Source organism: Pinus tabuliformis, chromosome 9 (assembly GCF_031772625.1).
Source record: "Pinus tabuliformis cultivar Carrire ecotype Pingquan chromosome 9, CPIR1, whole genome shotgun sequence".
In the NCBI taxonomy this organism is placed as follows: domain Eukaryota; kingdom Viridiplantae; phylum Streptophyta; class Pinopsida; order Pinales; family Pinaceae; genus Pinus; species Pinus tabuliformis.
Window position 1 is genome coordinate 20,009,084 of NC_142307.1, and position 72,089 is coordinate 20,081,172.

General features: G+C 42.3%; 1 pseudogene; it reads right to left on the reverse strand.

Annotated features, from left to right (window-relative positions):
* Nucleotides 1-23,990: 23,990 nt before the first annotated feature.
* Nucleotides 23,991-55,312, reverse strand: LOC149146904 (chromatin-remodeling ATPase INO80-like; annotated as a pseudogene).
* Between the last annotated feature and the right edge of the window lie 16,777 nt (nucleotides 55,313-72,089).

Genomic DNA, 72,089 nt, shown 5'->3' on the forward strand with positions numbered 1-72,089 from the left:
AAGGAATTTTATGAACTAAAGATGGGATCCATGACAGATGACGATTACACCAGCAAGTTCTTGGAACTGTTGAGGTATGTGCCTTACCTCAAGGAGGAGAAAGCTAAGACTTAGAGATTTGTTAGTGGTTTACCAGTTGCATTGAAAGATAGGATTGAATTCGATGATCCTAGATCATTGGAGGAGGCCATTTGAAATCTAAAGCATTGCTATGAGCAATCGAAACGCAGAATTGAGACTAAGCCAGTCTGGAGAGGTAATGAAAGGAACCAAGGCAAATGGGATAAAAAGCGAGCAAGGCCACAAAGTACAAATAACAAAGATAATGTGGCACAACCTAAGAGGCTCAATGCATCAAATAGAGGACAAGGACATAGAGCTTAAGAGAAGAACAAGGATGGAGGTTGGAATCCCCTAGAGTGTTGGGCTTGTGGAAAAGACCATCGCATGAGAGATTGTCTGTAGAATTAGGGTGGTAGAGCCCAGATATACAGTGCACAGGAGGTGCAGACTATTGGAGATTTTGGCTAGAGTATTCCTCGTATCTACTTAGTCATGGAAAATAGGCAGACAAAACACCATGCATCTATCATTGAGATGGACGGTAAGCTTTGTGATCAAGTTATTTCTATTTTGATTGACCCTGGATCTAATTATACTTATGTTAGTCCTGACTTGGTGTGTAAGTGTGGTTTGAGTAAGGAATTACATGCAGAGTCTTGGTTAGTGCAGTTGGCTACAGGTACGAAGAAGCGAGTTCATCATTTGGTAAGAGCTTGGGCATTTTATTTAAATGGTATGCCTACAATGGCACATTTGAATGTATTACTGTTGGGTTCATACAGTATGTTATTAGGCATGGATTGGTTGTATCTACATAGAACCAAGGTTGATTGCTATGACAAAGTTATTGAATGTGTTGATGACAATGGGGAACCAAGAGTTTTGCAAGGTAAGAATAAAGCCACATCAGTTAGGATGGTGATAGCTCTGCAAGCAAAGCGTAGCCGCAAGAAAGGGTGAAAGTTATTTGTAGTGCATATTTCTAGTGATAAGGGTAAGGAGGCTAAGGATGCAGATGTATTGAATAGGTACCCAGTGTTGCAGCAGTTCAGGGATGTATTTCCTAAGGACATTACAGATTTTCCACCTCATAGGGAGGTAGACTTTTCTATTGAGTTAGTACCAGGGACAACTCCAGCATTGAAAGCACCTTACAAGATGAGCACACATGAGTTAATTTAGTTAAAATTGTAGCTGAAGGAGATGTTGGACAAGGGATACATTAGGCCAAGTGTATCACCTTGGGATGCACCGATCTTGTTTGTGAGAAAGAAAGATGGTAGCCTCAAATTATGCATTGATTATAGGCAGTTGAACAAAGTGACTATCAAGAACAAATACCCTTTGCTGAGGATTGATGACTTGTTCGATCAGCTGAAGGGAACAGCAGTGTTCTCGAAGATTGACTTGAGATCTGGATATCATCAGGTACGCATCAAAGAGGAGGACATATACAAGACTATGTTTAGGACCAGGTATGGGCATTATGAGTTTGTTGTTATTCCATTTGGCTTAACTAATGCTCTAGCTAAATTCATGTGTTTGATGAATAGTGTGTTGCATCCATATTTGGATAAGTTTGTTATTGTGTCCATTGATGATATATTGGTATATTCTAAAAATGAGGAAGAGCATGTCGAGAATTTAGCAGCAGTATTGAGGTTTTTGAGAGAGCATCGGTTGTATGCTAAGCTCAGCAAGTGTTTTTTCTTTCAGACTAAGGTTCACTACTTGGGATATGTTGTCTCCAAGGAAGGTATTGCAGTAGATATAGAGAAGATAAGGTCCATCATGGAGTGGGTAGCTCCTAAGAATGTGGATGAGGTGAGATCTTTCATGGGTCTGACAGGCTATTATAGGAGATTCATTAGGAACTTCTTGCAGATTTCTTATCCTATTACATCATTGCGAAGGAAAGGAAAGAAGTTTGAATGGACCACAGAGTGTGAGACTAGCTTTGAGCAGCTTAAGGAGTTGCTGACACATGCACCAATGCTACAGATTGCAGATCCAGACAAAGAGTTCGTAGTATGTATAGATGCTTGCAAGAGAGGATTTGGTGGAGTCCTTATGCAAGATGGACAGGTGGTATGTTATTAGTCTGGGAAACTCAATGAGCATGAGAAGAACTACTGATGCATGATCTCCAGTTGGTAGTGATTATACATGCATTGAAGATGTGGATATATCTTCTTGGCAGGTGGTTTGTGCTTATGAGCAATAACATTGGACTGAGGTATTTGTTTGACCAGCCGAATCTGAATGCCAGGCAAGCTAGATGGTTGGCCATAATCAACGAGTTTGACTTCAATATTAGGTACATCAAAGGCAAGGAAAATAGGGCGGCAGATGCTCTCAGTAGACGGGTATAGGTACATCATTTGGTAGCTATGATCTGCTATGGGACAGACTTACAGGATAGGATCTTGCAAGTAGGATAGCAGGATGTCAAGTATATGGAGATTGTGCATAGGTTGCAGTAGAGTACAGGTGATAGTATAGGTACAAGTATAGGTATTGGTACAAGTATAGGTTTAGGTGCACAGGACTTGGATCATTGTCTTACAGCAAATGGGTTGGTCAGGTTTTGAGCCAGGATATACGTACCAAATAATAGTGAACTCAAGAAGGTGATCTTGAGGGAATTTCATGCGAAACCTTATTCAAGTCACCCAGGTTATCAAAAGAGACTCACAGTGGTGAAGATATATTATTATTGGGCAAATCTAAAGAGGGATGTAGCAGAGTTTGTGGCAAGATGTTTCGACTATCAGCGAGTGAAAGCAGAGTGCAAACATCCAGGTGGACTTCTATAGTTGATCGTTATTCCCGAGTGGAAATGGGAGGTCATTTCCATGGATTTCATCGCAGGGTTGTTGAAGATAGTGAAGCAGCATGATTCCATCATGGTCATTGCTGACACTTAACAAAGGTTGCACACTTTGTTTCGGTAAAGTCTACATTCTCAGTTAGTGATGTGTCACAAGTATTCATCCGAGACATGGTTAGACTACATGGTGTTCCGAAGAAGATTGTGTCAGATAAGGATGCGAAGTTCACTTCCAAGTTTTGGAAGGCATTATTTGTAGGTTTGGGCACCGAGTTGGCCTTTAGCACAACTTATCATCCGCAGACATATGGACAGATAGAGAGGGTCAACAAGATGTTGGAAGATATGTTGAGGAAGTATGTGATGCATCAACAGAGGAAGTGGGAAGAGTATCTCCCTTTGGTTGAGTTTGCATACAATAATGGTTATCAAGAGTCATTGAGGATGAGTTCCTTTGAGGAGTTGTATGGAGGGAGTTGTAACACTCCCATTAATTGGAGTCATCCCATTAGCAGAGTATTGATTATACCAGATATGTTGGCAGACATGGAACAGGAGATGCAAGTGATCAAGTAAAATCTTAAGGAAGCATAGGATAGGCATAAGAGTTATGTAGATAGGAACTGGTTGTTCAAGGAGTTCCAGGTTGGGGAACAGGTGTACTTGCACATAAAACCAAAGAAGAGATCCTTGTGGATTGGCTCATGTGCCAAGCTGGCACCATAGTTTTGTGGACCCTTCAATATCATTGAGAGGATTGGGCCAGTACCCTATCAACTTGTACTGCCTCCGAAAGTGAAATTTCACGATGTTTTCCATGTATCTTTGCTTAATAAGTATGTTAAGGATGTTGATCATGTGATTCATTGGTCTGTATTGCAGGTGGAACCAAATGGAGAATTCCAGTTGGAGCCTCATTGTATATTGCAAAAAAAGGTGCTCATGCTCCAAAACCGAGCAATAGAGCAATTTAAAGTGCAATGGAAGCACTTTCGGTCCAATGAAGCTACAAGGGAAATGGCGGATCAGATGTGGGCCATGTATCCTTCCTTGTTTTCCAGTTGAGGAAAAACAGTGTGATATGGTGGTTTAGTGTTTTCTTATGGTGGTTTGGTAGTTGCTTTATGATGGTTTAGTATTTTCTTTATGATTGGTTTAGTATATGCTTTATGGTGATTTGATATATGCTTTATGTTGGTTGATACATGCTATATGATGTTTTGATATATGCCTTGTGATGTTTTGATATACGCTATATGATGTTAGTATATGTTTGATATATGTTTGGTATATGATTTGGCATATGTTTTGGTATATATATTCTGATGATGTTGATGACCAAAATATTATTTCTCTACAAAGTTGATGACATGGATCACAAATATCTGAATGAACTAAATCAATAATCCCTTGAAATATATGCTTATTTCTTACGAAGGAAATCTTGGCATGTTTTTTGAGTGCACATCCCTTGCATGGATCTCTATCTCCTTGACCTTGAAGTCATGGAATCCAACCATCATTTTATTCAAAAAAGGTAGGGAACCATGGTTTAGGAGACTAAATCTACTGTGCTAGGGCTCACATATATTTTCATTGTTTGTCAACAAATATCTTGTAACAGCCCTAGTGAAAATTCCATGTAATAAATGTTAAAAACAATAACCACGGATGACTGGGACACTTTTTCCAAGCTAAATGTTGGGCAAGATATCCTAGGGGATGTTTGTTGAGAAGGTAAATCCCCTCTACGGATAGAGGCGATCCCTACTAGCCCAATAGGGGTCTAGCAACAATCACACAATGCTGCCACGCATGTTCCTAGTTACAATTAAACAAGAAGTGAAGAGCACCTACTTGGATTCCTGCGCTGTCGTGTGACGAAGAGATGTTTCCTTCGCTCCTTCGCTTCAGCTGGTCACAGTCCTCCGCGATCCCCGCGAACGGACACCTGCACACACGAAGAGAAGGCAAACGCAAGCGTAAAATCTAGTAAAAGTAACTATATGCCAGTCAGAAAAGACATAATTCACATTTATCCATTGCATAAACAAACGAGAATGGAACAATAATAGCAGTCATCTATTATTAATCAGAATAGAGAAGAGTACAACCAAATGTTCTGACGTCGGTAAACTCCTCAGGAGGGATCAGTCAGCATGTATCTCAAGCATTCACCTTTGAGGATGGTTCTCCCAAGAAAAACAACTCTCTCTCTCTCACACAAATGTCACAAACAAACTTCCCAAAGCAATCAATCACTTCCACTCCTAACACACCACACCTATAGCAGCAATCTGAGCACTACAAGCTCTGTACAATCCAAGCTAAGTCTAGCTAGTTTCTAACCAGCTGCTCATGGTAATGGTGGAAGTTTATATAGGAGAAGGAGTCTCCTAAAAAGGTGGAAGGATGAGCTTATCTTCAAGGGGAGTAGTTGCAAAGGGTCGAACAGACATGCCATAGAAGGGAGTCGACATTCACAAAGCTAACAACCAAGCCTGGAGAGATCTGGAAGGCTGGTTGTTTGAACAAATTCGCCCAAACTGGATCAGCGCGGATTATATGGAGACTGCCGCGCTGTCAGCACATAACAATAACTGAACAAGTCATGTCAGCGCGGAAGGACACGCGAAAGCCGCGTTGTGCGTCATCGCGGAAAAGTGATGTTCTTCCGCGATGGCAGCGCACGAAATAGACTGTGGGGCGCTGGTCATCGCGGTTATTTTAGGAACAGACGCGCTGATGCACAAAACTTTGGAAAAATGGGTTTTAAGCCAGTTCAGGGATCAAACACTTAGTGATTGTGACTTCTGGACACAGCAGGGTGACTGACAGGAAGGCAGTGATAAATTACTGTGTAACAGATGCCCCCTAAAGCATGAAGACCGAGAGAGTGGGAGGGGTGAAATGCTTTACAACACACGCCGAACTGGAACACCACCAGGAAGTACCGAAAAATCTCTGACAATTACATACATGCAGTCTAGGCATGGGCGCAGCCATCCAAAAGACATGCGAGACTGGTCTATGGAATGGACGCAGCCACCCAGCTAAAGAGACCATAATAATGACAAGGTATGGTCGCAGCCATCCATGAAAACTCAGGTATGGGCGCAGCCATCCATCAATGAGTCATGTGATGATTATCCACAAAATCGCAACCTGGACCACAGTGAGCAAGGATCCAGGGTCTTGCGCTCCATCTCGACCCGAACAGAGTACAAGTCCACACATGTGAATACAGGGGTTGGAGTCGAACATGCATGAACATCGTCTGATTACCGGCCAATGATGAGAACCGTTAACAGACGCGAGAGGTACCACCAATAATGACAATGGCCCTCAAGGTACTATAGGTACAATCCGTAGCGTGTGAATCAATGAGCTGGTGTCGAACACCCACGGAATCATTCGATCGTAGGTCAATGACGTAAACCTTGCGTCGAACACGAGGAACCTGCCATTGAGGCATGCAGGCTCCAAGGCACCTGGAAAGAGTCTCTAAGTCACTTTCTCGGATAATGAGTTGAAGTCGACGAGAAGTGGCCTTGATCGAAGGTGGGCCATGATGATTCCCACATCATCGACACGAGACAGAGGTATAATAATTTGTGATGAGATAGCGAACGAGGTTGCTTTGTGGCAGAGGACAACTTCTCTTGAACATATAACGGCACTGTAACGGATTTGGCAGTACTTGACATCAAATGAGCAGCGGATAAGATGATGACGGCAATGAACAGATGAGAGGTCAAATAGAATATCCCAAACCCATGGAGGCTAGTGAAAACGAGATGAGATGACCCCACCCAGACACGAAACAGCGGAGTGCCATGTTCAAGAGTGACGTACTGCCGAGACGACTGTAATCAAAGTTCCATTTTCCCCACCTTTGCAGGCAGGTACCCCGATTATTTTTGGATGACAAGCTTGACGGGGATAACATATGCTTGGTGTGTGTCATGTTGACAATATCCGATGTCATTGAGTGTTTAACGAGCCTGACAAAGGAAAAACTCGGCTTCTTTTCTTGTTTCGAGAGTCTGAAAAGAATGCGGAAAAGGAGACTCCAGGGGGGTCCTTTTTCGTACAGTTGTGTCTCCCGAGCCCGAAAAAGTATAAAACTGTGCTCGAAAGAACCGCCCGGCCATTATAACCGAGGAGTATTTTTCATAAATAGTGTCGCCGACCGGAAAAAGTAAAAAAGTGGTCGAAGACACGTCGTTTTAGAGCCAATATCGAGTGCGAAACGACAAACACCCGGCGATCTTTTTGGTTTAACGGTCGGAAAAAGAGCTTAAAAACGACCGCCTTTCGTTCCCTTTAACGAGCTGAAAGGGAGCTCGGCCATCTTCTCTTGTTTAACGTCGGAAAAGAGCTTAGAGACGACACTTTGGGAATCATATGAATTGTGGACGGTCACGACCAAACTGCGATACCTGTACCTGCACAAGGGCACTACCCGCATAACTCCATTCGATATACGTAAAAACATATTGAAACATGCTTGAAAACAGAACCAAGGTTAGTTTTATGGCTAAAAATGGTAAAAACCCAAAAAATATGGTAATTTAGGAGTTTTTACTATAAATAGGGGGAGGTAATAAGTCATTTTTACCATTTTACTATTTGGAGTGCGAAGGACGTGGAGAAACCAAAAAGTTGACGGAGCGATTGCCAGCCCATCCGGAGACCATTTTCAGATCTGCTTCTTCCAGGTAGGTTCCCATTCCTTTGCCCTGCATTCTGGTTCGTTTTAGGAGTTTTTTAACGGTTGAATAGGCCCAATTGGGCATTTTTTATTTGCATGGGTGCGCCCTCGGTCAGCGCGGAAATTGCCCACGGGGTCGCGCTGATCGGAAAATAGCCAATGTAACCAACTTCGGGTCAGCGCGGAAAAGGCGTGTTCTTCCGCGCTGACCTCGCATTTTTTACAAAGAGCTGCCATTGTCAGCGCGGCTGTTTCTAAAACAGCCGCGCTGGCGCGGAAAAAATTTTGTTTTTGAAAATGAACGTGAATTTTTACATGGAAGCACTTCTGATTGGTTTTTATTGTTCATGCAGGACACCATGGCCTTTCAATGGCAAGAGAGAGTCCACGATGTAGAGGATGTGGCTGCTTGGGGAGACGTAAATTGCTGCAACGCCATGCGGGCGTGTGGATTCATGAAATTCTTCCTTACGCCGCGTCTGAGGGCCCAACATGATCTGCTGGAGCTTCTGATCAGGGCATGGAACCCGGTGGACCAAAAGTTCACCATCCGTGGTCACGACATTGAGTTTGACCATATGGATATCTTTTTCTTGACTGGGTTGTCGCGCCGAGGTGCGAGGCCCATCTTAGAGGGGCAGCGACCTAGCGGTGGTACCCTGGATGACTTGATGGCTGAGGTTTGCCCGGGGGCGGTGAAAACGCGGAGTGGGAAGTGCTCGATCCCCACAGTGAGAGACATAGTGCTGCGCACCATCCTGTTCATGGTGACCCGGGCAGCGGGCAGCATGGCGAACCATGAGGCATCCAAGACCCATCTCCTACTAGCCCTCGAGTGCCTCGAGCCTACCGTGTTTGACTGGTGCACTGCAGTGTGCAACAATATGAAGAGGCAATTGAGCAACTGCCGTCGCGGAGAGACGAAGCAGTTCGGGTATGGATCGATCCTGGTCCCGCTCATTCTGGAGCGAGTACCAGCCATGCGACTACAGTCTATGGCTGTGGATGCCCCCAGAGATCCTCGAGAGACGAGGGCCTCACGATGGGCTCGGATTATGCCACGTGGGGGTGGCGGCCGACCACATAGCTGGGGGGTATATTTCAGAGACTGGTTGGACCAGCAGGAGATCTTCGTACAGGATTGGCCATATGCGGGGATGGATTTCCGCAATGATCCTGACTTGGTGCTGCCTCCGGGTGAACAGTGGGATGATGCAGGTATGACACTTTTTGTCTTTTGAGTTTTGTATTTTTTTTTTTTTAAATTTTTATGTACATGTCTTAATAAATGTCTTGTCATGCAGATGTGGGGCCTACTAGACCGATTGGCCTGACTGCCACGGCACGGAGAGAGGGCCCGGGAGCCGGAGCTTTGGCCTTAGCCCCTCCAGGGGCCAACACACCAGAGATTGTGGCTCGCAACCTTGAGGGGTTGCTGGAGGGGGTGCCGGACTTCCAGGGGGTTGAGGAGGTTCCTGTGGAGCATCAGATCCACACAGTGGGTGTGGAACCCAGAGTGCACCGCCTTCTGAGGCGGGTGGCACGAGCGGCTGTGTACTACAGAGAGCACCATCCAGTCGATTAGTCACCTAGGTTTTATTTCCACTGTTTATTTTGAGACATTATGACTCAGATGTATGAGATTTTGGGACATGTATTTCTATTTTTGAGCGCCACACGATACATATATATATACATACCGATTTTTGGATGAGTCGTTGTTACATGTGATGATGTGTTATCTTGTGTTATGCGTTTGTTCAGTACAATTTGTGATCTTATGTATGAATTTGCACGACACTCGACTCATGGATTTTATATGTTTAATGCAAGCTTAAAAACACACGTGCAAACTATGCTTGGAATGATTTATTTACATATGCTTATGGTCTTACTATGCTATTCTTTCCTTCCTTGTATGATGTTTATCTGTTTCGCAAATGTCTATCTAATACACGATTTGCCAATGCATCAGTCAACGTATTTAATCGTCTCGGAATATGCTGATAAGTAATGTAATCGAAATTCCGTTCTAACAATCTTACACGTAGGTACAACCTTAATATGCGCTGGTCTCTGACGGAATATCGTCTGTTGAGTTGATGGACAACCAGCTGGGAGTCCAGGTTCACCACTAGCTCTCGGATGCCGAGGTCAACTGCTTCGGCAAGTAATTCTATTACAGCACTGTACTCGGCAACGTTGTTAGTGGTACGACCTAGGCATACACCCTGCAGGTTTATCAATTCCCCGTGAGGATCGTAGATCACCCACGCTGCCGAAGACAAATTACAAGTACTACGGCAGGCACCATCAGCGAAACCAACATAAGGAGTACGAGACATCTGCGCAGGAAAGAGAAAGCATAATAAGGGGCAAAAACACGCCCTCACACCAAAGCAAAAGAAACTCATGCAGTAAAAACTCAAAAAAACACACGTATATACAAAGTGAGTGTGAGCAGCTATGCATAGTACTTCTTCAGATACAGCCCATTTCGGGGCTTGTCAAGAGGATTTCCTTCATAATCAATCAACTCATATGCGCCCTTTTGTAAAACACGTTTCACGATGTAGGGACCTAACCACATGGATTCGAGTTTTCCTGCCCCCAGCTTATCCTTAGCTTGATCGTAGAGCAGTACTAAATCTCCCTCAACAAAGGAACGAGGGTGAATATTCTGATCGAAGTGAGCTTTGACTCTCTTCTTTTGCGCTTCGATAGCCAGAGAGGCCAAACGACGAGTCTCGTCTAACCGTTCTAGGAAAAGAAGCCGTTCCTCCACCGGAGTGGTGTTGGGAAGCAACTCGACAGCTAATTTTAATGAAGGAATTTCACATTCGACGGGAAGGGTAGCCTCCAGTCCATAGACCAGTTGAAACGGGGTGAAACCGGTGGCATCCTTCACAGAAGTCCGGTAGGCCCACAAGGCTGGGAAAAGCATTAGATGCCAGTTCGACTTGTGTGTATTGACGGTGCGTTGAAGCATGGTGATCAAAACTTTGTTCACAGCTTCAACTTGACCGTTAGATTGAGGATAGTACGGTGACGAACTATCTTGACGCAAGCCTAACTGGCTCGTTAACTCTGTCATCATATGATTTCGGAAATGCTTTCCATGATCTGTAACAATAGCCTGAGGGACTCCGAAGCGAGTGATGATATGATTGAATAAAAACTGCGCCGCTGTGTGACCGTCTTCGTTTAATGTAGGCATCGCTTCGGCCCACTTGGTGAAATAATCCACGGCAACGATAATGTACCCATGCCCCCCGGCCGAACGAGGGTTACAGGACGTATAATCGATGCCCCATTTGGCAAATGGACCTACGGTTACAACAGGGTGCAGTGGTGCAACAGGTGCACGCATCTTCCGGTGGTAAACCTGGCATTCATGGCATGCGCGTACAGCAAGGATGCAATCCTTGAATATAGAAGGCCAGAAATAACCAGCGCGGAGGATCTTTTGAGCGGTAGCGTATCCGGACATATGGCCGCCACAAGCGCCGGAGTGGCAGTCATTCATGACTCGCTCAGCTTCCTCGAGAGTTAAGCATCGGCGAAGAATAGAATCGACGCCGAGGCGGTACAGGGTGTCGCCTAAAATGCGATACGGTTGAGCCTGATGACGTATCCGTCGTCGGGCTTCCTTTGATGTATTGGGACGAAACGAAGACGTTTGTAAATATACAATGATGTCCCCGTACCATGGGTCGAGAGTGCTGATGAGAAAGAGCGTTTCATCCGGAATTTGCTCCTCTGAATGAGATGGTGCAGATTGAGATGGTAAGGAACAGAGCAGTTCAGCAAAGACCAGTGATTTCTTGGACTTGGCGGCAGTAAATTCCAAGTCGAACTCTTGGAGGATTACGATCCACTTCGAGTATTTGCCCCCCAGCAACTGACGTGATAAAATATAGGTCATGGGGTTGCAGTCAGAGATCACGGTCGTTGTGCGCAACAGGATGTAATGACGGAAACGTTGGACGGCACATACAGCGGCCAATGCCAACTTTTCGACATATGCATAGCGAGTCTCCGTATCAAGGAGGTTGCGACTAAGATAGTATACAACGTGCTCCGAGCCATCGTCATCGTCTTGCACTAAAACCATGCCGATGGTGGTATCGGCAGCGGCCAGATAAAGGGTGTAGTCACGGTGGTAATTTGGAGGTCTTAGGAGCGGAGCTGAGACCAGAAGGTCTTTAAGATGCTCAAAAGATTGCTGAGCGATAGCGTCCCAATGAAAGGGCGTGTCTCGCTTTAGTAATCGCGTGAAACCCTTGGCCACCTCGGCATAATTTGGGATGAATCGTCTGAGAAAATTGGCTTTTCCCTGCAAGCTTTGTAATTGCTGTAGAGTAGCAGGGGAAGGAAGATTCACAATGGCCTCGACTTTAAGGGGATCCAAACGGATGCCCTCTCGGGAGACGATAAACCCGAGTAGTCGGCCAGATTCCACGCAGAAGACACACTTATGCGGATTGAGTCGAATACGGTAGTGTCGACAGCGAAGGAAAATTTCGCGTAAATGAGATGGATGGTCTTGACGTTTAGCTGAATGAGCGGGTAGGTCATCCAGGTAAGGCTGTACGATGTTTCGGATATCATGAAAAGCATACGACATCGCACGCTGGAAAGTGGCGCCGGCATTTTTAAGACCGAAAGGTAGCTTCTTGTAAGCGAAGGTGCCCCAAGGACAAATGAAAGCAGTCTTGTGCTGGTCTGCGGGGGCTATGTTGATCTGGTTGTAACCAGAAAAGCCGTCCATGAACGAATAAATTTCGCTTCCTGCGCAATCATCGATAAGCTGATCAATAAAAGGCGTAGGAAAGTTATCTTTTGGACAGGCGCGATTGATATCGCGATAGTCAACACAAACCCGAATAGTGCCCTGTTTTTTATTGACAGGAACTATATTAGATACCCATTCCGTGAGGGGAATGGCATAAATGAAACCAGCTCGAAAAAGCTTTTCAACTTCGGCCTTGATGGCTGCAGCCTTTCGAGGGTGCACCGGGCGTAAACGCTGACGAACAGGCTTAGCCCCGGGATAGGTAGGGATTTCGTGCTCCACGATACTGGGGTCAATGCCGGGCATTTCTTCGTAAGACCATGCGAAAACATCACGAAATTCACGAAATAGATCTGTGTAGATTTGAATTTCCTCAGGAGTACATGTGACTCCAATATGAATATTTTCGACAACCCCTGTTTTGACAGAGATGTCGATAGCCAAAGTCTGCGTGATGTTACCCATGTTCCCTTCCGAAGACACTTGATATAACTGGATAGGTGTTTGGAGAGGGATATGTGGGAGACATGAAGCAAACTTTCCGAGACACGTGGCCATTTCCGAATGAGGAGGGAGGAACGAAGAGCGATGGTGGTGATCTAACCAAGGGAGCTCTTCGGGAGACATAGTCTCGATAATAGCCTCGTCGGATGGGAAAGATTCCTTCAGGGGGTCCGAGGTGGCCTTCTCTCCCAACCAGGGGAAGGTTTGAGGTGAATCGGGAACGCTGCCTGGAATAGCAGGTCCGGAGGTTGAAGCCGATGCAGCAACTATTTCGATGTAGTTGAGCTCGGCTGGGCTCAACGGCATCATCTCGCCCCAGGAGTCTTCTTGATTCACGGGAGGGAGAACCCATGGATCAGAATGCGTCGTGATCATGTTAACGGAGGCGAGATTTGGAGGTGGGAGGGGAAAGACTCCCATCAAGGAGGGATCTTTAAATAATCCGGCACCCACACTCTCGAGCGATTTGAAGGTATGCTCCACGAATGGTACATTCCCTTCAGAAGAGGAAGCAAAAAAGGACAGCTGGTCCACCGTGACGATTTTTCCTTGATGGGGAAAACGAACGACACGGAATAAGGAGGAAGCCACGGCTTGCATGGCATAAGTCCAGCTTCGTCCTAGAAGGAGGTTGTAAGTGAGGTTAGCGTCAACGACTTCAACCTCGATTTCTACAGTTTTCCCTTCTAAAGAGATAGGTAAACGCGGGAGGATACCAAGTGGACGAGATTCTCTTCCATCGAACGCCTCTAGGGTGGTGGGAGACTGGCTCAGAGCAGGCGAACCAATAGCCTTCCAACAAGCAACCGACATGATGCAGGTTGAGGCTCCTTCATCAATGACAGTACGGTGAATCGTCTTGCCTTTGATGAGAACTTGTATAAGGAAGGCCACCTGATGAGGTAATCTCTGCGTGAAACCTTCGAGGTCGAAAGAAATGAGATCCGAATCTGCCGGGTCGATGCCACCAATTGCTGACAGCAGGGACTTCCTCTGGGAGGGGCAGCTCTGGAGGACTTCTAACGCGGACATAGCAGACGGAGCCTGAGCTAAGTCCTCGACAATGCTATAATGCTGAGCGGCACGAGCATTGGGGTTATAAGATGACTTCCTGAGTACACCTTTGGGAGGGGGTCGGGGGATCGTCTCGGTGCTGGGCCGTTCAATGTGAAGAGGGCCAGAACTAGACGCGGGAGCGCTGGAGGGGACCTCCGGCTCCTTCCCGGCTGAAGATGGATATTCTTTCGTTCGAGTCATGACGTGGACGGGGATGGTTCCTGCCATGAATACTTGAGAACCGAACGAGGAAGAGGATTGAGAAGGGTCTGCCACCTGATGCGTCTGCTGGGATGGGAAAGGCTCTTTAAGCACGGCGGGGGACCCTGAAGCACCTTTTAAAAGCCGACTAACCTCGGACCGCCTGGGGCAGTCCTTGGTGTAGTGATCCTCCTCGCAAATGAGGCAGGGATACTTAGGCTTCCGCTTGGCTCCGTCCTCGGTGGGAGGTTTAGGAGGATTCTGCTTAGGTTGTCCGGATTTTTCTTTGGCCTTTCCTTTCTTTTTGCCTTTCGAGGATTTGTCTGCCGCGGTGGACTGAACGGCATTTACCTCGGAGGTATTCCCAGGAATAGATGGGCTCTGAGAAGCATTCTCGTTAGAGGCGTTTTGTTTCTGCTTCCCAGAGTTTGCGGTTGATTTCTTACTTGGTGAATTCACGGAGCCAATAACTCCATCCACAGACGGTTTCGGTGGAGCTTTGGTTTGTCCGTGCCTCGGGGCATCTGGCAAATAGTCATACAAAGTACCTGACTGAGAATATACTAAGTCAAGGTATTGAGCTCGCGCAATCGCTTGCTCTTCAGTTACACACGCCCCCATTGCAATATCTTTGGCAATTTTAGGAACAAAGGACGTGGTAAACCAGTCGGTCAGGAGTTGATCGGGAATCCAAAATTTAATCAAACGACGGCGCCTTCTCCATTCATGTATATGATCAGAGATGTGCGTTGCCGTATCCTGTTTTAGAGACGTGAGCAAATGGGTCCCAGTCTCGTACCGAATGGGTAACTGAAAATGAGTAAGAAAGGCCATAGCCAACGAGTTAAAGTCTGAAAACATACCGCGATGAAGTTCGATGTACCATTTTGCGGCCGAACCAGTGAGGGTCCTCTGGAAGAGGCGCAGTCGGATAGAATCATCAAGCCATGAGTTAGATGAACACCAAAGGTGATATGTCATTACGTGGGCTTGAGGATCCTCTCCGGCTTTGCCGTCGAACTTTGGACAGTCACCTGGTATTTTGGTCGGAACCGGTGGCCACCATGAGTTATGCAAAATAGGATCGTTTGTTAACTTAGACACATCGGGTAGTTCCAACGTAGCCAAAAATGGTAGCTGCGGGTTGAAGGACATCTGTGGCTGAGGGTTCGAGGCGATATTAGGGTTCCACCCAGATTGGGGTTGCCCCCACGAACTTTGTCCAGACGGACCTGGCCCAAAAGGACCGGCCGCATAGGAATTTTGTCCCGATGGACCTGGTCCGAAAGGACCTGGCACATAGGGAGTTTGTCCGTAGGAGTTTTGTCCGTGTGCGGACGACTGTCCCTGTGTTTGCCCCCCAGCTCCCCATGAATTAGCAGCTTGCCCGCCAGGTTGACCATATTGATAATTTTGATAGGGAGTGACCTGTGGTCGCTGATAATTTTGGTAAGGAGCATACTGATTTTGCCCTTGGGGTTGCTGGTAGCCATGTGACTGCTGGGTCGCATACGGAGCCTGGTAGGCAGGCTGCGTTTGATATGGAGGTTGATAACCTGTTTGAGTCTGAGGCCCAGAGTATTGTCCTTGAACCGGTTGAGGTTGGACTACACGTCCCGAAGGTTGACTTGGTCGGATTCGAGATGGACCTGGTTGGCCAGCAGGATAGCCTTGCTGAACGCCAGGTTGTCCATGTGCCACCAAGGGCTGTCTTCGCGGAACGGGTGGTCGAATTGGTTGGATAGCTGGTTGACGCCGAGGCTGGCCAGCTTGTCCAGGTTGACGGTGAGGGTAAACCCCGGGTTGATTTGGCTGTATAGACGGTTGGCCCGTTTGTCCCCCACTGTAACCGGGTTGGGAAGAGGGTTGGGCTTGCTGTACGGCAGGCTGCCCTCTTGGGTATATAGGCTGGGCAGAGGGTTGCCCCCCTTGCCCAGAAGGATTTGCGTTTCGAGGGGTAGGTGGGCCCTGTTGAACATAGGGTTGTCCACCCTGGCCATAAGGATACCCTTGCTGGACGGCTGGTTGATTTGAGGGATTGTAAACTGAGCCAGTTTGTCCAGAGGGGTACCCTGGCTGGAAACCAAGCTGGTCTTGAAAAGACGGTTGCTCTGGCTGCCCAGTAGGTTGATTCTGATATGGGTATGGCGGACCTCCCATGTCCATAGGTTGTTCCTGGTAAGGTTGACCTTGTGGGTGCCCAGATTGTCCTGGGTCAGGCAGGCCATATAATGGTTGCCCTTGAGGGGGCTGCACGTAGAATGACGGGTCCTGATTGGGTGGTCCTATGGGCTGCCGAGGAGGGTCTCGGTTTCCAAAGTACTTAGTAGTGTGGTCATACCTGACATTCAAAGATTCCTCGTTCTCTTCGAAAGGGTGACGAGGGAGACCTGAGATTTCCTCAAGGAACTCACCATTTGCATCGAAGAAGAAAACAGGACCATCGTAATCTGGGTCCGTTATAGGTTCCCCATAAGCATCGTACGGTCCTGATCCTGGAATGCCTCCAAGAAAAGAACCAGCTTGAGGAACTTCAGACGAGGGAATCGGTACAGCACTGACGACCGGAGTCGAACGTGCTACACAAACAGTAGGTTGAGCGGGAACTGAGGTGACGGGCGGGTTGAGTTCTGACGTGAGGGGTGGGAAAAGAGGCTGCGAAACAAAAGGGCCGATCGAGGCAGCGAGAGTAGGATCCCATATAGTGGTAGAAGTTATTCTAGCATCATACCTATCCCTTAGCGATTGATATCGTGGAGGGAGGGGAGATGAAGACGGGATCGGGGTCTCAATGTCTGTGACCGCGGGTGTCTCGATGTCTGTGACTGCGGGTGTCTCACCCGTGCTGGAAGCTGCCCCCTCCATTGGAGATGACATACCTAAAGGGGTACGGGGGGTTTGGGGGGTATCCCAATCTTCTTCCCAAACGGGATTCCAATCCTCCAAGTAATCTGGGTTGCCTGGGGACCGTACGTTAATAGGCTGGATACTCGGAACAATGGGAAGAGTACCGCTTTCAACTGGTACCTCGGGAGCAACAGAGGATTGAGAACCTTGGTCACTTATACCGGGAGTTGATGGGTCAGCCAGGATGACCAGACCCCTTAGAACTCTTAAAGGAAACTATCGATAAAAGCCTACTCAAAACTATCGCACACAAGACCTAAAAAAGGAGATGTTATCGTGGCCAAATTAATTTTTAAGACGCAAGGACCAAACTTGACCTTTTCATATTTCAGGAGTCGAGAAAAGGACAAAGATGACTCCAGTCTCCTTCGAATGTTTAATGAGCACGAAGTGACAAGACGCTCACAGGCACCTTTTCGTTTAGGGAGTCCGAAAAGGATCAAAAGTGACTGCTCTGGAACTCTAGGTAGAGGGTGTGCCAAACTCTTCGCAAAACCACAGAATACTTTTTAGGGTACGGGTGGTCAATCTTCGTGAATGCTGTGTTCACTGCATTGCGAATTGTAGGGCGGCCGACTCGGCTTCCTATGGATAAAGGATAAAAACCTAGTGGGGTCTCCCTATATACTCGACGGTACGTGGGAGCGCAGTCCGTATTAGACCACTATCGAGTCACAGAAGGAGGAATCACCCAACCTAATGTGAAACAACAGTGACTATGTTTTAAGACGCCGGAACACGTCTCTAACCTAGACCTCTAAATATTTGCGTTTAGTTCCAATGCGTTTTTAGATTCATTTGGTTCATTTTATAGTTGATCTTGAGATTAAGTTTCGATTTCAAGCTCTATCGTATGTTCGCTCACAATTACTTAGATGCAATCTATATGCAAAAGAATTTCGTTTCGTTCGATGAATTCTAGCTATGAGAGAGCAAAGAATTTTTTAAACAAAACGAATACAAACAAACAAGCAGCTAAATGCAACTGAAGCGAGGAAAGGAAACTTTTCTTTTGAAAATGGAAATCAATGAAATGTTCTTTTCCTTTTTGAATTTTAAAGTAAGCTACTAATTTGTTTTCTTTTAGTGACATAAAACACCTAAAGGAATTTGGAGGAACTTGAACACCAAGTAAACTACTTAATGAGAGCACACGAAGTTCCCGAAAACACTCAACCAAAGTCTCGAAATCAAAGGGAAACAAGGCAATGCACGAGCTATGTGATCTAAGCTCTGCAAAACAAGCAAGGATCGCAAGCAAGGAGGAAGCGAAAAAGACCACTTGGAAGCACAAACCAATACACTCTGACAATCACTGAAAAAATGCGAAAAGCGAGTCTAGAACGAGCTGGTCAATCAAGCAAACAGGGATCCTCACGGGAGGCTTGACACACACACGGCCACTAGATGTCCTAGGGTTCAGAGCGTGAAATCAAATAGAGAAAAGCAAACATCCGACGGACCAGAGTCGCAACCAGTCAATTAGAGACCCAAACACAATCCAGTAATCGCAAAAGTGAGGATGAAAACATGAACCAAGCAGCTAGAAGGGAAGTTGTTTGCAAACTTAAAACCACGCAAAACGAAACCCTATGGAGTTGAGCTCCGTAATCAAACAGTTCGAAGTTCAGAGAGTGAAAAACAAGTCATCAGACAAGTGGGGAGAAGAAGGGAAAGTCACAGCAAGAGGTTCAGGAGGTCAATTTGGACAAAAATGAGTTTTTCACGCTCAGCGCGGGTAGCCTTCAGCAACTTGGCGCTGACAGGGGGAGGCCTTCAGCAACTTTGCGACGTCAGCGCGGAAAGTCAGGGAAAAAGCGCGCTGCCCTAGGACAAACGAGGTCAGCGCGGATATAAGGCACACAGACGCGATGATCGAAATCGCAAAGAAGAGGGGGCGCGATGTCAGCGCGGAAGAACACGAATAAAGCGCGCTGCCCTTGAAAACGAGGTCAGCGCGGCTGTTAGACGTACAGGCGCGATGAAGAGAAAACCAAAAAAACAGAGTCGCGATGTCAGCGCGACTGTTCCGAAATAAAACGCGCTGGGAGTAAAAAACAAGGAAAGCCAAAATAAAAACTTCCCAAACCAAAGGCAGGAGCTTTTTAATAATAAAGACGCTTTCCAGAAACACCCAGAAAGTTCATAAGCAACAAAAGACAATCCCAAAAACCCACAAAGAGATCAATCAAAGCCAAACACAAAAGTGGACTCAAGAGACAAAAAGGCTGATCCCCAGTGGAGTCGCCAAATTGTTGAGAAGGTAAATCCCCTCTACGGATAGAGGCGATCCCTACTAGCCCAATAGGGGTCTAGCAACAATCACACAATGCTGCCACGCATGTTCCTAGTTACAATTAAACAAGAAGTGAAGAGCACCTACTTGGATTCCTGCGCTGTCGTGTGACGAAGAGATGTTTCCTTCGCTCCTTCGCTTCAGCTGGTCACAGTCCTCCGCGATCCCCGCGAACGGACACCTGCACACACGAAGAGAAGGCAAACGCAAGCGTAAAATCTAGTAAAAGTAACTATATGCCAGTCAGAAAAGACATAATTCACATTTATCCATTGCATAAACAAACGAGAATGGAACAATAATAACAGTCATCTATTATTAATCAGAATAGAGAAGAGTACAACCAAATGTTCTGACGTCGGTAAACTCCTCAGGAGGGATCAGTCAGCATGTATCTCAAGCATTCACCTTTGAGGATGGTTCTCCCAAGAAAAACAACTCTCTCTCTCTCACACAAATGTCACAAACAAACTTCCCAAAGCAATCAATCACTTCCACTCCTAACACACCACACCTATAGCAGCAATCTGAGCACTACAAGCTCTGTACAATCCAAGCTAAGTCTAGCTAGTTTCTAACCAGCTGCTCATGGTAATGGTGGAAGTTTATATAGGAGAAGGAGTCTCCTAAAAAGGTGGAAGGATGAGCTTATCTTCAAGGGGAGTAGTTGCAAAGGGTCGAACAGACATGCCATAGAAGGGAGTCGACATTCACAAAGCTAACAACCAAGCCTGGAGAGATCTGGAAGGCTGGTTGTTTGAACAAATTCGCCCAAACTGGATCAGCGCGGATTATATGGAGACTGCCGCGCTGTCAGCACATAACAATAACTGAACAAGTCATGTCAGCGCGGAAGGACACGCGAAAGCCGCGCTGTGCGTCATCGCGGAAAAGTGATGTTCTTCCGCGATGGCAGCGCACGAAATAGACTGTGGGGCGCTGGTCATCGCGGTTATTTTAGGAACAGACGCGCTGATGCACAAAACTTTGGAAAAATGGGTTTTAAGCCAGTTCAGGGATCAAACACTTAGTGATTGTGACTTCTGGACACAGCAGGGTGACTGACAGGAAGGCAGTGATAAATTACTGTGTAACAATGTTCATTTGATTGTTTATGGCTAAGGAAATTGGCAAAGGCAATGACTAAGGCATTAAAAGGCATTTTGACACATTTATTTATTAAAATAATGGAAATTAGGAGAAAAAGAAGGTGAAAGGTCACAGGTTGCATGTGAGGTGGAAAATGAAGGAAAATAATGGGAAATGAAGAAAATAGAGGCCTCATTCATAAAAAGGCTTCTAAGGATCAGTTGCTAACATTTTTTTTCAGTTCAGTTCACATTTATTTTTTTCAACTCATTATTCTCTCTCTCTCTCATACTCTTGGTTACTTGGATTTTTCTTGGAGCACTCTTGGAGGGTGTGGCATACTTGGATTCTTGGAGAAAGAAGGCAAAGGAAGAGCAGGGAAGTGCAAGAGGGCATCGGCATCAGCAGCTACATCATATTTTCTTGCACGTACCAAGTTGCATGTATGATTTCTTCACTAGTTTTGTCACGCATGGCACATGCATGTGGCTTCTTGGTTATGATCTGTCATTGGCAAGGAGGATGGTCGAGATTGACAGTGGATTGCCTAGCCTTGCCATTTCCTAGATATCCATGGTGATTATGGGTTTATTTTCATTACTTTGTTTTGGTTGGTTCTCATGTTTCCTTAGCTTGGGTTGAGTTACTAGTCCTGGAATCCCTGGTTGAAAAAATGCTCTACAAGCCCTGTAACAGCTTGGGTTGAGTTACTAGTCCTGGAAGCCCTAGTTGGAAAAACGCTCTGGAAGCCCTTGGTGGGTTGAGTTACTAGTCCTAGAATCCTTGGTTGGAAAAATGCTCTAGAAGCTCTGTATAATTTGTGGGTTGAGTTACTAGTTTTGGAAGCCTTGGTTGGACAAACGCCCTGGAAGCCCTGGAAGGCTTGGATGGAGACCAATCTGATGATGGTTTTGTGATGTCCGACTTTGAGGTGGAATCACTATTTTATGGGTTGAGGTGGATGGCCTTTGGAAGCCCTGGATGAGTTTTGATTGATGTGTTCTATGAGATCCCACATTCATGCTTGGAATATGGCACGGGGGTGAATGGTTGAAGAGAGATTTGTCTCAGCCATTCTACAGTCGGGTGGAATGTGGTAGTCCCATCTCCGGTTGGTTCATTTCATTCATTAATAAGAAATCCATTCCATTGATTTTCATGTGAAAAGGTACTAATTTATTCATGGATTTGATGGTTAATATGTTTATTGTATTTATGTTACTATTATGTTGGTTATATGCACATTTCATGACAGCCGCTGTGTATGGCTCTCGTCATGTTTTTACTTGTATATGAATGGATAATGTGTTTATGAGTTAATGGAGGATAATGCAACAAATGGCATGAGGGAACAATGGTTCATAGTGATTCACAGATAAGTACGAGACCCCTACACTTAATTTTGTTATTTACACCTGTAGGTTACATGTTGATGATATGTTTGACGAAATTCATGTCATGGCTAGTATGGGTATGGTTATGATCTTGTCCATTTTATTGCTTATGCATCATTCTTTCCTTGCATCCTTACTAATTCTAAGTGATCATTCCATTTTGGGCAATATCCTGGGCTCTGGGCCGAAAAAGGTGGCTCAAATCCCGGAATGCTAGCAAAACAGAGCGTTAGTTTGAGACTAACTCACCTGTGCAATGTCTGGGAAGCGTTATAAAGCACCTAGCCAGTGTCTGGGGAGCGTTAGTCCTGCTACTAACTCACCTGGGTAGTGTCTGGGAAGCGTTATAAAGCACCTGGGCAGTGTCTAGGGAGAATTAGTCCTGATACTAACTCACCTGGGCAGTGTTTGGGGAGCATTAGTCCTGATACTAACTCACCTGGGCAGTGTCTAAGGAGCGTTACCCTGCCCTAAGTCTCTCAAACAGCATTAGGACCCAGGGATAGTCAACCTAAGTGACTGACTTGTCTCCTGAAGGTTATTTGGATGATGTTGGATGACTGTATGTGATGTTTCATCGATTCCATTTCCTTAAAGTCACCAAGGAGGTTGAATCTTATCATGGTGGCCTATCATCGCATGTTTACCCCGGTTGGTTGATTGCTTGGGTAGATGTGGGAGGAGGGTGTTACATATCTCTACTTCTAGGATTTTCTAGGAGTTTGTAAATGCCACCCTCCTTGACTCCTTTAGCCAGCACTTGATTCGAATCAAGGTTTAGATTTTCAGTGATTACTTTTTGATGGTCAAGAACAACCCTCTACTTCAAATCCACTAGAAAAGAAAGCAAAAGGAAATTTTTTAATCATATATACCTCATGTGGATCCAATATTTCTCCGTTTGGCACATATAATGAGATGGATCCAAATCCAACTATTAGATACAGGGAATTAACATAAAATGGTGCACATACAAATTTTACATAGGGAATATTGTAGATGAATCTTGCATAATAGCAAACCATAACTTTTACGCTTGAATGAAGCCTAGTTTACAAAAAATGATAGATTTTATGCTTGTATAACCCTTTTTGGATGCGTATATATGCAAGCAATTTTTGGTTATTGAAATCCCAACGGTTGTAGAATTTGGAAGACCAAATACCTAACTGTTGTACTTCCTTTATTGCAATTGTTTAGTGACTCCTTTCTATATTCCATCTTGTGGCCTTTTATACCTTTTCAAAACTTTATTTTAGCAAGGGTGTGTTACATGTTATATGACCTCACAATGTTGAATAATATGTCTTTTAATTCCCACGAAATGGGTCATGAGTAATGTATGAAAAAGGTTGCTAATATCTATACCAATATAATGCCCACATTGGAGATCCATATATTGCAGGATTTTCTATTTATCTATTGATATGTTTACTAAATCTTTGTTATTGTTACTGTCATCCCTGGTTAAAATATGCCCTCATTTGATCAATTGAACATACTATGAATAAGAATAATTGTTATTATCAAAGGAATTTATTGGATGGAATTTCTCTAACTCCCCTTACAGCATGTCTAGCCCTTGTACACATCAAAATCTTGTATTTCCTCTTATTTGGAATGCATGCATGACCTTTACCTGTACACCTATTCTATAAGCAATACTTCTCTATAAATATTTTTCTGCTTCCATGATTCACTCACCAAGGCTAGTGTTGTTTTTCAGTCGACTTCAACTTTGTTTCATATGCAATTTGAAGAATATTATAGAACATAAAATACATTGAACCAACCTCAGATAGCTCTCAAACCTCTCAAATATCCTACTTCAATTTCTATGTGCATAATTTGAGTCTGCAAGCATGGGAGTTAAGTTAGCTTAAGCACCTTGAGAATAGGGCATATGTGTATCACTACATAGTAGTTTCAAATGACCAAAAGGTAGAATGAATATGAATCATAGCAGTATACCACTTTCTATTTTTGATCATACATGTACAAATTCTTGCCAACAGATGCTTCTTATTAGATAATGCCAAGGCCAATGTGATCATCTAGTACCAATAGAATTGCAATATTGGTTCAAGATAAACCCAGCAAATGGGCTTCTATATTGGAGAAGACCAGCTGCGAGAAAAAATTTATTCTTCAATTTCTGCATTGGAATCAATATTACCTGTATTAACAAAACAAGGAGATTCTATAGACTCTCCAACTTTCTCAACAGGTATGCCTAGTTGTGAGACATCATTTTTACCCTTCTTCATTCTCTTCCCAGGTCTTCCTTTCCGTTTAGAATCATCATGTGTTCTAAAATGTTTAGGATCAATTTGTTCTAGAGGTACCTCTAAATCCTTCATGGTTTTATGTGCATTTCTAGGTTTTGAAGATGGATTCCTCTCTGAATTAAATTTTCTCTTTCTTGTTCCTACCTTTCTAGTATATAGTTCAATATCATTCTCTTGTGCTAATGCAAAATCCTCTAAATAATCATCGCCTTCAGCATTGATCCTAATAGCTTTTGTTGTGTTAGGCATGCCCTTTCTCTTTCTTTACCTATCCTTACCCTGCATAGGTCCTTGCTCCTTTATCTTCTGCTCAAGTTGAGCATCATCCAACAACAAGGAAACAACGTCTTCAGCATGCAGTAAATCACCATGTGCATGACCCCCCATCATAACAAGTTGTTGAACAATATTTTTTGACTAGCTCTTTGCAAAATTTTCTCCTCGAAAGTCTCCTTGAAAATCAGTTTGCACATTTGTTGGGAATGGAATCCCCCCAAGGCATGTTTTGGGGATCAAAGCCCGAGTTTTGACCGAATCTTGTTGTAAAAGCTCTGCAAATTTCGGGCGCGGGGCGCGAAAGTATAATAGAGTCACACGGTTGTCTAGTTTTGTAATGTAATGTCGACTGGATAGACCTACCCATGGTCCATGGACCATGGGATTGTATAAATAGAGCGAGGCTCTAAATGTAAAAGATAACTAATAAAGAAGGAAGCATGATGAGTCTAAGGGATTGATGAAGCGTTGAGTCAAGTGTAGATCGTGTCTTTAGGTCGTAGAGTAGGATAAGGCTCTGCAGCTGAGTGTGCAGAGGCCTAGTAGTCCACAGCTGAGTGCACAGGGCAGTTCGAGTCTGTAACCATTGGATGAATCAATAAAGAGAATTTTTGCTATAATCATGTGTATCTTTTCCTGGTTTAATGCATGATTGATATAGTTCTCAAATATACTGTTTATTTACAGCGAACCTATATGAATTTTTTGTATTGTTAAGTATAACTTAAGACACTTAAGTAAGCGAAGGTGCTTAAAAAAGACTGGAAGATAAATAAGATCTCAGGTAATAGCGCAGAGTGCGGCACAACCCCTAGTTAGGGTTGTGTGAAGGCAGTGTACCAGGTCGCGAGGAACAGGAAAGTGCGCGAAGCCACCTGCGCACAGGAACAAATGAAGGACTAGTCGAACTCATCAAACATCTCCAAGGTGTGGAAACCTGGTTCTAACACCCCCCATACTACTTTGGGTGAGACCTCAGTCTGTGCTCTGCGGACTGTTTCCGAAAGGGCCAGTAGTATCGGGATTTGTTTAGCTAATTAACTCCGCACCTGGGTCAGGCCCCAAGAAGCCAACAAATGGTTCTGTTGCCAGGACCGGGATCTGCATAGAGATGTCTTATCTCGTATCAATGGAATCCGACCAAGAAAGGAGTTGAAGAGTGGTCGGACAGAAAGATTCACGAGTTCGCGGCGCAGGAAAACAGAAATCTGTGACTATCAAAGGAAGAGTGGTTAGATTCCTATGTGTATACGGAGATCCATGAAATTTTCTTTGCATCCTTCCCTACTGAGTTGTACGAGTGGATCACGAAGCTAGAAAATAGCAAAGGAAGGTGTAAACTCGATAAACCTATTGTGTGGACTCCAGAATTGGTGCACAGACTAGAAGCATCGGAAGATAAGATCACACGCGTTGTCAATCACTGGCTGGATCGAATCATAGGAGGATTCATCATTGAATTGGTGGTAGATACTTCAGTCAGCTATAGCGAGGAAGAACGACGCTTCCTCAAGGGACCACGAGGTAAGTACGTTAAATCTTTGAACACTTGGATTAAAATGCTACTGTGTGAAAAGCGGGTTATGCGAATAAATTGATGTTTGGGGCTACGCGGAGTGGGAGAATCTATAGAAACGAAGGTAGCACAGAACTAGAAACTAGCCCCTTGATATCACCTCCACGAGGGGGCGAAGAAGAGCTCGCGAAGGTTTCGCCAAGAAGTGCGATCAACCTGATAAGGCAGAGAATTCCGCGCATACCACCCCCACCCACACCACCACCAGTTTCACCATCTTCACCCCCGACTTCACCCATACCACCTCCGCCACCACCGTGAAGTAGTATGGCCAGTGCAATAAAGCTACCAGTGTTCAAGGGAGTAGGGAATGAAGATCCGGACCAGTTTTGGTTCATGATAAAAGTTGTATGGGAAGAACATGGTGTCACACACGACAATATAAGGAAGGCAACGTTGGTCAGTGCTCTGTAGGATCACACGCTGACTTGGTACATTAAGCATTCCAATGATAATCCGAATGCGGGGATAGCGTATATCCAGACTGCACTAAATAAATAATTTAGCAGGCCAAAGTCAAAGGCACAGTCGATCATTGGATTCAATGAAATATCAATGCTACCAGGCAAAACCCCATGGGAGTTGGATCAAATACTGAAGTGCACAATTCGCGAAGTGAACATGACCTTAATAGACGAGCAACACTGCAAATGGTTTGTAGCCTCATTAACACCGCATCTACGGAACATGTTGTCGCAACAAAGGCTAACCACTCAGGCTGAGGCTTTAGAGGTCGCGATGAGATTGCACGAGACTCCGATACAAGATCCTAACCTGGGAGTCCAGCAGATTCACGCGCAGTTGAAAAACTTGTGCCTTGAGATGCAGAGTTTGAAACAAGACAGGACGGCTCATCCAAAAGTGCGTGACGAGGTATGGTGTGTAAAGTGTAAGGGCCAAGGGCACGATAAGGACCACTACCCGGTGTTCGTGAATTTCCTCGCGAGAGGAGGACCAATGCCATTGAGACCGGAGGCGCAAGTAGGACCAAGCGCGGCGCCTGCATTGTGGTGTGAAATTTGTCATATAGGAGGGAAGCATGCTATAGATAACTACCATCTATTACAGAAGTATACTCAAAATTCCCAGTGGTTGTTCTGTAATTTCTACAGGTCAGTAGGACATTATGAGCGCACCTGTAGAAGTTATGAACTGATGATGGATCGGACTCCTACCTACAGAATTCAGGCCGAAACACGGGCCCTCAATCAAAATGCAGGAATGGCATGCACTGGATTTCAGGGGCACAAATGAGGCCGAGGTGGAATGGGGCCAAGAAGAGGTTGTGGACAGCGGATATGTTACAATTGCGGAGGACCGAGGCATTATGCCCACTATTGTACAAATCCAACGAGACCATCATGCTTATATTGTATGCAATTTGATCATGAGATAGAGGATTGTCCAACACTGATAGTGAGGTTGCGTGATAAAGGATCACTCCAACCTCCTCTGACTCAAAGCATACAGATGATGAGGTTTGAGCCGTGCGAGGAAGACCCTAATGTAAATATGATGCTCCGAATTGGTATTACGACAGGGGATGACAAAGGTAAGCAACCTTAATAAAGAACCTAGGTTTGTAAGGCTCCAACAAAGGAACCAGAATTTTATTTGGAGCGCGCTAAGGAGACCTTCATGGAAGCTAAGAGGAGCTACGCTGATGCCTCCACTTCAGGAAGTAAAGACAGACTGGAGACGGAAATGGACCCATCGATGCTCACTACGTTCTTGGAGACATGCATGAAGCTGCTGCGCAATAGCAAGATTGTAAAGGGGCTACAAGAACTCATAACTAGATGCACTGGAACCGCGCTAGGAGAACCGCGCATAGTCCGGAAGCTCAGGAAGAGCACAACACAAACAGGAAGGGAGATGAGATTGACCGCACAAATCGGGGAATATGAGATGGACCAAGTGATTCTGGACCTGGGATCGGATGCGGACGTCTTGTTGAAGTAGACATGGGAGCGCATGGGCAGGCCTACGCTACAATGGTCTCTTATCCAACTGTGAATGGCGAACTAGTAAAAGATCCTACCTATGGGGAGATTGCAGGGAATCACAGTAGACATCGAAGGAGTGAGCATGCTAGCAGATTTCAAAGTAATAGAGATTGTGGATGACAGCAATCCCTATCTCGTGCTATTGGGAATAGACACTGACATGAATGGAGTAATAAATCTAAAGAAGCACAAGATGATCTTTGAGAAAAAGTCATTGCGCGTAGTAGTACCTTTAGACCCTGTAGAAGGATCACGCTACACAGAACCAGTGCGCGACAATGACAGTGACGACGATCTGGACTGCATCTACAAGATAACTGCATGGGAGAAAGATTGGGTAAATCCAACTGCGAATGACCGAATCTCTTGGGAGCGTGAAAGCTCCTACACATCAGATTCTGACGAGGAGATAGAACAATGGTAGAACCGGTTACACGAGGTAACCACGCTCAACTGTAACATGATTACAAGGTCACTACGTTGTGTAGCAACAGAGGTAAGAGACTTGCCTACATATGATGGGTTAAGCGAGGTGGATGACTTCCTGAACAAATTTGAAAGAGAAGTACCGGAACAATAGCGTTTCGACGCTCTGAAATGGGTACTATGCACTATGCTCTCAATATGATGGGGTACGCACTAAAGAAGTTTTGAGGACTGGTGTGAATGCAGAAGGATGATGCTCATGTAGTCTGGTAAGCCTTAGGTGCAATTGAAAGATAAGTATGACAGACAAACTGACCCGCACACCCACCTATTCAGGCGGATACAAGCATATGGTGCGAAACCCGCACAAAAGCCTACGGTCCTCGCGATATAAGACATGATCAGTAAGCAGGAAAAGGTAAGGCAATGGCACGAATGGTTGGGACCACGAAGTATGGAAAGACCAAGTGCGCAGAAGAATATCTACGCAGAAGCGTTTAGCAAAGTACGCAACGCGCTGAACAAGGTCCACCATGTGAAGCGGACTGACTGGGACCTGCGCGTACCAGTGGTTCTCTGGGCTTATAAGACCACGTGCAAAAGCCTGGCCATGCAAGCACCGCCAAGGTTGGAGTATGAAGCAACCGTAGTAAGCCCAATAGTAGTTGAGGAACTTAGACCGCACCCGACAGCACCGATGGATACGACGGTTCGTGGAACCTTGGAAGCGGAAATCCAACAGGGAAATCTTAGACTCTAAGAACTTGAAGAAGAAAGGGTACGGTTAAGGAAGAAAAGCACTCTGGCAGACGCGGAAGTCAAGAAGATAGAGGATGTGATAAAGGAAGATTTTCTCGACAAGAAGACCAGGGTGAAAAGGCCGGATGTGTACAATCGCAATGATAGGTTTAAGGCCTATTTCCACGAATTGATCAGTCTGATGCCTTGGCTTGGACCACACATTTCTAAGCATAGTGACCAAGGTACCGTGTTTCAAATGGTAAAGTGCGCGATGACGACTGTAACAATAAAAGGTGATTCTCCAGGAGACATGATGGATGATAGGATGAAACATTTCACGGGTGGTGTGACCACCTGACTAGCCGAAGGAAGGACAGTCTTAGCACTCCAAGCAGTTGAAAGGAAGCGCGAGACTATAAACTATTATGCCCGGGAGTTGCGCAATGTTGGAGCTGCACGCAGAAGCAAAGATTCACAAGGTCCGTGACCGCGCACAGGGGGTTGCGCTACCGCGCGGGTTGACCAGAAAGTGACTGTTGAAGTCACTATTCACGATGGGATGCTCGACTTGAGGCCAAATGGAGCGGGTGGCAGGCATTTAAGATGCAATTTATGGGCAAGATTTGGGAAAATCTGTCGCCAAGAGAGCATTAATGAATTGGATTTGGGGGGAACGGTCAAATTCAAATTCAAAAAGTGCTATAAATTACAAAGGGTTTCCCAGCAAACAACACTTGGTCATTTGTGAATTGGATATTGAGCAGAGCCTTGATTGTTGAGTGTCAAGCGTTGATTGAGCCCCTGAGTTCGCTAGTGATAGATTTTTGCACAAATACAATGCCAACAGCTAAGGATGTTATGGAGATAACAGAAATAACCATCGAGGAGGCCGCGCAGGCCCTGACTATGGGGGATGCTCCAAAAGGTGCCGGGATTGTGGCAGAAATCCCGAAATCACTACGCACGCCAAGACCCAAGAAGGACAAACAAGCAATGGTTCCCGTACGTTTGTCCCTGCGGAACCCACTGCACACCAAGCTGTCAATGGAAGAGAAGGGGAAAGTCATCACCATAGAAACTAATGAAGAAGAAGATCTAGAGGATCTTATCATCGTTGAGGACGAGGATGAAGGCATGGAGGAGGACACTCAGCCTACGCACCCTGCAACAAAATTTCCCACCTATGTCCCCCCGCGAAAAGGGAAGGCTAAAGTGCCCAAGGACCTGGATGAGACCAAGAGCTCGCTCCATACCCCACTCCTCCCAGACAACCTTATGTTTGAGGGCACACACCTGGGATGTGTGCCAAGCCCAAAATTTGAAGATTAGGACCTTGTTGACCACGAGAAGTTCCCTCACCTTCAAACCAGGAACCTTATGAAGCCCAAGCAGAACACCGTGGTGGGGTTTACAAAGCTAGAGCCACGAAAGTGGTTGCGTGGAGTGGAAAAGGTTGGGCTACTAAATCTGCTATGGGTGCCACATTTCCACCGTGCCCCAATAACCATTTTCGTCATCAGGCAGCTGCTCTGCCTGGTGCATGATGGGTGTTTGTGGCTGGAGGATCCCATCCCCATTACGGCAGACTTGATTCACCGCGTCCCCCAAATTCCATGCAAAGGAGAGGACCCCACAAATATCTCGAAAGGGAAGGGCAGTGACTTGGCCATCGCGGAGGCCATGAAGAAAAAGTACAAGCTAGAAAAGAATAATAGGGGCTACGCCATCTCCAGCATCAAGGAGAAATCAGTACGCGTGGTGACCCAAATCCTGGCAGGAAAGGTTATGCGCAAGTGTCGCACGGACGAAGTACCCGCGCTAGTGGTAGCACTGGCTGAGCAGTGTGCGGACGGGGTCCAGTTTAACTGGTCTGAATTTATCTGCAAGGAGTTTTTAGAAAATTGCGGTGAAGATCAGGAACAGGGAAAAACATTCCACTGTGCATGGCTTTTGTTGTTCATAGTTCTCATGGCTGGGGAATTGCTGAAGGATAGTCAATTTCACATAATTGACAAGGATTTACTGGAGGCCGTGAAGTATGCATCGCTTTGGGCCACAAAGGGTGCTAAGAGGATCCGCGATAGTAAAATCTTCTGGGTGTTCATGGAGATGAACCTCATAATGGGGATCATCCATAAGCCGTGGTTGTCACCCATTGTTTACAATAGTCTGCAAAGTTTTACAGAATTCAAAGTAGACATGCATAACATTTATATAAGAGCGCACAAGGACTCGACTAAACAGTGGACAAAGCTACCCTTCGTAGCCACAAACGATGTCATTTTCAATGTACTGGAGGCTTTACCGCCAAAGTGGCGGGCCCCAGACATCGCAAAGATTGAGAAGTCAGCGGCGCAAAGAAAGAAAGATGAGGCCAAGCTGCGCATCACATAGTTGGCCGAAAAGCAAAGGAAGGAAGTAGCAGCAGCAGAAGTACGGGCAACACAGGACGTTACACAAAAAGCAACTGAGCAGGAAAAGGCCGCAGTAGCACAAGAGGCAGCCATGAAGGCAGGCAAGGGACAAACAATGCCTTCGCAGGGGCAGGAAACAGAGGAAGTAGAGACAGAAGAGGGAGGCGCAGAACCACGAACTGCATCGACACAGCTAAAGCGCCAGCACCCAACAGAGCAGGCAGGTTCGCTTAAGAAGGTCAAGGCATAAAAGTTGTCCATTGACCCGATCACCCTAACCGAGGGTGATCTGCATGACATCGGTGAAACAGTGCACGATGTCACCTCTGAGGCTCTCTAAGATTTCATGGAGGAGAACTAGATTGTGTTGGGGGCCCTCAGGGCATAGTTGCAGGAATTATAGGCGTGCCCTCCTCAGGTTGGTACCATTTCGACCAACCTCACCATCGGCTCAATAGCAGTAGAGCAGATGTTGCACGTGCGGATGACGAATACCATACTGTTGCCAGAAGGGGCACTAGTGACATCAAATGAGGCCAACAGACCTACGGTTAGCGCATTGAAAGGTCTCGATCTCAATATGGCTACACTTCCGCGAGAGACCTTATATGTTTTGCAGGACGCGATGACTACAGAACTGCACGCTAGGGAGAGCTGCACACTGAAAGTCCTCAGTAAGCAGAAAATCAAAATGGAACAACTAAGCTTGCAACGCGATGAAGTGATGTCGCAGAACCAACAGCTGGGAGCTGGCCATCCCAGCAAACATGCCAGCAGAGGCGCGGATCCACAGGTTAGCAGCAGGGGTCCGCGAGGCAAGGGAAGAAATGACAAAGGTTCAGCTAGAGTTGAACCTTCAGATCGCTGAGCTGCGGTTGAAGGCACAGCCGTCCACCCCCCCGGAAGTCAAAGAACAGCGCGCTAGCACTATCACAGCGGGACTGGAGGAGATTGGCGGTGCAGTGCGAGACTGCACCAGTATGTTGGAAGTATCACTTGAGGTCCTCAAAAATCTGCAGGAGGACCCCAACATCCAATGCTTATAGATAGAGGTGCAAGAACTCCAACAGCAGTATGACAGTGTCCGAGGAACTGTGCAGACAGTGGTCCTCACTCAGAGGCTTGCACTGATGTAGTAGGCTAAAGCGCTGAAGGAGCAGGTGGACACGACACGACATAAGGAAGCAGTCCTGAAGGTGCGCTTTCAGATTTGGATCAACGAGGCCTTCACCATCACGGCAGAAATCGAAGACAAGCTCGCACACATGCAGGGGATGCACATACTGATGCAAAGAAGCACTCCTGACACAGAGGTCTCGGAACAATGAATGCAGCAGATCCAGCAAGCAGGAGCTCAGTGTGTTGTTGACCTTGCCACAGTTGGAGGGACTCTACGCAAAGATCTTCGCGCTGACGGAGTGACTCAAGGGTGAGTCACGATGTTTGTGTTGGGGGCCTGTTGGGCATGGAATCCCCCCAAGGCATGTTTTGGGGCTCAAAGCCCAAGTTTTGACCGAATCTTGTTGTAAAAGCTTCGCGAATTGCGAGCGCGGGGTGTGAATGTATAAGAGTCACACGATTGTCCGCCCTAGTTTTGTAATCTAATGTCGGCTGGATAGACCTACCCATGGTTCGCGAACCATGGGATTGTATAAATAGAGTGAGGCACTAAGTGTAAAACATAACTAATAAAGAAGGAAGCATGATGAGTCTAAGGGATTGATGAAGCGTTGAGTCAAGTGTAAATCATGTCTTTAGGTTGTAGAGTCTGCAGCTGAGTGTGCAGAGGCCTAGTAGTCCGCAGCTGAGTGCACGGACCCCTGCAGTTGAGTGCACGGACCCCTGCAGCTGAGTGCACAGACCCCTGCAGCTAAGTGCGCAGGGCAGGTCAAGTCTGTAACCGTTGGACAAATCAATAAAGAGAAGTTTTGTTATAATTATGTGTATCTTTTCCTAGTTTAATGCATGATTGATATAGTTTGCAAATATACTATTTATTTATTGCGCAAACCTATGTGAATGTTTTGTATTGTTAAGTATAACTTAAGACACTTAAGTAGACAAAGGTGCTTAAACAAGACTGGAAGATAAATAAGAACTCAGGTAATAGCGCAGAGCACGGCACAGCCCCTGGTTAGGGTTATGCGAAGGTAGTGTACCAGGCCGTAAGGAAATGGAAAGTGCGTGAAGCCACCTGCACACAGGGACAAACGATGGACCAGTCGAACTCATCAGACATCTCCAGGGTGTGGAAACCTGGTTCTAGCACCCTCCCATACTACTTCGGGTAAGACCTCAGTCCGCGCTCCGTGACTGTTTCCGAAAGGGCTAGTAGTACCAGGATTTGTTTGGCTAATTAACTCTGAACCTGGGTCAAGCCCCAACAAGCCAACAACATTGTGATCTCCTTCGTTTGTCCAAGATAATGTGCCCTCTCCATGGCCTCTAAGTCCAAAGTTGGATTCCAAATACTCTCATAAAATATAACAATATCAACATCTATGAGATTGATTCCTAGGCCCCCAGCTCTTGTGCTCAACAAAAAGTTAAATATATATTGCTTTTTTTGGAAGTCCCTGACCATGTCACGATGATCCATTATGGTTGAATATCCATCCAAACAAAGATATTTGTACTTCCTATAATTCATGTAGTTCTCAAGAATATTGAGCATTTTAGTCATTTGAGCAAACAAGATAATTCAATGGTTTTCAGCACAGAGGCATTTCAGCAAAGCATCTAATGTCTATAGCTTCCCAGAATCCGTAAGCCTTTTTCCAAGATCAAATCTTTGCAAAGGAGGTGAAGATTTGAATATTCTATTTGTAAGCTGAAGAACTTGATGTTCAGAGAATAAATATGAGTCTATTTCTTTAATCAAATAATGAGGATCCAAAGGTTTTGTAGGACCATTGAACTTGGATGTACGAGCAAAAATAGCAAGTAGCTTTTTCATCCATGGATGATGAAGTTATTCTACATCCTGATATGCAAAACCCTTGTCTGAGCAGAGGACATCAATCGGGGGGGATTGAATTTTCATAATGAATGAATAAACAGATTTTAACAGTCCAATATTATTAAGAAAATGGCCTTGATGAGAGATTACTAATCCTTCATATCGTACATTTCCAATACCAATAGCACACTTTATTCTCCAAAAGATTGACTCTGCACGTGTTGGCAACATCAACAATCTACTGACAACTCTCACTTTGTCTTCTTCAATCTGATCATACTGCAAGATATCCTTCTCACTTTCCAGGAAGCCTTCAATAATTTCATCTAAAAATTGGTGATCCCATTTCACTAAAGAATAAAGCAACTGCTCCACAACTGAACCTATAGCAAGAAAAGAAAACTCAGCTTGCAAGAGGTCAATCATCCGAGAAAAGCAAAATGTGCCACTTTTAGCAGGAAAATCAGATTCCCCTTTTGCTTGCCGTGGAAAAATTGGTGAATGAATATTTTCAGGCGAATAGACATTAAACAAGTTGTTCAAACATCTATGTCGAAACCCCTGAATTGATCAAGAACATAAGATGGGTATGATCTTAATACCCTCTCTTTAGACTAGCTTGGGAATCTTGTATGAGATAAGATTTCGACTTCCAACATAGTGTATATCTTCCTTTTCATCAAAAGGTGGTGGTAAAAGAGAATTCCCAATTTTCTCGAGGTACATAAACATATGCCCTTCATTCCTTTCAAATAACTCTAGATGATTGCATACCTTCCACAACTGGATATAAATGTTCATGAGATTTTCAAGCTTTTTGTAGTTTATATGACCTCAGTCACTATCAAGTAATTTGGCTACAAAAATCTTATTCTTGATAGCCTGATAAAAGGCTTGTTGGCGAGAGCTCAATGTACAATTCATAGTTACTTCCTTTTTATTGGTCATTTCAGCGATCACATATTTCTTGACTTGACACAACATAAAAGGCTTTAGGACAGCATGTAGTGTTGATCTAGATTGTCATTGATGTCAATATGGAAATATTCTAGATACTAAATAACGATGTGAAGCCAAGCAGAGCAGATCAACGAAGCAACAGGAACAGTAGACCCAAGAAGGAAAGTCGAGGAGGAAATATATCGAAATTCATCAAAAGAGAAATCCAAAGAGTAAGAAGAATAAGTTCATCGAAAGGAGCCATGAGGAACATGCAGTGGAAAAGGAAAGAACTAAGAAACAAAGAGGAGCATGCAGTGGAGGAACATAAAAAGTGTTAACGGGGGATTTAAGCAGAGGAAGTATTAAACCATGGAAACCCATTAAAATCCTCAACACATGTAATAAAACACATCAGCCGCTTTATATCGGCGACTTTACCAGCGGTCTATTATGTGCCACTACCCAAAACCTTCGATGTGCGATATAAGGTGCGTACCCGATCATTTCATTATAACACGCCCTATTGTAATATCGCATTTGTTGTATCAGAACCTTCGCATCACAAGTCTTAAAGGAATGTCACACTAAAACTGTGATTGTGATATAATATGCGGATGCGAAACAGTTTATGATAACAACCCTAATGCAATATCACATCCGCTCTAAAGTTACATATCACAAAGAATGTTATACTCATAAATCCTCACACCGTTGATTTTGATAAGGGCGTGGACCCCAGACCGTCGATTGCGATAAACCCAATGGACTGCTGCTTGCGATGGAGCTATGGACCCGACGGATTTATTAACAAGTGTTTAATATTATATCGCATTCTCTTAGTCAGCAATAGGGCAATCGGCTATGTCATGAGAATGCTTGTAAGAGACCTCCAAAATTTGTGATTGCAGGATTTCGGATAATTGTGATTGCGATTAATAACATGGCATGTGGGACCTCCATGTGGGTCTTGGATGAATATTAAAAAGGGGCCTCTCCAATATATTGTGTAGTAAGAGACATCTGAAAAGTTGTGATTGTGATTAGCAGTGAAGTGGCATATGGGGACTGTTAGACATCTATTGTAATATAGGTATAGCCTCTCTTATAATGTGATTTCCGTAAAAAGGCTAAGTTTTAATTGATTGAATATTAACAAAAGGCCCTCTGATATATTTTAATATATCACCTCACGCACAAGTCAGCCCCTCCACCAATGAGTGGATCGTTTCGTTTATTGGAAAAACTCATATATATATACAAGTTGAAATGCTTCACTTGAGGGGTGTGATTTAGGCATCAATTACAGAGAGTAGAAGTAATAGTTCACAACTCGTGAACTTGAAGGAAAAGATGAAGCCGGAGATCAAGCGAGAAGGAAGAAAGTTGAAGGTCCAGCATGAAAGAAGGAAGTCAAAGGACAAGAAACTCTGTTGATTGGGTTAATCTTTGAAAGTCTCGAACCTATGATGAATTAATCAAGTACAGAATGTAACCTGAAGAACAGTTCTGTGAAGAGAAGAGTAACCAGCACCAGCATTGAAGCATTTGTGAGCTTGTTTCTTGGAAGTAATATATCGCGATAGTAAGAAAAGTGAGAAGCAGTCACTCTTGAAACAGTTACCACAACAGTAAGAACAGAGGGTTGAAAACAGATAATTGTCTTTGTGCAAACATTGAGGACTTAGTGCAGGTTATCAAAGATATCCTGTTGAAAAGCATCAGCAGATCTTGGAGACATTGTTGGAGATCATGATGGCTAATTAAAATCATCATGAGGAAACTTCGCAGACTTTGGTTGGGCAATATGAAGAGTTGTGATGACTCCTTCATATGAAGACAGGTTGTCATTGATGTAGCAGTGAAGTTGTATATTGACAGAATACAGTGAAGAAGATTTCGAGATAAATGTAATACAATCAAAGTAATTCCTTGACAAGATAGGGTCGGAACCCTTGGGGTTGGTGCCTCAGAATTGGAAGGATTGGTGTCCTTGGAGTTAGTGATCCTAAATTCAAGGTTAGTGCCTTGACAAGATAGGTTCGGAGCCCTTGGGGTTGTGTTACACTAAAAAATGTCACCTTGACTACTTACAGTTAGTATGGCTCAAATCAACAGTCATGCTACCCTCTTAGGCAAGTCTTATGCCTCTGTTATCCATCTCAAACTCAAAGAAGAGAGAAAGTCTTGTAAAAAATATGTTTATCTCTGGGGTCGCAGGTTCTCTCTAGCCTTACCTGCGGGGACGCTGACCATGTTCACAAAAGGTGCGTCCTTGGACGCTCTGTATGTTAAGGGACAGGTGCGTCCTTCTGTAAAAGGCAAAATGCGCGAGTTTCATCTTAAAAAAGTTACTTGTGGTTACTTCTAGAACTTTCTAGAGGTCGGTTTGATGAATTGGATGCGCCTCCAGTTGGTTCATGTATCTCTATTAAGGAGGAACTTATCCCATCAATAAGGGAGCTATCCCACCCAAAGAGGGGGATTATCCCATTGATGGTGGACCTGAATAACCTCTTTACAGCACTATAAATAAAGACATTGAGCCAGAGGGAGGAGAGGTTGGAGCTATACATTTTCTTTGGGTAAATGCTGCAGGAATTAGGACTCCCATTTAGAACCTTGTGAGGAGAGATTGTCTTTGCTTGATTCTACTTGGAAGTGGGTGAGCTTTGTCAAAGTAGAGGAAAACCCTTGATGGACCCTGGGAGGAACTTGCACAACACCAAGGCCAGGAATTGACTTGAAGGAGGAGCTCATCCGGATCGGCAAGGACGGACTACAACAACCGCGTTTTGGAATAAGGTAAGCCTAAACACTTGTAGTTTTCATGTTTTAAAAGGTATATTTAGAGAAAGATCACTCCATTTTGTCTTGTTTGTCGCTAGAGAGTTTAGACTCCTAGGGAGGTCAGTTGTGTCCGCACAAACGACTTTTTCCGCCACGACAAATTGGCGACTCCACTGGGGAATCCATTAATGAGAAAGTCTTTTCCTTTGTGTGAACTTTTCTCTGTGAAAATCATTTTTATTTTCTGGTTTTTGACTGTGAGAATTAGTATTTGGGTGGCTTAGCTTTAGATTTAGTTAGATTTGGTTTTTCTTAACTTTTCCAGAAGGACGCACCCTCTGAGTACTGCACAGTGCGTCTTTGGACGCGCTGTTGCCGTTTGCACAGAGCGGGCCCGCGCCTGTTCTAACGGGTTGCCTGCGTCTTCCTGTAAAAACTTAGGAAAACTCCATTTTTGCTTTAATTGCTTTTAGTTTTTGGTTTTTCTTAGTGTTTTCTGCCCAGATCCTTTAGTACCCTGTCAAAAATTTTCACCTGAACTTGTTTCATTAGCATTCCTGCTTTTAGCTTTCATCAATTGGGTGTTTTGAGTCTCTTTTTTGAGAAATTCTTAATTTGATTTCCTTTGGTCATTACTTGGAGGTTTCTCTCAGTCTTTTCACAATTTTGCATCTTTTTGCTTTTGTTTTTGCAAAAAAATTTCCCCCTCATTCGCCGGGGGGGGCTAAATTGTGTATGAGTGTTAATCGCCTTTGAGTGTTTTTATGTTTTGATCTTTGGAACTCTCACCCAATTTTCTCGACTTGCACTTGATTGGTTCTTAGATAACATTAGAATCATCTTGTGTTTGAGAATTCTCTTGCATAGATCACATTTGCATAATTAGAGTTCTCAGTTTCAGAATATGAATGAAAAATGTGCATAGATTACATTTGCATACTTTTCATGTGAATTGTGCATAGATTACAATTGCATAGTTTACATTCTGAAAAATCTATTGTAGATTTAGATCAGCTTTCTTTGATTTGAATTTACACAAAAAATAAAAATAAAAAAAATGGTTTGGAATTGATTTGCATTAGTTTTTCTTGATGAAATTAGTGCATTAGAGAATTTGTTAAATTTTCTCTTAATGATCAATTTTTTGCATTGTTGGAAGTGAATGGAAACTCTCTCCTTACTCTAGTTAGGATTCATCGAATTGAAAGGATTGCATTATCATATTCGATTGCATTCAGTTGAGTCGGGTCATAACACCATTGGTTTCATCTCCATTTACCCATTTGAGTAATAACAGCCTTAATAACACAGCGCTTAATTAAAATTCATCTAGTAATTTTTACATTTCTAGGGCTCTGAAACACCAACATAGCTTAGGCTAAGGTCTTGGAGTAGGTGAGTACTTAACTCTCCAAGACTACAAAACCAAACAGATAGTTTATCTTGAGTAGAATAAATCCAATTGTTACATTTACACTCTGGGAAAGCTCCTCTTAAAGGAGAAGCACGAGCTCGTGTCCGAACCAGTGAGGGGATCCATCCTCCCTCGTTGGGAACGACGCCAGACAGTACGTATTACAAACGGTAAACCTCGGATTAACCATTGTCGAGGAGCCAGGGGTCACTTATCGGTAAACCTTGGATTACTGTCAAGGAGCCGGTAAGGGGATTGAGCTTGCTACTCTGCCCTTGCGTGCTGTCGGAGTTTAGACTGTTCCCCCAGGTGTACTTGTGGCCGTTGGTAACCTTAGTGACCATAATCTTTAGGATTCTACCCAAGGTGACGGTGGAGGGAAGATCCCACTGTACCTGGAGCAGACGTCGGTTATACTCACTTGGATTTTCCGGGGGGTTCGCTTCACTTCGAGACGGTTAAAGTGGAGGAACTTGTGCCGGTCTATTCATTAAGCAGGTTGCCGGGGTAACTGTTCCACCCTCCACTTCTGTACTGAATTCGGCGATGTTGGATTTCATCACCAACTAGTGTTTTCGGTCCGGAAGGCTACTGTTTGTGTGTGGTTTGACTCCTAGATTTGATAGCGCGTGTTAATTTGTTTGTTTTTATTTTTAGAGACCATAGGTGTGAATTGTGAATTTTAATTGTTAAGTGTGAATTGTGAATTGTTAATTGTAGTTTAAAATTGTTAATAAAATTCACTGAAGTTGAATATAATGGCAAATGTTCCGGAATTTATCAACCTAGGAACCCCTCCTAATGAGAATCCTAGTACTTTTCCTTACTTTGGAAATGTTGGTCCTCCTTATATGGCTACTTTGTCATTACCTGGATTTACAATAGGATTACCGATATGGTTATTTTCAACTTCGTTGGCCCAAAATACTCCAATTGTTCCACCTCAACCGGATGCTTCACCTCAACAGAGTTCACCATCTCAACATCACCAACCTTTTGTTGACCCTTTACCTTCTTCGCCTAATTTTTCTTCCTCCATTTCTTCCTCTTCGCCTGGTAAAAGCCTCGATGCCAGTAACCAGGAGGCTAAGAAGAAGAAGAAAGGGAAGAAGAAGAAGAGGAAGAAGAAGCAAGATAAGAAAGAAGTCAACCAACCAACCATGGTTGTAAGTGTTAGTTGTGTTGAGGGAAATTCCGACATGCATCGTAAACCCAAATACCCTTGCAGGCTTTGTAAGGGTGACCACTTCCTTGTCAATTGTCCTGGTATTCCAAAGGTCTTGGAAGTATGGTCAGAAAAATCCCATCAACTTTCCATTGATCCATCAACCAGTGATAGTCAGGTTCCTGGGAAAAAGGGTAAAGTTAGGTTTCCTTGTAAGTTATGCAAAGGTTGTCATCAAACTCACATTTGCCCTCACATGGATGAAGCCTCAACATTGTTGGAAAAACTTACTGTTCCACAGCAAGAATTTCCAACTGGTTACCGTAAACTTTCTCCCAACCTGCCGTCAACTGACGGAGTGATTGATCTAACTTCAAGTAGAGTCAATCACACTCTTCCATTGGAGAGTGAAACTCATGTCACTCAGGTTGATGATCCATTAGTTGATCAAGTGGTCGATTCAATTTCACATTCGGTCGATCCCACTTTCTCTTTCGAGAGTAAATTTCATACCGCTGATGTTCTTCTTGTTACATCGGATTCTTCTATGCCGGGGGGTATTTCACCTGTTTCTACAGAACCCCCTCCAAGTACTGAGGTCTTTTCCTTTGATTGGAATAGACTAACAGAACCTCGTCTTCCTTCCTCCATCCCTTTCCAAATCATTGTCAAGGCTGGTGGTAGGGACATACATCGTACTCAGGTAGATGAAGGTGCTTCTGTTAGTATTTTATCCTCAGCTGTTTGGAAAGCTTTGGGTTCCCCTCAGCTTGCGCCTATTACGCAGAATCTGAAAGCTTTTAACAGAACAATTAGTGAACCTTTAGGGATCCTTCCTAAGTTTTCTATTACCTTGGAAGGTAAAACTGTTTGTGTTGATCTTATGGTAGTTCGAGGTCCTTTGGATTTCAATTTACTCCTTGGGCGAGACTATGTTTATGCAATGAAAGCTGTCGTATCGACACTCTTTCGCGTGATGTCTTTCCCTCACAATGGCAGTATTGTGACTGTAGACCAGCTTTCGTTCCCTAGTCTTGTTTCGACTACCAATAATATGACACCCCCAAATGTTCCTGATTCTAAAGTGGTATCTACCCTGCCACGGGTTAATTATGTGGCAACCGGTCCCATGTTTTCAGTTACCGATGTAAGTGAGCCTCTCACTGTTGATTTAGATCCGGTAATTGACATGGAAAACTCTATGGGATTATTTGAACACGATGTTCTTATCCCTTTTGAGTCCCTTGACGTGTGTTCCTTCCAAAAAACTATTCTTCCTTCGGATGAAGACCTTTTGGAAGCCATGATCAAGGTGTGTCCATTGACATGTCTTTCTTCCAGTTGGAAGCCATGATCAAGGTGTGTCCATTGACATGTCTTTCTTCCAGTTGGAAGCCATGATCAATGTTACGAGGATAGTTTTTTCCTGTATCAACCTCGTTAAAAAATGAAATAGGCTGTAGCGAGGATAGTTTTTTCTTGTATCAACCTCGTTAAAAAATGAAACAAGGAGTGTGAGGATAGTTTGTTCCCGTCTCAACCTCATTAAAAAATGAAACTGGATGTAGTGAGGAAAGTTCCTTTTACTGTGTCAACCTCGTTAAAAAATGAATCAGTGTGTACGAGGATAGTTTTTTCCTGTATCAACCTCGTTAAAAAATGAAACAGGCTAGTGTGAGGATAGTTTCTTCTAGTCTCAACCTCGTTAAAAAATGAAACTGGATGCACGAGGATAGTTTTTTCCTGTATCAACCTCATTAAAAAATGAAATAGGCTAGCATGAGGACAGTTCTTTTACTGAGTCAACCTCATTAAAAAATGAATCAGCTAGTTTTTAGGTCATATAGATAGTTAGCAAATAGGGTTTTGAGGACAGTTCCTGTTACTGAGTCAACCTCGTTAAAAAATGAATCAGGTATGAGGATAGTTCTTTTCTTGTGTCAACCTCTTTAAAAATGAAACAACTCCCTTTTCAAGTTAAATATTGAAAGTAAACCTTCATTTCATCCAGCCGATTGAATGCAATGAAGCCTGGGGGGCATGTACCTCATTTCGCATCATTATGCTGGGGGCATGTGAACTTTTTGAGCATAGTTCCTTGTCTTGTGTCAAGCTCGTTAAAAAATGAAACAAGGGTAGGTTAAGTAGGTAGATTGTAGAGAGTAGTCATGAGCATAGTTCTTTGTCTTGTGTCAAGCTCGTTAAAAAATGAAACAAGGATTTTAGAGCATAGTTCCTTGTCTTGTGTCAAGCTCATTAAAAAATGAATCAAGGTTTTTAGAGCACAGTTCCTTGTCTTGTGTCAAGCTCGTTAAAAAATGAATCAAGGTTTTTTAGAGTATAGTTTTTTGTTAGGTAGATTGTAGAAAGTAGTTATGAGCATAGTTCCTCGTCTTGTGTCAAGCTCACTAAAAAATGAAACAACTCCCACGAGTCTTTCCAAGATTTTGAAAGTAAAGCTTCATTCCATCCGCCTCATTGAATGCAATGAAGCTTGGGGGGCATGTACCTCGTTTTGCGTCATTATGCTGGGGGCATGTGAAATTATAACAAGCATAGTTTTTCGTTTCAAGCTTGCGTAAACATGAAACCGAATCCGAGCATAGTTCTTTTCCTGTGTCAAGCTCGTTAAAAAATGAAACAAATCCTCCTCTACTTGAGTCGAGAGATTGACTAGATCTCGTAAATGTTAAGTTGTATATTTAGGTTAGTTGTTTCGGTGTTTTGCATAATTTTCTTACAGTTTTAGGTCAAAGTCTTTTAAATGATCTCGTCACTAAACCTTCATTTCATCCAAATGGTTGAATGAAATGAAGCTAGGGGGGCATGCACTCTAGCAGTTATGCTTAGGGGGCATCAAGCACAGTTTTATCTCTGTTTCAAGCTTGTGTAAAAATGAAACTACTCTGAAGCATAGTTTTTCTCTGTTTCAAGCTTTTGTAAAAATGAAACCTATCTCGAGTCAATTTCAGTTATTTTCAAGACTCGTTAAACTCATGAAAATACCGAGATTATTTTGCTATCTTTCATTCTCGTAAAACAAATGAAAATGCCGAGATCTTTCCGTCTTTTCCTACTCGTAAATTAAATTGAAAGTCGGCCATATGAGTACATTTTTATCATTTTTTCGAACTCGTTAAAACTTACGAAAAAGTGAAACCTTGGAGTTCTCTTTTAAGCCCTTTTCAGACTCTTAAAACATGAAAAGATTACCGAGCGTTTCTTTTACACTCGTTAAAACGGAATTAAAAGACGGTCCCCTTTTAGCTCTTTTCTGACCGCAAAATCAGGAAAAGATTGCCGGGTTTTTGTCGTTTCAAACTCGATAAGGAAATAAAACGACGTGTCCTTGATCGCTTTTTACTTTTCAGGTCAACGACACTATTATGAAAGTACTCCTTGGTCGCAAGATCAAGCGGTTCCCCCAGGTATTATTTTATACTTTTTCGGGCTTGAGGGACACAAATGTACGAAAAAGTTCAACGTGGAGTCTCCTTTAGTTTTTTCAGACTCTCTAAAAATGAAAAACGCCGAGTTTCTCCTATACTGGGCTCGTTAAACTTTTACAGTAAAGGACCTGTTCAATTACAAACAGGAATGAACCACTCCTTCCTAGGGTTCGAATTTAAACTAGGTTGGACTTGTCCGAAGGATGAGCTTATAATCAAGCATATGTTATCCTCCTCAAGCTTGTTAAAAATAAAGAGGTACTTGCCAGAAATGGTGGGGGAAAAGAGAGAAGAATGAACCTGTTTGTTACCTTTTGTCTCAAAAGAAACTTTATTACCACTCTTGAACACGACACTTTTCATTCACCTGGGTTGGGAAATCTTTTACCTCACAGTTGACCAAACCACTTTGAAAGTCTTTAACCGGGTTCCGGGGATTAACTTTGAGTTATTCGTCACCAAGCCATCTGTCGTGTCGTTATGTGTTCAAGAGGTCTGCAAGCAAAAACTTTCATCTGCAAAATACTTGTCATCCATTTGACCATCCCTGAGTCAGTCCTTACAGCAACATTTCTTCAACTTGAACAATGATTTCGTGTTGCGGGCTTGCCTGCAACGGGTCGCTTTCTATCGACATCGACACATTATCTAGAAAGATGACTTAGGAATCGACAGCACCTTGAAGTCTGCATGCATCAATGGCAGGTTTCTCGCCTTTGACGTCAGTTTACATCATTGACTTTCGATCAAAGGATTCCGTGAAGTGTTTGACATCAAAACATCTATTCACATTTCACGGGTTGTGCTTGGTACTTTGAGAACCATTGACATTACTGGTGGTTTCTCTCACGCTTGTTAACGGTTTGCATCATCGACTGGTAATCAAGTGGTTTCTAACATGTTCGACATCGAATCATTTAATCACATGGCTAGAATCGTACCAATTCGGGAAGTAGAAGTGAAGACCCTGGATCTAGTTTCTACCATCCAGGCTGCGAAGAGTTTTGTATTCATTATCTATGTAGACTAATCATAAACAGATGGTTGCGTCCATACTGTGTCTACAAAAGTCTATAAAAATGATGTACTGCAAGATCATTCCTGTATCAGAATAGTTAGTCCTTTAGTTAAAGTTTTGAATCTGAGTATGGGAATGCCTACCTCAGTGATGATATAATCTTATACATGTATTTTGTGTTGAAAATTGCAGGTTCCAACCAGGTCATCCACAAGACAATCCTTGAAATGATAAAGCGCTTCACCCTTCCTAGAATTACAAAACCCTAAATCTATTCCAGGCTTCGCACTTTAGGGGTCAATCTGTTACACTAAAAAATGTCACCTTGACTACTTACAGTTAGTATGGCTCAAATCAATAGTCATGCTACCCTCTTAGGCAAGTCTTATGCCTCTGTTATCCATCTCAAACTCAAAGAAGAGAGAAAGTCTTGTAAAAAATATGTTTATCTCTGGGGTCGCAGGTTCTCTCTAGCCTTACCTGCGGGGACGCTGACCATGTTCACAAAAGGTGCGTCCTTGGACGCTCTGTATGTTAAGGGATAGGTGCGTCCTTCTGTAAAAGGCAAAATGCGCGAGTTTCATCTTAAAAAAGTTACTTGTGGTTACTTCTAGAACTTTCTAGAGGTCGGTTTGATGAATTGGATGCGCCTCCAGTTGGTTCATGTATCTCTATTAAGGAGGAACTTATCCCATCAATAAGGGAGATATCCCACCCAAAGAGGGGGATTATCCCATTGATGGTGGACCTGAATAACCTCTTTACAGCACTATAAATAAAGACATTGAGCCAGAGGGAGGAGAGGTTGGAGCTATACATTTTCTTTGGGTAAATGCTGCAGGAATTAGGACTCCCATTTAGAACCTTGTGAGGAGAGATTGTCTTTGCTTGATTCTACTTGGAAGTGGGTGAGCTTTGTCAAAGTAGAGGAAAACCCTTGATGGACCCTGGGAGGAACTTGCACAACACCAAGGCCAGGAATTGACTTGAAGGAGGAGCTCATCCGGATCGGCAAGGACGGACTACAACAACCGCGTTTTGGAATAAGGTAAGCCTAAACACTTGTAGTTTTCATGTTTTAAAAGGTATATTTAGAGAAAGATCACTCCATTTTGTCTTGTTTGTCGCTAGAGAGTTTAGACTCCTAGGGAGGTCAGTTGTGTCCGAACAAACGACTTTTTCCGCCACGACAGGTTGGTGCCTCAGAATTGGAAGGATTGGTGTCCTTGGAGTTGGTGCTCCTAAATCCAAGGTTGGTGCCTTGACAAGACAGGGTTGGTGCCCTAGAGGTTGGAGCCTCACAAAAGACCAAGTTGGTGCTTGGCAACGGGTTGGAGCCCTATATATATTGTACCTGATTTATTGTAAATATTATATTAATAAAATAATTTATTCCTATTGTTCATTTTGTGTTCTAAATATAATTGATTTAACTGTTAAAAGTAACAATTGAAAAAGAAATATTAATTCACCCCCTCTCAATATTTCCAACATGTAGTTGATTAAGTTGGTGTTCATGCAAAGTGCCTCCGTGCTCTACGTGGTTTTCTATGCCTTTGGAGAACAATTCATTGAGTTTCTCATGGCTATCAAACGATGTTGGCATGATAAAATCAAGCAGTGCCCAAAGTTTTTCAATTTTATTTTGAATGGTCGTTCCAGTAAGCAAAAGGTGATTTCGACAGCTGAAACCCAAGAGCTTTTTCCATCATATATTGTTTGAAATCTTAATCACTTGAGCTTCATCTAAATCCATATACTACCATTTAACTTGCCTTAAGTACTTCTCATCAGTTACAAGGAGTTGGTATCTTGTGACAAGTATATGAAAACTTGCTTCCCTTCGATAAATTCGTTTAGGATTTATATTTTTTCGAAGTACAATCCATTCATTACCCTAGTAAGGGAGAGATATTAAATCAGGATAAAACCTTCCAATTTCATTAATCAGGTGCAACCACAATAAATGGTCCCCATATGTCCTTTCCTCAGCTAAATGAGTTAAGAATGACATCTCTTGAATGGTCTTGCCTAAACCCATTTCAACAACTAGGATGTCATTCATTCCTTGTTCATAACAAATTACAAGCCATTGAAGACCCTTGAGTTGGTATTGTTTCATAATACTAGTGAACATTTTTGGTGTTTGCACCAATGAGGTAAGAGGCATTGAGGAAGGGTTGAGCAAATCCATGTTGCTAGAACCTTCAACCACACCCTCTAGTGTCAGGCTATCAGATCCACGAAATTTTAAGCACTCATCATCAAATGCGCTCGTTTATTTATTTTTTCTCTGTTCAGAGATTGTGTTATTTGCAACTCTAATGGCTTCTTCCTTAAATTCATTTTCTTCTAGATATTCTTCCTCCATTGGTTTCACACCATCTATGTTTTTACCCACATCTTCGATAGTAGAGGCTCCAACATCTAGCATTGAAGGTTCAGTAAGCTAAGAATTTGTTTTATTCTACATGAATTGACTGTAAGGCTGTCTGTGAAAGTAAAAAATTTAGCCTCTGTTGTTCTTTAGCTTCTCTAAGCTCTTCCTCATGCTCCAAAGATTTTGTTGCATCCCTATCTTCCTTTTTCCAGATTTCATTTTGTTCCTTGTCTACTTTTTTCCATAATAGCAGTATATCTTGAGCTAATTTCCTGATGCACATTGATGCAACCTTCATCAGCTTCAAGGACCATGCAAATCTAGCCTTCACCTGCTTTTGGCAATATTCTGCAAATTTTTTAGCATCATTTGATTATTTTTTGTGATATAATGAGAACGTTATATGGTGTTTTGCCAAGTTTCTTTTGACAATGTTGGCTTAGTTCTTTGAAATTTTCTTGGCATCCTCCCTTTCAACCACAGATGGATATTTTTGTATGGGATGCTTCTTTGGTAGCTTGCATTCAATAATCTCATAGCTACCCCCTTTCTCCGTGACCTTCACATAACAAACTTGTAATTCTCCTATTTCAGACATAATCAGCCTTTGAATGTCTAATGATTTGTTTAGAAATGGCAACAAGAAATTCCAATTTAATTTGTCCTTGAATTAAACTGTGAATTAAAATAGAATTATTTTCTCATAGCAATTTGAAAATAATTAATTAAGTTTAATTAACTTAATTAATTTAGGAAATTTGAATTGGAAGTCTTTTAGAAGACATGTATATGTTCTCCCTAACTTATAGGAGTTCAGGATGAGTTATGAATGAGTTGTAATTAGTTAACTCAATTTATTGAGTTAAGTCCACTTAAATTAGTTCCAATCAGTTTCAGGAACTAATAGTGAGTAAATAGTCTGTTGGGACACTAGTGACCTAATTAGTGCTACTCTAGTTAACTGAAGATTCCACCATTAGAAACCCATGCATGTTGATTCTGAGAAAGACCCAACTGAGACTAGAGTGCAGGGATAGTGTACTATTTGTTTTAGATTTTTCTGAGTTACACTAATAGTGCATGCAATTAGGAACTGGTCCTTGAGGGATTGCGCTATTTTTAGAGGCTTTATTTCCCTTTAAATACAAGCTATCCTTCATAGGAATTACACATTGGAATAGAGACTTGGAGAGCTTGTGAATTGGCTAAGATTTGGCCTTGAGCTTGCTTATGAGTTGGAGATTGAATTTGCTAAGTGTTAGGATTGTTCTTGAGAGAACAATCATTGTAATTTCATCTTGATTTTCTGGATTAATACAAAATAGATAGTGGGGTTTTGAGTTGTGGCTTTCCCCGGATATTTATTGTGTTATGTTCCTTTGATTCTCTTCCTTTATTAATTATTGTTTTCTTGATGTTTATGGGCTTCCACTGTAAAGAATAGAAGTAGATTCTTGTCTCTTGTTTTAGTAGATTACCTGAACTTGTGAATCTACTGGTTTTTCTACATGGTATCAGAGCAATATTGAGTTTTGGGCTGAGAGTTTGCCGAGAATATTTGAGAATTTCTGTACAAAATTTATAGAAACAAATTGCAGATTTGGATTCCTTTGGAAACGATACCCAAATTCAAAAAAAAAATCGGTCGAATCAGTGTTCGGATGAGGGAGATATCATTGATTTAAAATCATCTCTCTAGAGGAGATTTCGATGTTTTGAGTTTCTGGGTTACAGGTGAAAGTCAAATTTGCATACATACTTCAAGATCAAAAGATGGCATTCCATGGGTTGAGGCTTGAGTATTCCTTAGAAGTCAGCTTGAATTTTAGCGTGGAGGGACAGGATGGAGGTTGTGCTAGAAGATAATGGCTTGAAGGAATTCATTGATCAAGAAGTCCCCAAGCCAGCAGCTACGGATGCACAGAACTTGGCCGAATGGAAGAAGTGTGTGGCAAAGGCAAGGTGTATAATCCTTGAGGGAGGTCGAGACCACATTGTCTCGAGTCTCCATGTCAAGGAAACTCTGCATGCTATGTGGAAAACATTGACGTACATGTATCATAATAGCAGTGATCAAAGGAAGTTGGAACTAAAGGATAAACTTCATAAAATCAAGATGGAGAAAGGAGGGACAATTCCAAAGTACTTGACCAAGTTCACTCAATGTCGGGATGAAATTGGAAGTGTTGGAGTCACAGTTTCCTAGGAGGGTATGGTGAGCCTTGCTCTTCTTGGACTCCCAAAGAGTTGGCATAGTTATCAGGACTCTGTCAATGGTCGGGAGAAGCTGCCAGATTGGGAACAACTATGGCCGGATTTGATGCAGGATGAGATCAGGAGGAACACTAGGGATGGCTCTTCATCAAAGATTGATGATGAATAGAACCGTGCCTTAGCGATTAATGCAAGGAAGGGGAAAGGTAAAATTTCTCGTTCCAAATCATATTCTTATCATGGAGGTAAGAAGAAGGGCATGACGAAAGTTAAATGCTTTCATTGTCACAAGATGGGTCGCTTTGCTAAAAATTGTCCATTGAAGAAGTTCAAGGAGAAGTCCTCAGGAGGAGTGGCAGTTGAGGCTTTGGCCTCCCAATTGGAATTGGAATTTTCCCTCATTGCATGCATGGTGTCTTCAATGATGGGAAGTGTCTGGTACTTAGACAATGGAGCTTCTTTCCACATGACTGGCAACAAAGAGTTATTCAGTGAACTGGAGGAGAAATATCTCAAGATGCCTATCGAGATAGGTGATGATGGTAAGTATAGTGTTACTGGTGTGGGCACTATTACTTTTCATAGGGAGCATGCGGCTCCACTCACCTTGAAGAATGTTATGCATGTACCCGTACTGATGAAGAACTTGGTATTTGTTGCCATTCTTGAGGATAAAGGCTATGATGTGATCTTTTCGAAAGGAAAGGCGTTCCTCTAACACATAGCCACGAGTCAAATAAAGAAGATAGGGATTCGAGTTCAGAATCTCTATAAGATAAAGGTAGAGGATTGTGCTACTTTGAGTTCAAAAGAGGAAAATATGTTGAGTTGAGACATCGGTGAGTTGTCACACAAGTGATTGGGCCACTTGCATCATGGGGATTTGAAGATATTGCAGCAAATCTCTACCGGTCTTCCCAAAGGTACGCTTGAGCAAGTTGATACATGCAAGGGTTGTACTTTGGGAAAATACATCAAGTCTTGCTTTGGACATAGAGAGAGTCGAGCAGAGTCTATTCTGGAGAGATTCCATTCAGATGTGTGTGGACCATTCTCGATAGTATCCACTACTAAACACGGGTATTATGTTATATTTGTATATGACTATTATCGTAAATGCTAGATAATTTTCATGCAAAGAAAGGATCAGATATTCACAAAGTTTTGTGAATTCAAAGCATTGGTCGAGAAAGAGTCATGCAAGAAGGTTAAATCTCTACGGAGTGATAATGTTGGAGAATATGTCTCCAATGAGTTTAAGAAATTTTGTGCAATGGAAAGGATTAAACAAGAGTTGACGGCACCTCATAACCATCAACAGAATGGGGTTACCGAGAGGAAGAACAATAGCATAGTAGGGGAAACAAGGGCGATGTTGCATGATCGGGGCCTACTACTACACTTGTGGGTTGAGGCATGCAACACAATAGTTTATATTCAGAACCATAGCCCACATTGGATACTTGAGAGTAAAACACCAGAGGAAGCTTATTCCGGTAAGAGGCCAAATGTTAGTCACTTCAGGATTTTTGGGTCATCAATTTATTTCCATGTCACCAAAGATGCATGGAAGAAGCTTGAGCCAACAACAAAGTTGGGGATCTTTGTGGGGTACACTAATACTCCCCACAACTATCGGGTGTACATGCAAACCAGTTGTATAACAGTGGTTTGCAAGGATGTCAAGTTTGATGAGGAGAAGTCCATGTGAGTATCCCTTGAGAGGGAGCTTGAGCTACATGCAAAGGAGGAACTTTTAGTTCCTAAGGTTGAGGAGCCTCAGATTGATGTGGAGCAGCCACATGAAAAGGTTCTATGAGTGGAGACATCCACTTAGGCAGAGTCTTCCAGAGAGGGAAGAAAGCGCACTAGAGAGGCTGACAAATTGTTGGATGATGCACGGGAGAATGTGGGAGCACCCTCTTCTCACCACAGATAGAGGAGGTCACCAAAGAGGTACACTGGATACATGGCACTTATGGGTGCATGTGTTGTGACAAATCCATCTTCCTTTCAGGAAGCAGTGTAGCATCTAGTTTGGGTTGATGCGATGTTGGAGGAGTATGACTCCATAGTTCAAAACAGTGTTTGGGATGTGGTCCCAAGACCGGAGGACAAGTCAGTTGTGAGATCTCATTCGCTTTACAAGGTAAAGAAAGTTGCAGATGGTAGCGTTGAGAAGCATAAGGCTAGATTTGTGGCTCGTGGATTTTCACAGGTAGAGGGGATTGAATATGATGAGACCTTTGCTCTTGTTGCAAGGTACTCATCTGTCAGATCTATTTTGGCACTATCTGCAGAGATGGGTTGGAAGATCCATCAAATGGATTTGAAGATTCCTCAATGGCATGATTGACGAAGAGGTGTACATAGAGCAGCCCGAAGTTTTTGAAACCTTGGACCATGTGTCACATGTGTGCCAACTCAAGAGATCATTGTATGGACTGAAGCAAGCACCTTGTACTTGGTACACCAGGATAGATAGCTACTTCACTAGGTTGGGATTCATGAAGAGTGAAGCGGATGCAAACCTGTATCACATAGTGGTGGAAGGTAATATTTTGATCATTGTACTTTATGTAGATCATCTCATACTGACAGGTGATGAGAAGCTCATCAAATCTTGCAAGGAGGACCTTGCAAGAGAGTTTGAGATGAAGGATATGGGGCTTATGCATTATTTTATTGCCATGGAGGTATGGTAGGGAGATGGGGAGTTGTTTGTTTCTCAAGGCAAGTATGCCAATGAGATACTCAGGAGATTCCACATGGAGAGCAGTAAACCCATGGAGACTCCTCTAGATGGTAACTGGAGGAAGGAGGATGCTACTTCAGGAGAAGTAGTGGAAGCTACTGTTTATAGACAGCTTGTGGGTTCACTCATGTATTTGGTGAGCACACGACCAGATATGTGTTATGTATTTAACCAGCTTAGTCAAGCGATGGTTAGGCCTACCAAGCTGTATTGGAAGACGTAAAAGCATGTATTGAGATACCTCAGAGGCACTACTCAGTTTGGGTTGTGGTACAAACAAATAGAGGGAGTGAAGCTTCAAGGCTTCACTAGTGCAGATTGGGTGAGGAGTACATTTGACAGGAAGAGCACATTAGGAGGGATCTTTAGTATTGGGTCAGCTGCAGTTTCTTGGTACAGCATGAAACAGAGATCGGTTGCACTCAGTTCGGTAGAGGCAAAGTACATGGTTGCAAGTCAAGCAGCATGTGAGGCTATCTGGATGAGGAAGATCCTGGTTGGTTTGTTTGGTCAGCAGATGGATCTGACAGTGATTTATTGTGATAATCAGAGTTGTATCAAACTCTTTGAAAATCCAGTTTTTCATGATCGGTCCAAGCATATAGATATATGGTATCATCATCTCAAATATTGTGTATTGAGGTGGATCATGTTGTTAGATTACATTCCCACAGAGGAGCAAGATGCTGACATCTTGATAAAGGCATTGCCAAGATGTAAATTTGAGTTTCACAGAGACAGGATCGGGGTAGTGGATAATCCCTTTCTTGTTGAGAGGGAGTGTTGAGAAATGGCAACAAGAAATTCCAATTTAATTTGTCCTTGAATTAAACTGTGAATTAAAATAGAATTCTTTTCTCATAGCAATTTGAAAATAATTAATTAAGTTTAATTAACTTAATTAATTTAGGAAATTCGAATTGGAAGTCTTTTAGAATACATGTATATGTTCTCCCTAACTTATAGGAGTTCAGGATGAGTTATGAATGAGTTGTAATTAGTTAACTCAATTTATTGAGTTAAGTCCAGTTAAATTAGTTCCAATCAGTTTCGGGAACTAATAGTGAGTAAACAGTCAATTGGGACACTAGTGACCTAATTAGTGCTACTCTAGTTAACTGAAGATTCCACCATCAGAAACTCATGCATGTTGATTCTAAGAAAGACCCAGTTGAGACTAGAGTGCAGGGATAGTGTACTATTTGTTTTAGATTTTTCTGAGTTTCACTGATAGTGCATGCAATCAAGAACTCATCCTTGAGGGATTCCGCTATTTTTAGAGGCTTTATTTCCCTTTAAATACAATCTATCCTTCATAAGAATTACACATTGGAATAGAGATTTGGAGAGCTTGTGAATTGGCTAAGCTTTGGCCTTGAGCTTGCTTATGAGTTGGAGATTGAATTTGCTGAGTGTTGGGATTGTTCTTGAGAGAAAAAGCATTGTAATTTCATCTTGATTTTCCGGATTAATACAAAACAGATAGTTGGGTTTTGAGCTGTGGCTTTCCCCGGATATTTATTGTGTTATGTTCCTTTGGTTCTTTTCCTCTATTGATTATTGTTTTCTTGATGTTTATGGGCTTCCACTGTAAAGAGTAGAAGTAGATTCTTGTCTCTTTTTTTAGTAGATTACATGAGCTTGTGAATCTACAAGTTTTTCTACATGATTCATGGTGTGCTGGCAATGCTTCCAAATCATAATCAAATACTTGAGACAGAACTTTTGGCTTGAGTCACATGATGATGATAGCACTTTCAACCCACCCTGAAGAACCTCATACTTTGTGGAAGTTTCTCCCATTCTAGCACAATTCTGATGTCTAATCCTTTTATCAGCATCCATCATGGCAGACAAAGATCTCAAATCTAGCCTACCCTTAAAAAAAATCTCCTCTATTTGAACATCTGTAAATTTTGGCAAGTTAAGAGATGGTGTTAATTTGTCATAAACTGGTGGAATTTTAAAAGCAACTCCCTCTTCTATCTCCAATAAACCAGATGTTGATGCATGAGGACCATGTTCAGGAGCAATGTCAAGATGGTTGTAATTCCCCAGATTCTAGAACGCATCATCTATATGAGGACCTAACAAAGTAGTAACGTCTAATCCATGTGGAGTCCTCTCATCTTTTCGAACCATCTGAGAACCATGACTTAATTTCTGACTCTTCCCATTTGAAGTAAGCTTTATAGTGGAGGAAACTATGTGGGCAGTAGTTGTTGCTATTGCTTTCAACTTATTGGCTTTCTTGAAATTTAGTGCATGTTGCCCAAGCATGTTCCGATAATATTCCTCTAATATGTGCTTCTCAAAGTCATCATCATATTCATCATTACTATCTGCATATTTCCGTGCAGATGAGTTATAACCAGCCTCTGGTTCAATATGGTACAATTTTTATTAAATTCATCTCTGATGGTAAATCTGATGGCCTCTCATCCCTACCACCATTTATTTGTGCAAGCATTGTGTCACAACCTTTAATTCCATTACTCTCATCTTGACTACTGCTAGTGTAATTATCTCGATCATCATCATTATCTTGTGGTACCTGATAATTCCATATAGAATCTAGGTTAAAGAGTATTGAATATGAAAAATTATTTTTAGCCAAATGGTAGCCATTGATATAAGGCAACTTGTGCTCCATCATGATATTGGGATAAAAGAATTGTTACCGCCCCCAGGAGCAGTGATTAGACTTATGCCCTTTCACAAGGTGCCTGCATGATAATTTGTCACTGAAACCCTTCAAAATTCACCAGCAGTGGGTGTGTATTTTGTTTGGGAATCGAACCATCAACCAACGGGTAGTCAATACCCCAGGTTCCCTCTGGCTCCTTACGCTAGAATAAACCTACGAAGCTTATGAGGACGGTGGAGAAATATAGGTTTAGAAGATATGCGGGGGTTTGGACTACGTTATATCTTCTTCTACCATTTTTCCAATGCTCTATTGCTTGCTTGCTTCCTTTTTATTCTAAGTTACCATTTACCTCGTTTGGACACCAACTTTATCAAACAGGATCATCATTGTTATTCTTTCCTTCTTTTTTTCTTTCCTGTATCTTTTTTCTCAACATTAACCCACAATACTTGATATTTAGTATTTACAAAATTTACTACTTTCTTGAACATGTGCCAAAATTTTAAAAACAATTTAGCATTGCTTGATTTACATGCCAGAAACGTTATCTTTCAGTGTTGAATGAACTAAATGTCTTCCCTATGAATTCAAATTGGGACCACCCTTTAAAAGGTTGCTCAAGTGTTGTAAACTCTATGACCAATCCTCGTTAACATGTATAACTTCATATCTGGACCAAAATGTGGAGAGGGATCTTCAATTAGGGTGACGTCTGAATTGGAAGACATGAGTTGCCTATTTATATTATGGTACAAGTTTTTGATTTAAAGAGATTAGTTTTCAAAATTTTATATCATGGTGGAGAGCACAGTCACAAGACATGGACCCAGGAAACATTGGGCAACGTCTAAAAAAGAAGACTGATTTGGATTTACCCAATAGAAAATTGGCATAAAACTCCACAATTAAAATAAATTCCGAAATAGTGGCTTGCCTAGTTGATAAAAGTGAGGTGCTAAAATTGCCCATATCAGTGTTCAAGCTTCTTTGATGACAAAAGTGTGTTTGTGCTTATGGATGTAGCAACACAAAAAACAATGGTTGAAGTCAGATGCAAGTTCTGAGCATCTTTTGGCAGAATGAATGCCTTTCACTCGCAATCTCTTAGTGGATACCATTGGTTTTGATTTGTCTCACTTATCTAGCCACATTGTGGTAAGAGGAGGCTAGTTCAAATTCTCTCTTTGAGACATACAGAAAGGGGAAATTTGTCAAAATATGTGAGAGCAGTCATCTCTATCAAACTTATGCTTCAAAATCTTGGGTCAAGCTTGTTGACTAGCTTAGACATAATTAAGCTCATTGCAGCCAAACTTGAGAAGATTTGACTAGGTTTGGCCCAAACTCAAACAAACCAGACATTTATAAACAAATTTGGGAACTCTTATTTTAATGTTGGAGAGTAAGCATAGAGTGTAGCAAAAAACCCCAATTCTATTCATAGAGGGCTTATTCTAGAGGAAAATAGAAAAAAGGTTGGGGTTTTCTTCCCTTTTACGAAATAAGTAAATGCCATTTTATCAAGTGCATAATCAATCATGTTGGGTTCTTTTGCTTCCTTTAATCTTTGAGTACATGTGGACACATGCTCAAATTAGTAGTTTTCATTGCTGGTTATCTTTTTGCTAATTATCTTTATTTTTCCCGCTTTAATCCTATCTCTATGGATCTTTTTATTATTCCCCTAGATTTATTCTATAAAGTTAGAGGGGGGACAAAGTGTATTCTTGTATTCTGTAGTTTTTTTTGCTTTGAGGTTCTTGTCTTCATACCCCTTTGCTAGTTTAAGTATTTGTAGGAGGACATAGTTATAATTGAGAGGTATAGAGTGCTTTCCTTGTATCCATGCAATTGCATCTTGTGGATTTGGAAGTGTTTGAATGCCCCTTGGATATTTTGTTGGTGTAAAGGATATTAGCCAAACTTTGTGCTTACAATTTTAACATTTGTTTAGTGGTTACATTTCTGGATCATTGTATTTTGACATCTTGAATTAATTAATAACGAGAATCACTCTCAATTAGTTTTCTAGACCCCACAGTCAGTAGGCTCATTATTCATAATTGCATCATATATACTCATTGTCTTTTACTTTTTGGCTTGCAAATCATTGTTTTAGAGGCATATTTTTATGTCGTCACAACAAATTTACATGATTTAGAAGGTGAGAAATCAATCTTTGGTGTAATTGCAGATTTTAGATTTTCATAATTATAGGTCATTTATAGGCTATAAATGTCTTCAAAGTTTCACTTCTAATTGAATATTCAACTAAACATATTGAGTATCTTATACATAACTATTTTTCCCTCCACCCACTATTCATAACTTCCATAACAATTTTGTAAGGATGCATAACTTCAATGTTATTTTGCTTGTTTAGTAAAATATTTGCCAATCCTTTTACATTTTTTTATAATTTATTTAATGTTGTAGAATTTACAAGTTATAACGTTTCAAGGTCTAATTTTTTAAAGTATAATTCTTTAAAGGGTGTTAGCTCAATGGAAGAGCACCTGCTTTACAAGCAGGAAGTTGGTGGTTTGACTCCATCGTGCCTTGATATTCATATGGAATGGTGACGGTCATTTTTTGGTGACAGAGGCTCTTTTGACCATTAATAATGAACTTATGGTGACATTTTTTGACCCTCATTAAAATATTCAAAGGTGATGATCAACGAACGCCACCATATATAAATGCATCAATAGTGACGACCATGAAAGGTCCATCACCATAAATCATTATTGTTCATATGAAATGGTGATGGTCACTATTTAAAATTATAATCATTTTATCTCTTATGTTTCTACAATCTTCATAGGTGTGTAGATCATCTTCTGGATTCATTGCATTAGATTATAATCATTATTCATGACGAACCTTGAATGTCAACACAACACCTATACTTTTGGCGATGCGACCTTTGGTGACGTTCAATTTTCAGTGATAGAGGCTCTATTGATCATCACCAATGAGATTATGGTGACATTTTTCGATCCTCACCAAAATATGAAATGGTGACGATCAACGAACGTCGCCATATATATGCATAAATAGTGACGGCCATGAAAGGTCCATCACAATAAATCATTGTTGGTCATATGAAATGGTGACGGTCGCTATTCATCACTATAATCATTATTCGTGGCAAACCTTAAATGTCACCACAAAACTCATATTTTTGGTGACGGAGGCTAAGGTATGTTACCATTGCTCATATGAAACGATGACGACCATTATCCGTCAGTATAAATCATTATTAGTGATGGACCATGAAAGTCACCACAACACCTATACTTTTGGCGACGCCGCCTTTGGTGACGTTCATTTTTTGGTGACAAAGGCCCTTTTGACCGTCACCAATGAGCTTATGGTGACATTTTTCGACCCTCGCCAATGTCCTTTTTTCTTGTAGTGTGATCATCCAACATTTCAATGTTTAGGGACTTGTTAGGAGAGTGAGGTACTTTAACCCTCATTAGTGGTTATGTCAGGTTCTCACATGGAATTTCTTTCTATGAGGCTTCAGAAGCTTAAACTTTGACCACATGGAGCCATTTTGGTGAACTTCGTGTAAAAAATTCAGATCTTGGTTCACTATATTTTATGAGATATGGTTCGAATAATTTAGGGTTTCTGGGAAAATCGTCATAACTTTCGTTTCTGGCATCCAAATTGAATTTCATGAAAAATTGCTAAAGTTGCACGAACTATAGTTTCTTGGGTACCATTTTCAGGGCCGAAGGCTGATCGAATTCCATACAAGTTTTCTCTACTAAACTAGACCATAATCAGGTCACTATGGGAAATTTAGCATAATTTTATCTTGAAGAATCCAATATCAGTTTGACCTGTGCGTTGGAAATAGGACTCAGAGGGATATCATGGGACCAAATTTCAGACATTAGGAGGGGGTTTAGGCGCGACTCCCAACAACCTCAATGTATCCACCCCCATCGAGGTTCTTAGGTCTTTGAAAAGTATTAGGCCCAAGGCTCCTATTTGGTGATTTGAGTACTCTATTGGCCGGTGCTGGAGAATGGGATGATTTGTTAGCTCACAACCCCAATTGCCCAATAGATCGGTTACTTTATTCCCTTCATGCCTCGTGTGCTCAGTAATGACATATGTGAAGGATTGGAGATGGGATTTAATTTCCCCAATAAGAAGTTATAGCAGGTAGCTATTGGAGAGTTTGGACACCGAGGTTCCATTGATCAGCTTTTGAAGAAGGGTTACTATTATTTGGGAATCATCTGTAATTTGGAGCTTGGTGTATCTTACTTCCTCCGCAATACACAAACCCTTCTCTAACACCAAAAATTTTCCACATTTTTAGTGGATATGCCGTAAGATTCTGCATATACCTTTAAAGTAGCACCCTCATCAGAGTGAAAAATACCCCCAAGACCTGCATGCCCGAGATTTCTGTTGGAAGCCTTGTCAAAATTTAGTTTGATGAATCCTTTTGGGGGGAGGGAAAAATTGTTGACTGATATGTCGATGGGGGGTGGGGGACATGGCCTAACAATCACCATCAAATCATCCTTAAGTTAGTTTGGCTAAGATACTTTCCTCTGTGTTATTTGGTTTTCAATCTTTAGGAGTCCAAGGATCAATTAGTAGAGTCTCCTTAAGGCTGAGTCGCACTATCACCTAGGTATGACTCTTGGAGGGTCTATTATCATGGAATATGACTTTGTTATGCTCTTTCTAGATGTTCCACAAAACAAAACCCTAGGAAAGGACCTAGGCCCTATTGACTATCGAGTTTTTGAGAAGTTTTAATCGCCATGTCTCTAGATATTCCTTGACAATATTAGAAGACCTATCCAAATGTCCAAATAGAAGAAATAAAATGTTCCACAAGTCTTTTATCAAAATCACACTAATTAAAAATGTGCTCCAGTGTTTCCTCTCTTGTTTGGCACAAGGGGCAGTGTAAGGGGCTTGAAAAAACTTTTTTCCTAATTCGGTCTAAGGTCAACAATCTTCCATGACCAATTAGCCATAGAAAAAAGGATACTTTTGGTCATATATTGTTTTTCCATATGTGTTTCCATAGTGGTTATGCTTATCTCCCTATGTTCCTGATAGAAGAGTGTAGGCCTCCTTAACCGTAAATTCCCCACTAGGGTGGTAACCCCATTGGAGTTTATTCTTCTTGTGGCTCTTGAGGATGGTTCATTCTTTAAGGAGAGATTTCAGTGGAAGCCATAGGAGTGAAAGTTGATGCTCCGGCCAATGCTTTGAACACTTCCATTCTCTTCACACTGAGTTGGGATTAAGGTCAATCCAAAAATCAACCACTTTAAAGGCTCTTCTATCCTTTATGAATGTTTGTATATCCCTGAGCTCCACTTTCTCATAAAAATGAGGGAGTTTCATCCAAGATTCCTTCCAAAAGAGGGATGTTTGTCCATCCCTGACTTCTGAAAAACCATGCTCCTAAATGATGGAGCTATTACTCTGCGTCATGTTCCAAATGGACAATCCGGCTGGGAAGTGATGGCATCTGTGTAGATATATTGTACTTGTTATTGTTATTCAGTTCAGCCTATCATCAATGATCAAATATGCTCTTACAAGGTGTTGTTAGGGTGTCAAGTCAAATTTATGTTATTTCAGTGAGTCTTCAAATAAAAATTTGGTCACTGGCTAGTGTGTCTAGGGTTATTTCCACTCTCTCAAGAATTTCATATGTCGGTCACTTTCATCACTCAGTTGAGTCTACCATCATGAAAACATCATTAACATCACTTCAGTCACATCATCATGGTCTCCATTTAGCTCAGTGTCACCATTAGGTCATTAGGATTAAGGTCACAAAATCAGTCATTTTATGTATAAATCCGGCAAATGAGGAGTGGCAATAGGTAAATTTGTTCAATAACACTTGATTTCAAATGTAATTTATGTGTTTATATGTAATAATGTTCCTAAGGTTCTAAAGTTGCAATAAGAGGTCCTAAGGCTACAAAACTCAAAAAGAAAGTGAAATGGTGAGGTGGGCCATCCTATCTCATTAATCACTTAGACACCAAAAGAAAATTATAAAAGCACATGGAGGAGCTCATCCACAATCATTTTCACTTGTCTATCATCCTAGCATCGATCTCCCCCTCTCCTTTACAAAAAATTTTGATTTCATAGCCTTCACTGGCAAAAATTGGCCCTCGTTGCACACCTGGACAGCACGCTACGCACAGGAGGCCTTCACTGCGCACGGGGCATAGTTGTCCAAAATTGGTGTTTGACCACCAAAATCCATTTTTCAAAGCTCCTCTTCAGTCATTTCATCCTCCAGGCTCTATAACAAGTAAGTTTAATCATTTTCATGCCCTCCTTTGCCTCATATGTCAAGAAATTGATCAAATACTTCTTCTCCTAGGGTTTACATGATTTTCATGGTTTTGATCTTCAAATGATGAATTTCTGCCCTAAACCCTAGATTCCTTGTCCCTACACCTCTATTTGTAGCTAATACACCATCTCCATCCATCACAAAGCCTTTTCCCCTCATTTTCTATCATTTTCCTCTAAACCCTAGTCTACCCTATCTCTTTCTAGGGTAGGCCTGTGTTTTGGCCTTTTCCACCCCCTCCCCTCACTCATTTCCCAAAATTCCTTCTTCCCCTACTCACTGACATCATCCCCTACCCTCCTAAATTTCCTTAAAAATTTAGGCAACTCCTAAGTCCATCATACCACCTCATTCCCTCACAGTAGCAGATTTCACTGTTTTTGCTTGCCTTTCACCTAGGGTTTGAAGTATGGAGCCTGACTCATCACCATCAGAGAAGGGGAAGTACAACAAGGTGGGGATATATTGAGGTTTGATCCCTCTAATTGAAATGAAATCACCTCCTCCCCTTTTGTCATGAAATGCTTTGAAGATGTCAATTTTTAGTGTTTTGTCAGAGAGTGCAGGAAGTAGGTTACCATGAGCATCTCACAAGTATATTTTCCCTCACCTTGAAGGAAGACAAGATCACCATTACAGGGACTCCTTTAATGTTTTTAGTGGATGCCATCTCTTAAGCTATAGGCATACCAAACCATGGTGAAAACTGGTTCAAAGGCATGAATCTAGACCTATAAGAGTACAAACCCTACATGAAATCACAATACAAAGGAGCTCACTCACATGTTTTCCCATTCAGATACTTGTTGGAGATATATGCACCATTGATGAAGGTTGTCATGAATTTCTTCACATGTGAGGACAGATTTTCCAGGCTATATCAATGCCACATATGGCTGCTCATGCACTTTACAACTACCAAGTCTCTCAATTTGTGCAGCTACTTGTATAAGAGCCTAACCAAAATGTCTGAAAGGGTGCAACTGAAAGGAAAAGAGAATTACCCCAACCTCTTTCACCATATCCTGATAAAGGTTATAGTACTACATCAATTGGCAGAGAATAACATGACATGGGACACCTTCATTAAGGTAGCTTTAAAAATGCATATAACCACTTCACCAAGCCAGGACCAAACCATGTCAACACAGCCCATGGAGGTGGGTCATCATGAAAAATGATGAGGTTTCCAAGGCACCTAGGCTTGAGGTGACCAATACATATCAAAGAGGGATAAGGCTTGTGTTTTCTCCTCAAATTGAGGAAGGGCCAAGCCTAGTTCATCAGTAGAACAGGGATCAACATCACATCATGAGGCTTATTTGCATGATGAGGAGCCCATTGAGCATGACTTTGACCTAGTTGACTTGGAGGCACAAGATGAACATTAAACCCTGCAACAAGTCATTAAAGAGAAGGATTCTCAGATCATGGAGCTCAAGGACAATTTGGCAAGGGCCAAATTCATCATTTCATTCCTTGAGCAAGAAAACAGTCAACTTAAGGCAAAACAGCTAGTCATGGAGAAAGAGCAATTTAAGGCCAAGAAGCAAGAGATTAAAGGAAAGGAAGTGGTGGACCATGAGGACACTGATCAGCATGAAGGACATGTGGCAAGGAAGAGACCAAGGACAATGGGTCTTAGGAAGGCACTTCAGAGGGAAAGAGAACAAAAGCCACCAATGGAAGAATTGACCTTTGAAGAGAGGATTTCCATGGAAATAAATGAGGACAGGGAGTTTTGGCTTAAAAAATTAAATTTCCACCTTTATAAGCTCCTTGAAAAGGCCAACAGGGATAACAAGTTGCAAAGGAAAATGTATGTCCACTACCACAAGGAAAATCAACTTTGCAAGGGCAAAATCAAGGAGTTGAAGGGCAAACTAGATGAAACCCTAATCAGCCAAGAGGAGAAGGGTAAGTTATATTAGCTTGCTGATGCATCCATGGCTGCATAAAATACCTCTTCAGGCATCTCCAGACAAATTTTTGGAGGATTTGGAGAAAATTTTGTGTCTTGGTGCAGACTTGCAAGTTTTTGCATTTTTTGTCTAGGAGCGCAACGATCTCACATTGTGCTTCTTCCTCAGGGCTCAAAATTATGGAAAATCAACATTTTTGGAAATATTATGACCCCCTATCAAAACTCATTTGACCACTTTCCTGGTTTGGAGCTCATTTTTTGAGAAATTTGCAAAAATGAGGCCAAAAATCACCTTTCTGCCCCTCTTTTTCTGTTTCGCTGCACATCTGGAGACACCTTGGGAGAATGGCCCTATCTCAGGAAAAAATGGGTCATTTTGAGTTCACAAATACTCTAAATACATATACTCTCCCATATTTTGAGAACAGGCTTCAGATCTAGATTTGGACTTCAGAAAGGCACTCAAAAATGACCTCCAACAGCTTGCTGCGCACCTAGAAATTTCTGAGATTTTTGTAAAATTTTCACTGTGTAATTTTTTGTAATTCCTACTTCGACTTTGGTAAAAGTCAAAAGGGTGAAGTAAATGATGTAAATGATTTAATTAAGTAATATTACTGTAAATATGATGTAATAGTGGGTGGTTAGTCTTTGTAAGTTGTTTTGATGTAAATTTGGCCTCATTTATGAGAGAGGTTGGAGTCAAAGTTTATTGTAGAAGTTGTTTTTAACTTCTCTAAACATTAGGGTTTGGTTAGAACACCTCATGGAACAGTTCCTAGAGTCATGGATTCAACCCTTGAGAGTGGGTAGATGTTGTTTTGGTCTTTATGTATCAGTTTCTCAGTCATAGAACGGCTTGGATTTCAGACGAGAGAATTATTGTAGCTTGTACTTGGACATTTTCTAGAAATCAAAGGGCACAGTTTGCAGCTATTATCTAGGAATTCATGTACAGTAAGTTTTTGATGTTTTTTTTCTCTATTATAGCTTTATATGAAATATATTCATCTTCTCTTTCCATTTATAAATTCTTCAATGGTTTTCCTTACATTTTATAAACAAAATTATTTGCATAAAGCTTTGTTTAGATTGAAAAATCATTATGTGTTACTTTCTTTCTTGCTTAATGAATTCATGTTTCATGCTCATTAAGACCTTTTGCTTATTCTAAACACTAAACTACACCGAAAAACCCTAAGATCCATCACAAAAGTATTGCTACCTTGCTCCTTTATATCTTTGATGTTGTAACCCTTCAATCCTCTGACCTAGTGTTGAGGGACAAAGTCCCCTAGGGTTTTGGGTCAACACCCTAGCAGAGTGGGGGTTATCTACAGTAAAAAACAAGAATTCCACACAGCCCTGCTACTTAAATAAGCAAACTACGCGAAGAGAGGTGCACCTGGGGGTCCTTCATTCAGGTAGATCCAGCCAGGGTCCAAACCCTCTTGGAGTTCCTCTCGATCCTTGAACCTGCAAAACAGCCAATTCAAAGAAACATAGAAATATATGGACAAAGTATCATATAGAAATCAACTTCATAACTTATTGAAAGATGGTTAATTATACATTGAAACAATTATTCATATGTAAACCATAACAATAACATCATATGCATAAAGAAGATTGATTTCGGGAACAAGACAAATGTTTCTTTATTGCAGATAACTAAAACAAAGCAAGGAATGATATCACCTGAATCTTCCTCTTGCTGGCTCCAAGCGGAACCATCCTTCGGGTCCGTCCAATCCCAAGTCTTCAAAAGGCTCCTTCCATGACTCACACAAGGATATCTCAACTAGTGAAATGACATCATAACTCAAGGAAACAAGGGTTTCCTGTAGTGGGGGAAGTGCTGGAAGCACAGGGATCTTCAGACTTGATCAGGGATAATCTCAGCAGAGTAATTCTCTCTCTTCTCTCCCCCTTAAGGCCTTCCCATTGAAGCCTTTTTATACTTCTCCCAAAGTAGTTTTTTAGTTGGGAATTCGTTGGGAATAATTGGGCCACAGGCACTAACAAGTAATCAACAGGTAAAACCAGTGATCTCCACCCGAAATTAAGGAGATTTAATTTTTTTAAGTGTTTTAAGACATATACGTGGGTTAGGTATACACTGACCCACGTACACACGCGTTTAGCTTAGGGAAATGTCGCGTACAGGGAGTAAAACATTGTTTTTTAAGTATTTGGACCAAGTCTGGAATGAGGGGTTGCCCTAGGCCATAAATGCAGCATCACAAATATCAAGGGTGAGATTTGGAGCTATAACACCTAGCTACCTAGTTTTTCTCCCTTATTTAGCAAAAAAACCCTAAATTTTCCAAAACCCACCTAAGCCTAGCTATCTAGCCTAAAATCCTTTACATTCCACTCATCTCTTGACTATGATTTCATAGAGAGAGCCCTCTCCGGTTTGGTAGGGCTAGCTAGCAAAACTAAAATCTTGGTCTGTGGTTACCTCCGTCGATATCCTCTCAGCCTGGGACATTGTGGAGGATAAAATTTTGGCCCCGTTGCCGAGGAAATGACTGTTAAATTATTCCTAGGATTAGTTCTATAAGTGTTTCAAGACTGGTTCTATGGGTGATAGAATCCAGTATCCAAAGAAGGCTGATTTAAGAAATTTTTGAAAAGTGTGCAACAAGAAATGTTTGTTGAGAATGCAACAAGATGATGGAGATTAGTGGAAAGGAGTCACCTTCACTAAGTGGACCCGCAGGCAAATTATGGCGCAAGTTCTATTTTTGGATCCCAGCAGGGATGATCACAGCAGGAGTGATCAAAGTTTATTTTTAGACTGGCTGTCAAAAATAGAAAAGTAAAATATTATTGTCTCATAATAATATTTAGACTATAAACTTGATCTTATTCACTTGGAGCACTTCAGTTTGAGCTACAGATGTGGCACATGCAGCTGTCAGAAGGAAGTACACTTTCTTTGTGGGTCATTTGAGTTGTTGCATGCATGACTTCAGTTAGAACTCAATCAGTTGAGTTTGGTGGAGTTGATTGTAGAGTTGATGGAGTTGTGTTCAGTTTGACTTGGTTAAACTAGTTGTAATTAGTCTAACTACAAATAGAATAATGATGAGTTGTTAAACTAATTATTAACTCATAATGCAACTATAGAATACATCATTTAACTCAGTTGCATGTCAGTGCATGTTCAGTTCAGCAGGGACAGGTGTTAGAGGATCAGATTGCTATCAGTTGTGACTATAGCTGTGCATGATGATTTGCACAATCAAAGGGATTAAGTATGCCAATGAATTGGCCAATACTAAGAATTGTAACATGTGCTCACGTCCAACACAGTGTGAGTGATTATTTGCAGGTCAAATACGAGTTTGGTAAACCATTCTCATCAATTCTTGAGCAGGTATTGAGCTGTGGAGGCAGGCAAGCAGTGGAATAGATTTGGAGATCAGATCTGAGCTGTATTGTGTGTAACAAGTGGAGCTGGTACTGGATTGCTTGTGATAAGCATTACACTTTGTAATGTTACATGATTCAATCAATATAATATACAGATAGTTGGGGTTTTTAGCGAGATTCTTTCCACGGGATACATACTGTGTTAATGAGTTTGATTGATGCTTCTATGTGCGCCTGTGAATGTTTCTGCTTCTGTAAATTGATGATCAACGTAGAGGAGATTATGTATTATACATGTTCCGCAATAGTATGATCAGGATAATCTCTATGAATATGTGTTAAATTATTCAAAATTTCTACATGGTATCGGAGTTGCTTGATTTGTAGAAGAGATTTTTACAGGATATCAAGCGAGGATTGATCATCGGATCTATTATTCAGAAAGTGTTTACATTTTATTTCTTCAGGCAGAGTCTGTAATCGGGCCAGGTAGCCTCTGGATTCATCCTTCTTTTGGAAGGTGAGATATCCGGTGAATGCCCAGACAGTCAATCTCTGTACAAGAAATACTTTGTTCTCACGAATTTTAGATCGGAAGTGGTTGAGTTTTTAGCTGGTGGAATTCGAATATAATTCCAAAGAAAGAGTGAAACTCAGAAACATTAAGTGTGAGAATGGAGACAGTATGCCCCAGTATCTCACGAAGTTCACCCAATGCCGGGATGAACTGGGAAGTGTGGGGTGACTGTCGGATGAGTATGGTGAGTCTAGAACTCCTTGACCTTCCTAAGAGTTGGCATAGCTACCAGGACTCGGTGAATGGAAGGGAGAAACTGCCAGGATGGGATAGACTTTGGTCGGATCTTGTGCAGGAGGAGATTAGACGGAGCACCAGAGACAATTCTTCATCCATGCAGGATGAGGAGAACTGTGCTTTAGCGAGTAAGGTGAAGAAGGGGAAGGAGAAGGGTTCTCTTTCCGAATCCAGTTCTTCCAGTGGCGGGAAGAAGGTTGACAAATCGAAAGTGCGATGCTTTCGTTGTCATGAGGAGGGTTCATGGGTCAAGAACATGTATGCTCTTGAGGTTCAATATGCATGCAAAGCCTTGAGCAACGAGGCAATTGATGGAGACTTGGTGGTTGAGAGGGAAGGTATGTTACCTTTCAACATACAGAGCCAAAAGAAGTCTCAGACGATTGTGGAGGAGCCACAATTGGTGCAGCAGCTTCAGGAGGTTGTGGAGGAGCCACAACAAGGGAAGCTGAGAGGAGATCGAGTAGAGACATATACTCATGCAGAGACCTCCAGTAGGGGGGAACTTCGTGCCAGGTGGGCAGAGGGATCGCATGCAGCCATACCTCCAGGTAGGATGTGGGGTGATGTGGATTGATCGTCCCAAGGAGGAGGGGCAGGATCCTTGAGGTACCCAACCTCTTGGATGAGACCTTGCTACGGGAGCCCCGATGTGTAGTAGCAGGAACTCACTGATTGGGTAGAGACTGATGCGGATGGAGCGGCAGAGAGAGCGACAGTGCAGGGAATCCCAGGACAGCACATAGTTAGCAGGCTGCAGCAATGCGAGAGGCACAAGTGTTTTGCACAGTGCTAGGTGGCACAGAGAGGTGTGCAATGGTGCAAGATGCATGGAGATGTTGCAGTAGCGCAGATGTCAGAGAGGGAGCACTTGTTAGCAGCAGGTGGAGCTTCAGCATCAGAGGGTGTTTCTAGCCCAACAGGGAGGTCAGTTGGGAGGTGCAGTGCGGATGCAATGCTGGGAGATAGAACTAGCAGCAGCACAGATGCAGTCAGAGATCAAAGTGACAGAGGCTAGAGCAATCAGATACTGAAGAGCACAAAGATGCAGAGTTTTCAGTCGACAAAGGCAATAGCAGTTAGAGACTTTGATGACAGAGTAAGTGGACCAGCCAGATGTGTTGCATGCAGAACATTCCAGAGTTACATGATCGGGTTTGAGAGGAAGCCTTTCTTGTTGAGAGGGAGTGTTGAAAAGTGTGCAATAAGAAATGCTTGTTGAGAATGCAACAAGATGATGGAACTTAGTGGAAAGGAGTCACCTTCACTAAGTGGGCCCGCAGGCAAATTATGGCGCAAGTTCTATTTTTGGATCCCAGCAGGGATGATCACAGCAGGAGTGACCACAGCAGGGATGATCACAGCAGGAGTGACCACAGCAGGGATGATCACAGCAGGAGTGACCACAGCAGGGATGATCACAGCAGGAGTGACCACAGCAGGAGTGATCACAGCAGGAGTGATCACAGCAGGAGTGATCACAGCAGGAGTGATCACAGCAGGAGTGATCACAGCAGGAGTGATCAAAGTCTATTTTTAGACTGGCTGTCAAAAATAGAAAAGTAAAATATTATTGTCTCATAATAATATTTGGACTATAAACTTGATCTTATTCTCTTGGAGCACTTCAGTTTGAGCTACAGATGTGGCACATGCAGCTGTCAGAAGGAAGTATGCTTTCTTTGTGGGTCAGTTGAGTTGTTGCATGCATGACTTCAGTTAGAACTCAATCAGTTGAGTTTGGTGGAGTTGATTGTAGAGTTGATGGAGTTGTGTTCAGTTTGACTTGGTTAAACTAGTTGTAATTAGTCTAACTACAAATAGACTAATGATGAGTTTTTAAACTAATTATTAACTCATAATGCAACTATAGAATACATCAGTTAACTCAGTTGCATGTCAGTGCATGTTCAGTTCAACAGGGACAGGTGTTAGAGGATCAGATTGCTATCAGTTGTAACTATAGTTGTGCATGATGATTTGCACAATCAAAGGGATTGAGTATGCCAATGAATTGGCCAATACCAAGAATTGTAGCCTGTGCTCACGTCCAACACAGTGTGAGTGATTATTTTCAGGTCAAATATGAGTTTGGTAAACCATTCTCATCAATTCTTGAGCAGGTATTGAGCTGTGGAGGCAGGCAAGCAGTGGAATAGATTTGGAGATCAGATCTGAGTCGTATTGTGTGTAACAGGTGGAGCTGGTACTGGATTGCTTGTGATAAGCATTGTACTTTGTAATGTTACATGATTCAATCAATATAATATACAGATAGTTGGGGTTTTTAGCGAGATGCTTTCCCTAGGATACATACTATGTTAATGAGTTTGATTGATGCTTCTATGTGCGCTTGTGAATGTTTCTGCTTCTGTAAATTGATGATCAACGTAGAGGAGATTATGTATTATACATGTTCTGCAATAGTATGATCAGGATAATATCTGTGAATATGTGTTAAATTATTCAAAATTTCTACAGAAATCACATCAAGTTCAAGGTGTAAAAACTCTGGCTCCTAAAATATACATGAGGTCAAATCTTGACCCAAATCCAGCTCCTGTTGTTGATGATCCAGAGAATTTTCTTAAGAACTCAAATTCCCTATTCCTAAAAGTGAACCTTGAAAATTAGTAAAAACCACATCTCTACCTGATCAATTATTGATTGTTGAAGCTATTCCTTTTGATATTCAGTTTGAGCAATCTTTGTTTTGATCCAAATCTAAGTCTTCCCTTTCAGAAATGGTTTTTGACCCTATTAGGTTTGATTCCTACCCCCCTTCTTCTAAATCCCTCTTTTCAAAAATTGATCACAAGTTGTGGTTAAACCTTGATAAACTTCAAAGCCTAGCTAACCAACTTCAAATCACTATCGAGAAAGCTTACATTCAATATCAGCTTGAAAACCTGGCTACTGCTTCATCCTCCACCTCATCTCCAAACACATCAACTACATCATCTGCCATAGTTAGTTTACCACCACCTCCATTAGTGTCATCATCTCCATCAACACAACCCATTATCATACCTACACAAACTATTGTAGTAACTCTACTACCTCCTCCAGTAGTCATGGCATGGTTTGCCCCTCTACTATTACCTAGTCAACTTGTTGCCCTACCTTAGAACTATGGTCAAAGACTCCCTCTTTTTTATGGAAATTCAGAGATCATAGCATAGAAACATGTTGACAAACTGACAGATTTCATCAACCTTGTGTTGGCTTGTATGGGCCTGACCCAGGTTCGGAAGAGTTATTTAGCCAAACAAATCTCGCAGCTACTGGCCCTTTCGGCAACAGCCCACAGAGCGCGAACTGAGGTCTCACCCGAGGTAGCAAGGGAGGGTGCTTGAACCAGGTTTCTACACCCTTGGGATGTCTTGATGTGGTCTGGAGGCTTTGCACACCGTTCTACAGCCTCGCACTACTCTACTTCTGCACAGATCTGAAATAGGGCTACTTCTCAATACTAATTACTTAATGATTTGTTATAGATCATATCTACTTATGAGGGTCCTTAAGCAAACATTTAATCAAGATAACTAGTGCGCGCACTTAACAAAGATACAGATTCGCATTAACCCAAAACATAAGCATGCACATAAAGAATCAATAGAAATATCAATCATAAATTAACCAGATCTGCAATAGCTCACATTTACACAGAGTTTCCAAAATCAACTTATCCTTATTTCCACTTTATCACTGATACATCCAGATTTATCCAGCGCACTCAGCTGCAGGGGTCCATGCACACAGCTGTGGACTCTACCAGGCCTCTGCACACACAGCTGCAGAGCCTCTATCCACTACCTAATACCCTCAACTCGGACTTACAGATGCTCCAAAACTCCTTAATTCATACACCCATTACCATTCAGATCATTCATCATCCAAAAACTAGCTACCTCTAACCATAGAGCCTTGCCCTATTTATACATTTCCCTGGACCGCGATCCATGGGCGGGCCAACTCAACTTTTATTTCTTTACATTATTTTTGGGTGGACTGCCCTTTGACTCGACTTATTACAAATCGCGCTCCGCGCATCCCGTGGATTCTTTACCCTATATTTACCCAAAATTTCGGGCTTTGTGCCCCATGACTGTTACGCAGGGATTCTACTACCCAAAAGTCCCCCAACACAATCATCATGACTCATCCCGAGTCACTCAACTGGTGCGGTAATATTTGTGTGGAGATCGGTCAGCAACTTTTGCACGTCGCGTGTTCCTTCAACAAATTTTGCTGCGAGCCGTTGTACCTGTTCCAAGCAAGCTGTTGACGCATC